This window comes from Musa acuminata, chromosome BXJ1-9 (genome assembly GCF_036884655.1).
Source record: "Musa acuminata AAA Group cultivar baxijiao chromosome BXJ1-9, Cavendish_Baxijiao_AAA, whole genome shotgun sequence".
Lineage (NCBI taxonomy): Eukaryota > Viridiplantae > Streptophyta > Magnoliopsida > Zingiberales > Musaceae > Musa > Musa acuminata.
The window spans coordinates 23896259-23968347 of NC_088335.1; positions in this window are offsets into that span (position 1 = coordinate 23896259).

The following is a 72089-nucleotide window of genomic DNA, read 5'->3' on the forward strand; positions in this document are numbered from 1 at the left end:
GCGAGGTGACGAACTATGCTTTAATGGCTCTCAACAATGAGGTAAACAACTCAACTAAAATGTCTTTTCCTTACGATGAGTTACTAAATGCTTTCCATGATTTATTTGATGAATGTAAGTTAGTTAGTAAAAAATATAAGTTATTAAAAAAGGAGCATGCTTCTCTTGTCTGTGAGTTTAATAAATTAAGAAATGAGCATGATGATAGTATGTTAGCTCCTTGCACTAAATGTGAAGAGTTAGACTTAGTTAAGAATGAAAATATATTACTAAAATAAACATTAGAAAATTTTAAAATTGGTAGCAAATCATTAAACATGAATCTTGCCAATAACGGTCATATACATAGTAAAGTAGGAATTGATTTTGTGAGTAACAACACTCAATGAAAATCGACTTTATTTGTTAAAGGACCCATATTACATGTTTCCCTTGAAAACAAATATAATTTGTATGGTAGGTGTGGACACTATTGAATCTCGTATTTTGATGATGAAACTACTAGATATATGTTTATGATTTAATCAGCGTTTTGAGTGACGCAGGATGCTTCGATCTGGATGAGACAATTAAAGCAGGAAAATCATGTTGTGCTAGAGGAACATGTTAGAAGATTGGACGTCGGGCCGGTGGATCGGTCGACGTATCGACAGAAGGCTTCGGGTCGTGGACTCGGGCATCGGGCCAAGAAGAGCGGGTATTGTGCCAAGGATATCGGAGTTGCGGAGCCAATTGGATGATTGGGCAATAGGCCGCAGGAAAGGATGATGCGCCGAAGAATCGGACGAAGCGTCGAGGGACCAATGACAAGCCGGACAACTTGGTTAATTGCTTAGGATTAATTGTCTCGATCGAAGTTTTTGTTTTGAGTGTGCAGGATTAACTACAATGGAAGAAAGACATGCAGCAGGAGTTGCGCCGGAGTCATGACAATGATCACGTTGGGAGTTCAAGAGCTCGACGGAAGTTCGGACAGTCGTCGGAGGTTCTGCGGGAACAAATCCGAGAAGTCCAGAAGCTTGCCAAAGGAGCTCATCGGAACTTGCCAAGTGGATCGTCGCAAGTCTAGGAGTTTGCCGGAAGTCCGCAGGAGCATCACCGAGGGTTCGTTGGATGATCGACGGAAGTTTGCCGGAAGAAGCGATTGACGCACCAGAGCAAGCTGTAGAATTTGTCTTAGGAAATAATCGTAGTTAGCACATTGATTAAGTTAGAAATGGGAGGTGATCCCATTAGCTTAATCTTGGGGCAATTGGGCCCCTGAAGAACTCAAATTGGGCCGAATGGATCAACCCATTCGGACCCAGGTTGCTGTGGGAGGTGTGCTAGTCATAAGTGCCCAGCAAGCCAATCACTTGAGTGATGGCACGTGTGACTTGATACAGAATCTTTTTTGCTTATTATATTTTGGCGTATATCACTTTATAACTATTGCATAAATGCATATATATATTGTGATGTCCTTGGATTTGTGCAATGGGAATCGGATCGTGATGAGATCACGATAATGAGATCGATTCACCTTTAAACACATATCCTAAATAATCCCGGTCATAGGTTACTCGAGAGGGACATCGTGACAACCGGATAGACTGGTGTGCTGTATACCCGTCCATATGATGGATGCAGCTGGTCTCATAGCTGCTCATGTAGGGACACTAGGGATACAGTACAGGTGCTCATTGGAGAATGAGTTCACTGATTGATCCGCTTACGGAATGCTGGATGGTTGATGATGCCTTATTGTCAGACAACAATTCCGTAGTCCTAGTGGTGTATCTGGTTCTTAGACTTGAGACACCAAGGATGTCCTGTATGAGTGCTCCACTCTTTGATACCAGACTTATAGGTTTGGCTGTTCCCAAATCTAGTACAGCTGGTCATTGGGAGTGGTAGTCGACCTTACGAGGGCTATTGAGTGTCGATAGAGGATCATCCACTCTCGGTATCATGAGAGGAATATCCCATGTGTTCTTGCTCAGACAAATCCCTGGCCAGGGTCATTCGGGTTGAGAGAGAAAGAGTTCTCCGGGAGAATCCGATTAGAGCGAGACTCGAGTAGAAACCGTATGGGTCTGACAGCACCATGCTCGATATACGGTCTCTGGGATATTAGATGGATGAGGGACTATAGGTACATGGTAACTGAGGACAGACAGGTCCAATGGATTGGATTCCCCTGTATCGTCTGGGGACTACGGCGTAGTGGCCTAGTACTTCCGTAGTCGATGAGTCGAGTGAATTATTACAGAGATAATAATTCACTTAGTTAGAAGGAGTTCTGACAGGTATGACTCACGGCCAGCTCGATATTGGGCCTAGAGGGTCACACACATATGGTAGGCATTGCGATGAGTAGAGGTTCGGATATGAGATATTCGACGGAGCCCTTGTCTTATTGGATGCAGATCCAATACCCACTAGGGAAAGGACCCATTAGGGTTTTGACACGGGATCTCTATAAATAGGAGGGATTCACAGCCTCATAGGCTAGAGTTTTTGCTTGCCCTTCCTATTCTCCTCTCCCTCTCCACCTCAGAGTAGGCCTGGAGTTTTGAGGAGCGTCGTCGCAACCCTGCTGTGTGGATCACCGCTAGAGAGGAGGACGCTTGACCTCCTTCACCCTCTCCTAAGGATCTGCAAGGAAACAGGGATATACGATCTCCCTAGGTAACACAATCTCTATACGCAGTTTTGTGTTTTTGCGGATTTTGCGCACCAATCTTCGCACGACGATGAACATCTTTTTGGGAATCGGGGATTTTTGTTTTCTTGTTCTTCCGCTGCGCATATGATGTCGCCCCCCCTATGATTTCCCAACAGTGGTATCAGAGCCAGGTTGTTCGTGCGAATGATTGGTTTTTGAACTGCGTGTGTTGTGTTTAGGAAGAATATTGACGTCAAAATCGTTGACGCAAAAGCAAGGTAGGGCAGCAAAAGTTGCTGCCCTCGATCTGCATGCCTGCAGCCAGCCGCAGCCAGGCAGCACAGCGCCGGCGCATGCGTAAGCGCTGTGCCTGCAGCAGCCGGCCGGCGGTCTGCTTGCAGCAGGCTTGCGGCCGACGGGGCTGGGAGCCCGCTCGGTAGAAGTGCCTGCGGCCACTGAGCCCGCGGGCAGAGGCGCCGCGGGGCAGCAGCGCGGGCTGAGGCACCGCAGGGCAGCGGCGCCTGTGGTCGCTGCTCCCACGGGCAAAAACCCCGTAGGGGCGGCCGCCAGCGAGACAGCACCACCTGCGGGCGCTGACTCGCGGGCAGAACCGCCCGCGTAGGCGGCGGCGCCCGCGGGGGCGCCCACCTGCAGCGGCAGCGATCCCAGCGGGCGTGCCACCTGCAGGCGAGGGCAGTGCCCTCGCCCTCGCAGCACAGGCCGCCGCCAGCAGGGTGGCGGCGGCGGCGGCGCAGCAGCGAAAAGGGGAAAGGGTATTAGGGTTTTCTGCGCAAAAGACAGTTTTGCCCCTCGGAATTTGAGAAATTCCAGTTTCTGTCTTTTGTCCAAATTACGAAAATACCCTTAGGAATTGAGAAATTCCCTATATATCCCTGATTTCAGAAAATATTAATTAATTAAAAGGTTTAGTTGATTATTATTTTTATTATTATCTAGTAGTCCTACATGATGATGATTATTTATACATGTGATGTATGATGAGTGGACGGATGATCATGGACCGTGTGATGTGTGTACTTGTGATTATTATTATTGAGGTCTGCGAACCTCCATTATATTTCTCGTTTATTGTCGGGCCTGCGTGCCTATGATTAAGTTGTAATCACATGAGGAGGCGCAGCGGGAGCGTGGAAGCCATAGCGGGACCCATGAGACGGACGATCGTGATGCATGAAGATGCATCAAGATGTCGACGGAACCAACGAGGACGAGATGGACGATCACAAGGCATGGAGATGCACCGTTGCACACATAGATCTTGATGTGAGTGATTAGGCCTACTGGCTCGGGCCTAATCATATTAGGTTGTGGTCCATGATCATCTGGTGTGATTGCTTATACACATACTAGATATGTATATATATTTGCATGCGATGTAGATATATATTAAATATGTATATGTGTGACATGTCATATTAGGAGACCAAATCATAGAAACATCTCTCGATAATATTAAGTCGGTAAACGTGAGGCAATTAGATTGACCCACGTGGCCTTCCATCGTTATGAGTAGGAACCGAATCCCGGTGTAGGTTGAGTTGGTCGAGTCCCTCGAGACTCACCTATATCGCGATTCGCTATCTTGCTTACGACATAGAGATGTCACCGGTGACCTGAGGGCATGATATGCTTGGTCGAGTCCCTCGAGGGTATATCATCAAATCAGACTCATCTTGTAACGAAGGTGTTGACTTAACCGAGCATCATGGTTGGTCGAGTCCCTCGAGGCCATGGTGATTCGGAGGCCGAACAGGACGGGAATCACAAGGAGTTGTGATCGACAAGAGTTGTCTACCTTTTAGGCTTAGTGTGATTGGTCGAGTCCCTCAAGGTTACACTAAGACGCTGATTGGATCCTGATCCCCACTAGAAGTCTGCCGGAGACTTCCGTTTCACGTGCTGAGGGTGTCGCGTGACTCGTTAGTAAAATAGTGGGAGCATATTAAGATAGAAGTCCATATCTTGATAGTTTATTTCTTGCAAAATCTGCATGTTATTCATTTTTGCTACATCTTTATTTTCAGAAAATGTCGCTTTCAAATCCCTTACGTGGCATACTTGATGTCAACCGCCTCACTGGTCCAAATTATACGGATTGGCTCCGTAACTTGAGAATTGTTCTCACAGCGGAGAAAATCGTGTACGTCCTTGATACAGTGATGCCTACGCCCGAAGAAGGGGCAAGCGAGGATGAGATCGCTCGCTACGTGAAGTACATTGATGACTCCACTCTTGCTCAGTGCTATATGTTGGGCTCTATGACTCCAGAGTTACAGAGACAACATGAAAAGATGGATGCCAGATCCATTCTCCTACATGTCCGTAAATTGTTTGAGGAACAAGGAAGGACTCAACGATATGAGATATCCAAGAGCCTTTTCCGCGCTAGGATGACTGAGGGGACACCGGTTCAGAACCATGTCCTAAAGATGATTGAGTGGATAGAGAAACTCACAGGTCTAGGAATGGTCCTAGAGGATAACTTGTGTGTGGACATTGTGCTTCAGTCCCTACCAGATTCCTTTTCACAGTTCATAATGAACTTTAATATGAACAAGCTTGAGGTGACTCTCCCAGAGCTCCTCAATATGTTGAGGGAGGCAGAGAGTACTATTAAGAAAGAGAAGCCAGTTCTCTACACTGGTGAGACCAGAAAGAAAAGGAAAGCAGAAAGGTCCCTTAAGAAGGGAAAGGGCAAGGGCAAACAAGGTAAAGCAAAGGTTGCTAAGAAAGACCCAACAAAGGACAAAGGCCAGTGCTTCCACTGTGGTAAAGATGGGTACTGGAAGAGAAACTGCAAAGAGTACCTTGCAGAAAGGGCGAAACAAAAGCTTGATGAAGCTTCAGGTACATTCATGATCAGTCTCCATTTGTCAGACTCTTATGATAACACATGGGTATTAGATACCGGTAGTGCTTATCATATATGTAATTCGTTGCAGGTTCTGGCAAGGCCTAGGAGACTAGAGAGAGGCGAGATGGACCTCAAGATGGGTAATGGAGCAAAAGTTGCTGTATTAGCTGTTGGCGAGGTCGCCCTACATCTGCCTAGTGGAGCTTTTATTGCATTAGATGCATGTTATTTTGTTCCTTCTATTATCAAAAACATTATCTCCATTTCATGTTTAACAGTTAGTGGATATAAATTTGTTTTTGAGAACAATGGTTGTTCGATATTATTAGATGATAAGATCATCACGAAAGGAACATTGCATAATGGTTTATTTATGTTAGACACCACTCCACATATCATGAATATAAATGTGTCCAAAAGGAAACGAGATGAGTTGAACAGTGCATACCTGTGGCATTGTAGGCTAGGTCACATCCATGAAAGAAGGATTCAAAAGTTGCTAAATGATGGATATCTAGATCCATTCGACTATGTGTCATATGCAACTTGTGAGCCTTGCATTCGTGGAAAACTGACCAACTCTCCATTTAGTGGAACTGGAGAGAGAGCCACTGAGTTGTTGGAACTCATACATAGTGATGTATGTGGACCCATGTCAACTCATGCCATTGGAGGTTACTCCTACTTCATTACATTTACTGATGATTTCTCAAGGTATGGATATGTGTACTTAATGAAGTACAAGTCCGAGGCCTTTGAGAAATTCAGAGAGTATAAGAATGAGGTGGAGAACCAGACTGGAAAGAGTATCAAAACTCTTCGATCAGATCGAGGAGGTGAGTACTTAAGTACAGAGTTTACTCACTTCCTCAAGGACCATGGGATATTATCCCAATGGACACTTCCTTATACACCTCAGCTCAATGGTGTCTCTGAAAGGAGAAATCGTACATTATTAGATATGGTACGGTCCATGATGAGTTTCGTTGACCTACCCATCTCATTCTGGGGATATGCCCTAGAAACCGCAGCTTACCTTCTGAACAGAGTTCCAACTAAGTCGGTGGTGTCTACACCATATGAGATATGGAAAGGGAAGAAGCCTGATCTTAAAGTAGTTAAGATTTGGGGCTGCTCTGCCCATGTTAAAAGACACAACCCCGATAAGTTAGAATCAAGGACAGGGCGATGTAAATTTGTGGGATACCCCAAGGAAACTTGTGGGTATTACTTCTATCATCTCGAGGACCAAAAGGTCTTTGTAGCTAAGAGAGCAGTGTTCCTTGAGAAGGAACACATTCTTGACGGAGACAGTGGGAGAATGATAGAATTGAGCGAGGTTGGAGAACCAAGCTCAAGCACCACTCTACAGCCCGAGTCTGTTCAGGTATCTAATACACAAGTTTCAACTTTACGCAGGTCTGATAGAGTATCCCATCCTCCTAAGAGATATGTGGGACATATTAGAGCAGAGGATGTAGAGGATATTGATCCTCAGACCTACGAGGAGGCTATTATGAGTATAGACTCCGGGAAGTGGAAAGAAGCCATGAATTCTGAGATGGATTCTATGTACTCCAATAAGGTTTGGAACCTAGTTGATGCACCCGAAGGTATTGTACCCATCGGTTGCAAGTGGATCTTTAAGAAAAAGATCGGAGTAGATGGAAAGGTAGAGACCTATAAAGCAAGGCTAGTGGCTAAGGGGTATCGTCAAAGGCAAGGTGTTGACTACGACGAAACTTTCTCACCCGTAGCAATGCTAAAATCCATCAGAATTCTATTGGCTATTGCAGCACACTATGATTATGAGATCTGGCAGATGGATGTGAAAACCGCATTCCTCAACGGGAACCTGGAGGAGGAGGTGTATATGATGCAACCTGAGGGATTCATGTCCAAGAACTGCCCAGATAAGGTGTGTAGGTTGCTTAGATCCATTTATGGACTAAAGCAAGCTTCCCGAAGTTGGAACATAAGATTTGATGAGGCAATCAGATCTTATGACTTCGTTAAGAACGAAGATGAGCCTTGTGTATACAGAAAGGTAAGTGGGAGCGCTATTAGCTTTTTGGTGTTATATGTGGATGACATCCTCATCATTGGGAATGACATAGGAATGCTATCCACAATAAAGGCTTGGTTATCTAGACACTTCTCCATGAAGGACTTAGGAGAAGCATCTTATATCTTGGGGATTAGAATCTATAGAGATAAATCCAAAAGGATGCTTGGCTTGTCCCAGTCCAGGTACATAGAAACTATTGTCAAAAGGTTTGGCATGGAAAATTCCAAAAGAGGTCTCATACCGATGAGACATGGGATATCGCTTTCTACGAGTATGTCCCCAAAGACTCCAGAAGAAAGGGCGAACATGGATATGATACCTTATGCCTCAGCAATAGGGTCTATCATGTATGCCATGCTATGTACTAGGCCTGATATAGCGCATGCTCTGAGTGTCACGAGCAGGTATCAGGCGGATCCAGGCTTGGAGCACTGGAAAGCAGTAAAGTGTATCCTTAAGTACTTGAGAAGGACTAAGGATCTTTTACTAGTATATGGAGGTAATAGCCTTAAGGTTGAAGGCTACACTGACTCAAGTTTTCAGTCTGATGTCGATGATAGCAAGTCGAATTCAGGGTATGTGTACACCTTGAATGGAGGAGCAGTGTGCTGGAAGAGTTCCAAGCAAGATACCACTGCTGACTCGACCATAGAGGCGGAGTACATTGCTGCATCAGATGCAGCAAAGGAGGGAGTCTGGTTGAAGAAGTTCATCACAGATTTGGGAGTCGTGCCGGATAGTGAGGAGCCGATTTCCCTATATTGCGACAACAACGGGGCAATTGCTCAAGCGAAGGAACCTAGGTCTCATCAGAAATCTAAGCATGTTCTGAGGAGGTTCCACCTTATCAGAGAGATCGTGACCCGAGGAGATGTAGCAGTGGAAAGATTTCCATCCGAAGATAACATTGCAGATCCACTAACAAAGCCATTGTCTCAGATTGTCTTTGAGCGTCACAGGGGTCTGATGGGGATCAGACACATAGGTGATTGGCTTTAGGTCAAGTGGGAGATTTCTAGTCATAAGTGCCCAGCAAGCCAATCACGTGAGTGATGGCACGTGTGACTTGATACAGAATCTTTTTGCTTATTATATTTTGGCGTATATCACTTTATAACTATTGCATAAATGCATATATATTGTGATGTCCTTGGATTTGTGCAATAGGAATCGGATTGTGATGAGATCACGATAATGAGATCGATTCACCTTTAAACACATATCCTAAATAATCCCGGTCATAGGTTACTCGAGAGGGACATCGTGATAACCGGATAGACTGGTGTGCTGTATACCCGTCCATATGATGGATGCAGCTGGTCTCATAGCTGCTCGTGTAGGGACACTAGGGATACAGTACAGGTGCTCATTGGAGAATGAGTTCACTGATTGATCCGCTTACGGAATGTTGGATGGTTGATGATGCCTTATTGTCAGACAACAATTCCGTAGTCCTAGTGGTGTATCTGGTTCTTAGACTTGAGACACCAAGGATGTCCTGTATGAGTGCTCCACTCTTTGATACCAGACTTATAGGTTTGGCTGTTCCCAGATCTAGTACAGCTGGTCATTGGGAGTGGTAGTCGACCTTACGAGGGCTATTGAGTGTCGATAGAGGATCATCCACTCTCGGTATCATGAGAGGAATATCCCATGTGTTCTTGCTCAGACAAATCCCTGGCCAGGGTCATTCGGGTTGAGAGAGAAAGAGTTCTCCGGGAGAATCCGATTAGAGCGAGACTCGAGTAGAAACCGTATGGGTCTGACAGCACCATGCTCGATATACGGTCTCTGGGATATTAGATGGATGAGGGACTATAGGTACATGGTAACTGAGGACAGACAGGTCCAATGGATTGGATTCCCTTGTATCGTCTGGGGACTACGGCGTAGTGGCCTAGTACTTCCGTAGTCGATGAGTCGAGTGAATTATTACAGAGATAATAATTCACTTAGTTAGAAGGAGTTCTGACAGGTATGACTCACGGCCAGCTCGATATTGGGCCTAGAGGGTCACACACATATGGTAGGCATTGCGATGAGTAGAGGTTCGGATATGAGATATCCGACGGAGCCCTTGTCTTATTGGATGCAGATCCAATACCCACTAGGGAAAGGACCCATTAGGGTTTTGACACGGGATCTCTATAAATAGGAGGGATTCACAGCCTCATAGGCTAGAGTCTTTGCTTGCCCTTCCTATTCTCCTCTCCCTCTCCACCTCAGAGTAGGCCTGGAGTTTTGAGGAGCGTCGTCGCAACCCAGCTGTGTGGATCACCGCTAGAGAGGAGGACGCTTGACCTCCTTCACCCTCTCCTAAGGATCTGTAAGGAAACAGGGATATACGATCTCCCTAGGTAACACAATCTCTATACGCAGTTTTGTGTTTTTGCGGATTTTGCGCACCAATCTTCGCACGACGATGAACATCTTTTTGGGAATCGGGGATTTTTGTTTTCTTGTTCTTCCGCTGCGCATATGATGTCGCCCCCCCTATGATTTCCCAACAAGGTGCAACCGCCCAGGCAGGGAGGTAGCACCGCCCAGGCTATGTCTCCCAGCGAGACTGGGAGGTGCAACCGCCCCAGCCAAGAGGTGGCACCACCCCGGGCTCAGTCTCCGGGAGAGATTGGGCGGTGCAACCTCTTCTGTCAAGAGGTAGCACCGCCAGAGCTCAAGTTTCGAGCTCTGCCAGGCGGTGCAACCTCTCTAGTCAGGTGGTGCAACCGCGTGAGCTTGGTCTTCGAGCTTTGGTAGAGAGGTACAACCGCCCCTGACAGAGGTGGCACCGCCCAGAGGCTCAGTCTTCGAGCTCTGCTAGGCGGTGCAACCGCCCCAGTCAAGAGGTGCAACCGTCTTCGGATTTCAGTTTGCGCCGATATTCTGGTTTTCATCATAACTGCAAACTGCCTGCATAGATTGACTGTAACCTTGCTTAGTATCAACTTTCATACAGAGTTGTCTTTATCGTTCAAACGCAGCTTTCGGTTTTAATCGCAGAAAGTTTTCCGCTGCACTAATTCACCCCCCCCCTCTTAGTGCTCTAGATCCTAACAATTGGTATCAGAGCCCGGTATTTCTCATTTCGGACTTACACCTGAGAGAAATGGCTCTTCATGGCTTTCAAGAGGGCTTTTCGGTTTTTCGTCCACCGTTGTTTATCGGATTGGACTACACCTATTGGAAGACCCGAATGAGGATCTTTCTTATTTCTATGGATGTTGAACTTTGGAATCTTGTCGAAAACGGTTTTTCAAAGTCTTCTCTTCCAATGATCGAATGGTCAGATTTAGAGAAGAAGCATTTTTCTTTAAACGCAAAGGCTATGAATGCCTTATTTTACGCTTTGGACAAAAATGAGTTCAATCGGGTTTCTTTGTGCGAAACGACTTTCGATATTTGGCGCACTCTTGAAATCACGTATGAGGGAACTAGTAGAGTCAAAGACTCGAAAGTTAATATTTTAACTACATGATTTCGAGCTTTTTCAAATGAAGCCAAGCGAAACCATTGGTGACATGTACACCCGTTTTACGGATGTCGTCAATGGTTTAAGAGCTCTTGGCAAATGTTTTTCGAATTCTGAACTTGTGAACAAGATTTTGCGTTCTCTTTCTAAGAAGTGGGATTCAAAAGTAACGGCTTTACAAGAAACAAAAGATTTAAATATTTTTTCACTTGAAGAACTAATTGGTTCACTGATCACATATGAAATGATGTGCAATGCACGTGAAGAACTTGAGAACCACCTTCCAAAGAACAGGAAGGATTTGGGACATAGAACATTTGAAGACCACTCGAGCATAAGCTCAAGTGATGGTGAACTTAAACTATAAATGAAACAAAAAGTAAAAAGTAAAAAGAACGGAACTACTTACCTTGAACGTAAGAAGAAGAACAAAAATTGGGATGAATCGAGCTCCTCCGAAGACGAGGAGAAAATCAACAAAGGCGAGGTGGCAAACTACGCCTTTACGCCTTTCGACGCTGAGGTAATCAAAATGCCTTTAATTTACTTTGAAATTACATGATGCTTTTCATAAAGCATTTTTCTTTTTTATTTAATTTTCTTAAAAATTACATATTTAATAATTTTATAATGAAAATACAAACAATTAGGAATCATGCTTATCATTCTAGTAATTTTGAAAATAATCATGAAAATTGCATGTTTATGATAAACAAAATGATTTTGATTAAAAATATCTTATGAAATCATGCTATATGTGGTTGAGAAGTAACAATGTGTATCATGTTGATTTCCATTGTTATTTCTCGATTTTAAGTATATGAAATCATGTTTAATTTGAAGTTATGATTAATGAGTATATATTTTTGAAATTATGTATGATGATTCTTGATATTTATGGATTATCGATTTTCATGATAATAACAGTGGCTTTAAAGAAAAAAAAAAAATTGATGCATGTTTTCATAAATGAAAAGGCATGCTAACATGAAATCGACCACTTAAAATGAAACACTTAAAAAGGGGGAAAATATATTATCAATGAAATCATGAATCTATTTATGTTATAAATTTTGTGAGCCATAAAAATGATTTTGATGATTTAAATTTGAAATGAGTTTTATCAAAATCATGATCTTGATTTATCAAATTGAATGAATTGAAAATGAATGATGATTTTTCTCTTGAATGATTGTGACTTGTATTCCTTGTTTTCATGATATGATTTTTATGCAATTCTTTGTATTCATGAAATATTTATCTCATCACCCAATTATTTCTTTTCAATATTCCTCAAGTGATGATATGAATGCATGAGATATTCATGAATTTATTTTGATGTATGCAAATGAGAAGTTTCGATCATGCATGGTAGGATGCAATGTGACAAATTAATACCATGATGATTTGAAATATTTATGATTTGGAATGATGCATATGCTTTTTATTATGATAATGTATGATGTGTATCATGAATGCTTAAAAAAAAAAAATAAATAAATATATAAATAAATGTTTATATCATGTTAGATGGTTTTACATATTATGCATGATAAGCTATAGTGATGAGTGAAACAATGATTGAAATAATATGAATGATGATTTGGAATCATGCATATAATAATGAGTTTATATGTTTTGAAAATGTGCATGTTTTAATTTGAAAATATAATGATGCACAAATGAGATTGATACTAACCTTTGTCATGATTTAAAAATTGATGTAAAGGGTTTTTCCCTTCTTTTTGACAATGACAAAAGGGGAGATAGCTAGCTTGCACAATTCAAGAAGAAAACAAAAATTGCACTTCTCAAAAGAGAAGAAATTGCTATCTTGAACATCACCAAGAAGTGCTATCTTGCAAATCTCAAGACACACAAATACAATCATGCAAAATTTGTAATTTTGCACATCATTACAATTTATGATGTTTTGGTGATTATGCATGTTCTAAAATGTTATAAAATTCACTAGCTTGCATGATGTAGAACTTAGCTATATTGAACATCACCAAGGAATGCTATCTTGCCTATCTCAAGAAGCAAAAAGTTAACTTGCACATCTAGCAAAACTTATATTTCAAGAAGCAAGAGTTGCTTTCTTGAACATCTCAAAATTGCTAGCTTGCGGGCCTTAAAATATAGAAATTTTTTGCTAGCTTGTATATGGTAAACTTGCTATCATACTACCATGATGATGAGCATGCCTTATCTTCATGATTATATTTGAAAAACTATGGCAAAAATATGTCCAAATGATTAAACATGTTAAGATTATTTTTTGGACTTTTTTGATTGAATGATCAAATCACTTGATTGCCATAATGATTTTACACAATTACTTGCCATGATTACATGTTATAAATTATGTGCTTGAATACAAAAATTTCCATGATAATAAGCATGTTTTACCTTCATGATTATAATTGAATATCTCTAGTAAAACCGTGTCCGAATGTATGAAAGTGTCAAATTTCATTTTCGGATTTTCTTGATCCTAACAATTGGATTTTCTTGATACATTATCCTCTTCCAAACTTAACAAGCATATGTCATATCAAATTTAATTCACATCATTGATTTTTGACATATGGAATCATCTAGCAAATGCACTTATCATATGAAAAATATTTTTCGAGAAACATATTTGATGATTCCCTCTTATAAAAGGAAGATATTTTTACATACAAGGATTTGACTCACTTACATATCTTAATCCTTGCAAAAATGAAGTGTGCTTTAATATCTTATCGATTTGAACTTCACATATGGCTTTCCTCCTTTATGTAAAAAGATAACAAATAAAAAGGAAGAAGCAATAAAAGCTATCTCTATGTCATGTTTTCCTCGAGATGTTTGCATAATTGGTATCCTATCACTCACTGTTGGAAAATGACATGAACCAACTTATGGCATCACACTTATATTTAAAATTTGCTTATATCGTTCTCCTTGTTGTTGATGACAAAGGGGGAGAAATATATAAATTGATACTATGAGTGCCATATTTGAAGAATATGAATAGATGTCATGAATGTCATATTATGATGAGATATCAAAAGCAGCATTCATATGAATAGGTGCTATGAATGTCATATCATGTTAAGATATCAAGAACTTGAATCGCAATTTTACATATTGATATCTTACCATTTAATAATAGCAAACTGCATGATGATAAAACTTGATATTATGTTTTTCATGTAATGAGTTGAACCAGAATCACAAACACTTGATTGTGGTACTTCTCCTTTTTGTTGATGACAAAGGGGGAGAAGTATGTTGATGAAATGACATGTTATTTATAAGTTTATGCATAAGTTCATAATGACGTGTTGCAAGTATTCATGATGAATATTATAATGACTTGAATTCAATTTGAATTCAAGATTCTATCAATATGGCATATTGATAGGGGGAGTTTGTTTAAACTCCGGGAGTTAAGTTTAACTCCGTCATCAAGTGGTTGTCATCATCAAAAAGGGGGAGATTGTTGAATCTCGTATTTTGATGATGAAACTACTTGATATAATATGTTTATGATTTAATCAGCGTTTTGAGTGACGCAGGATGCTTCGATCTGGATGAGACAATTAAAGCAGGAAAATCATGTTGTGCCGGAGGAACATGTCAGAAGATTGGATGTCGGGCCGGTGGATCGGTCGACGTATCGACAGAAGGCTTCGGGTCATGGACTCGGGCATCGGGCCAAGAAGAGCCGGTATTATGCCAAGGATATCGGAGTTGCAGAGCCAACTGGCCGATTGGGCAATAGGCCGCAGGAAAGGACGATGCGCCGAAGAATTGGACGAAGCGTCGAGGGACCAATGACATGCCGGACAACTTGGTTAATTGCTTAGGATTAATTGTCTCGATCGAAGTTTTTGTTTTGAGTGTGCAGGATTAACTACAATGGAAGAAAGACATGTAGCTGGAGTTGCGCCGGAGTCATGACAATGATCACGTTGGGAGTTCAAGAGCTCGACGGAAGTTCGGACAGTCGTCGGAGGTTCTGCGGGAACAAATCCGAGAAGTCCAGAAGCTTGCCAAAGGAGCTCATCGGAACTTGCCAAGTGGATCGTCGCAAGTCCAGGAGTTTGCTGGAAGTCCGCAGGAGCATCACCGAGGGTTCGTCGGATGATCGACGGAAGTTCGCCGGAAACTCGCCGGAAGAAGCGATTGACGCACCGGAGCAAGCTGCAGAATTTGTCCTAGGAAATAATTGTAGTTAGCACATTGATTAAGTTAGAAATGGGAGGTGATCCCATTAGCTTAATCTTGGGGCAATTGGGCCCTTGAAGAACTCAAATTGGGCCGAATGGATCAACCCATTCGGACCCAGGTTGCTGTGGGAGGTGCAACCGCCCAAGCAGGGAGGTAGCACCGCCCAGGCTATGTCTCCCAGCGAGACTGGGAGGTGCAACCGCCCCAGCCAAGAGGTGGCACCACCCCGGGCTCAGTCTCCGAGCGAGACTGGGCGGTGCAACCTCTTTTGTCAAGAGGTAGCACCGCCAGAGCTCAAGTTTCGAGCTCTGCCAGGCGGTGCAACCGCCTAAGCTTGTTCTTCGAGCTTTGGCAGAGAGGTGCAACCGCCCCTGACAGAGGTGGCACCGCCCAGAGGCTCAGTCTTCGAGCTCTGCTAGGCGGTGCAACTGCCCCAGTTAGGAGGTGCAACCGCCTGATCCCGGAATTCCGGGAATTGATAGATTTGAGCTCCAAATTTGAACTGGGTTGGGGCCTATAAATACCCCACCCATTCAGCACTGAAAGAATAGAACACACACTCGAAATCTTGCTGTCTTTCTGTGATTCTTAGAGCTCAAAACTGTTAGTTCTCCTCCTTCTGTTCTTCAAAGTTTGAGTTGTAAAGAGAGGAGAGAAAACTTTTGTAAGGGTTGTCTCCTAAGCCCGCCAAAAGGAGTGAATCTATAAGAGGGTGGTTGGCCTTCGCCTATTGAAGGAAGGTCTCTAGTTGACGTCGGTGACCTCGTCGGTGGAGGAAGCCAAAAGTGGAGTAGGTCAAGATTGACCGAACCACTCTAAATCTCGGTTTGCATTTCCCTTGAGCATTTTATGTTTACTGCAAACTTTTCAATAGCTTACTGCCCTCTGCGATTTTACGAACGAGTTTCAAGGTTCAGATGTAAATCTACGTTTAGACGTAAATCTGCGTTTAGACGTAAATATGCTTTTTCGTATGATGATCTTATTGCAGATTGCATTTACGTTTTGAGCTGTACAATAGCAGCACACTGCCTTTATACTTCTGCTTAAATTGCGTCTTATCTAATCAAGTGATTTACGAATCGGCACTTAGACGTAAATCTGTTTCTTCGTACGAACATCGGATTTCAGTTTGCGCCGATATTCTGGTTTTCATCATAACTGCAAACTGCCTGCATAGATTGACTGTAACCTTGCTTAGTATCAACTTTCATATAGAGTTATCTTTATCATTCAAACGCAACTTTCGGTTTTAATCGCAGAAAGTTTTCCGTTGCACTAATTCACCCCCCCCCCCCTCTTAGTGCTCTTGATCCTAACAGACACTTTGCATATAAATTTCCATTCAAGAAGTATGGCTTGCATAAATTAGTTTGGGTTTCTAAAGGAACCATAAATGACTCTATGCCAAAAATCAAGATAGATAGATCTAACCATGAGGGACTCAAAGTCAAATGACTACCTAAAGGAAACCCATCTTTTTTGTAGATATCTCTACAATCGAAAGCTAGGAGAAAAAATAAAATTTTGATAGTGGGTGCTCAAGGTTTATGACCGGAGATCCAAAACATTTTACAAACCTCACTAGTCAAAACAATAAAGGAAAGATCATTATAATTAGAACTATTGATTGTAAAATAATTTTAATTAAAGATGCTTTATATTCAATGAAATCATGCTTGATTTTGTAATGATGTAATGAAAATGTTAAAAGGTTTGGTATCATACTTGATGATTTTATATTATGCATGAGGATTTGAAATAATGATGATTTGAAATCTTATGTTTTGGAATTATGTGTTACACTTTTGATCATGATGAATTTTGTGATTTATGGCTTATTGATCTTGATTTTTTTAATGATTTTTTATTTTAATTAATGATGCATGAATTTGGCATAGAAAACAAGGACATGCTTGTTTGAAATCAATTGCTGAAATTAAAATTAAAAAAGGGGGAATGCATCTCATTTGAAAATATCTTTATTTCTAAAACTTATCAGGTTTTTCAATCCATGTATATTACAATTTTATGAATCTCTTGAACTATGAAAGTGATTTTGATGATTTGAATTTAAATAAGTTTTATCTATATCAAATTTGTGATTTCTTGAAATTAGAAACTTGAGATTTTTTTATAAATCAAGATCTTTGTTCTCCTACTTTTCCTTTTGTTAAAGAGAATATTTATGAATCATAATTTTTCTCTTGATTTCTCAAAATTGATGACTTAAGAATTCCTTTAAAGAGTGCCTAATATTTGATCTCCTAAGATTTCTTTTTGCTATTTACAAAAGAAGAGACTTATCAAAATAAATCATGACTTGATCCTGCATGATCTTTGATATTAATTTTCAATATGTTAGAAAATTGATATAAAGGAAAAATATTTACAATATAGTATTATTCCCTTCCATTGGACTATTGAATCTCGGATTTTGATGATGAAACCAATTGATAGTGTTTATGATTTAATGTGTGTTTAAATGACGCAAGACTAGCTTCGATCAGAAAAGGTAAATCGATTAAAGCAGGAGGAATCAGATGTTGGGCTGGAGCAAACATATCAGAAGATTAGACATCGGGCCAGAGGATCGGTCGACATGTTGGTAGAAGGCTTTGGTCTATGAATTTTGTTAAGATCAAGAGTGGGGTCAGAACTAAGAGAGGGGGGGGGGGGGGGCGGGGTGAATTAGTGCTAGTCATAAGTGCCCAGCAAGCCAATCACGTGAGTGATGGCACGTGTGACTTGATACAGAATCTTTTTACTTATTATATTTTGGCGTATATCACTTTATAACTATTGCATAAATGCATATATATTGTGATGTCCTTGGATTTGTGCAATAGGAATCGGATTGTGATGAGATCACGATAATGAGATCGATTCACCTTTAAACACATATCCTAAATAATCCCGGTCATAGGTTACTCGAGAGGGACATCGTGATAACCGGATAGACTGGTGTGCTGTATACCCGTCCATATGATGGATGCAGCTGGTCTCATAGCTGCTCGTGTAGGGACACTAGGGATACAGTACAGGTGCTCATTGGAGAATGAGTTCACTGATTGATCCGCTTACGGAATGCTGGATGGTTGATGATGCCTTATTGTCAGACAACAATTCCGTAGTCCTAGTGGTGTATCTGGTTCTTAGACTTGAGACACCAAGGATGTCCTGTATGAGTGCTCCACTCTTTGATACCAGACTTATAGGTTTGGCTGTTCCCAGATCTAGTACAGCTGGTCATTGGGAGTGGTAGTCGACCTTACGAGGGCTATTGAGTGTCGATAGAGGATCATCCACTCTCGGTATCATGAGAGGAATATCCCATGTGTTCTTGCTCAGACAAATCCCTGGCCAGGGTCATTCGGGTTGAGAGAGAAAGAGTTCTCCGGGAGAATCCGATTAGAGCGAGACTCGAGTAGAAACCATATGGGTCTGACAGCACCATGCTCGATATACGGTCTCTGGGATATTAGATGGATGAGGGACTATAGGTACATGGTAACTGAGGACAGACAGGTCCAATGGATTGGATTCCCCTGTATCGTCTGGGGACTACGGCGTAGTGGCCTAGTACTTCCGTAGTCGATGAGTCGAGTGAATTATTACAGAGATAATAATTCACTTAGTTAGAAGGAGTTCTGACAGGTATGACTCACGGCCAGCTCGATATTGGGCCCAGAGGCTCACACACATATGGTAGGCATTGCGATGAGTAGAGGTTCGGATATGAGATATCCGACGGAGCCCTTGTCTTATTGGATGCAGATCCAATACCCACTAGGGAAAGGACCCATTAGGGTTTTGACACGGGATCTCTATAAATAGGAGGGATTCACAGCCTCATAGGCTAGAGTCTTTGCTTGCCCTTCCTATTCTCCTCTCCCTCTCCACCTCTGAGTAGGCCTGGAGTTTTGAGGAGTGTCGTCGCAACCCTGCTGTGTGGATCACCGCTAGAGAGGAGGACGCTTGACCTCCTTCACCCTCTCCTAAGGATCTGCAAGGAAACAGGGATATACGATCTCCCTAGGTAACACAATCTCTATACGCAGTTTTGTGTTTTTGCGGATTTTGCGCACCAATCTTCGCACGACGATGAACATCTTTTTGGGAATCGGGGATTTTTGTTTTCTTGTTCTTCCACTGCGCATATGATGTCGCCCCCCCCCTATGATTTCCCAACAGTGGTATCAGAGCCAGGTTGTTCGTGCGAATGATTGGTTTTTGAACTGCGTGTGTTGTGTTTAGGAAGAATATTGACGTCAAAATCGTTGACGCAAAAGCAACGAAGGGCAGCAACAGTTGCTGCCCTCGATCTGCATGCCTGCAGCCAGCCGCAGCCGCAGCCAGGCAGCACAGCGCCGGCGCATGCGCAAGCGCTGTGCCTGCAGCAGCCGGCCGGCGGTCTGCTTGCAGCAGGCTTGCGACCGGCGGGGCTGGCAGCCCGCTCGGTAGAAGCGCCTGCGGCCACTGAGCCCGCGGGCAGAGGCGCCGCGGGGCAGCAGCGCGGTCTGAGGCACCGCAGGGCAGCGGCGCCTGTGGCCGCTGCTCCCACAGGCAAAAACCCCGCAGGGGCGGGCGGCCGCCAGCGAGACAGCACCACCTGCGGGCGCTGACTCGCGGGCAGAACCGCCCGCGAAGGCGGCGGCGCCCGCGGGGGCGCCCACCTGCAGCGGCAGCGACCCCAGCGGGCGTGCCACCTGCAGGCGAGGGCAGTGCCCTCGCCCTCGCCGCACAGGCCGCCGCTAGCAGGGTGGCGGCGGCGGCGGCGCAGCAGCGAAAAGGGGAAAGGGTATTTGGGTTTTCTACGCAAAAGACAGTTTTGCCCCTCGGAATTTGAGAAATTCCAGTTTCTGTCTTTTGTCCAAATTACGAAAATACCCTTAGGAATTGAGAAATTCCCTATATATCCCCGATTTCAGAAAATATTAATTAATTAAAAGGTTTAGTTGATTATTATTTTTATTATTATCTAGTAGTCCTACATTATGATGATTATTTATACATGTGATGTATGATGAGTGGACGGATGATAATGGACCGTGTGATGTGTGTACTTGTGATTATTATTATTGAGGTCTGCGAACCTCCATTATATTTCTCGTTTATTGTCGGGCCTGCGTGCCTATGATTAAGTTGTAATCACATGAGGAGGCGTAGCGGGAGCGTGGAAGCCATAGCGGGACCCACGAGACGGACGATCGTGATGCATGAAGATGCATCAAGATGTCGACGGAACCAACGAGGACGAGATGGACGATCACAAGGCATGGAGATGCACCGTTGCACACATAGATCTTGATGTGAGTGATTAGGCCTACTGGCTCGGGCCTAATCATATTAGGTTGTGGTCCATGATCATCTGGTGTGATTGCTTATACACATACTAGATATGTATATATATTTGCATGCGATGTAGATATATATTAAATATGTATATGTGTGACATGTCATATTAGGAGACCAAATCATAGAAACATCTCTCGATAATATTAAGTCGGTAAACGTGAGGCAATTAGATTGACCCACGTGGCCTTCCATCGTTATGAGTAGGAACCGAATCCCGGTGTAGGTTGAGTTGGTCGAGTCCCTCGAGACTCACCTATATCGCGATTCGCTATCTTGCTTACGACATAGAGATGTCACTGGTGACCTGAGGGCATGATATGCTTGGTCGAGTCCCTCGAGGGTATATCATCAAATCAGACTCATCTTGTAACGAAGGTGTTGACTTAACCGAGCATCATGGTTGGTCGAGTCCCTCGAGGCCATGGTGATTCGGAGGCCGAACAGGACGGGAATCACAAGGAGTTGTGATCGGCAAGAGTTGTCTACCTTTTAGGCTTAGTGTGATTGGTCGAGTCCCTCGAGGTTACACTAAGACGCTGATTGGATCCTGATCCCCACTAGAAGTCTGCCGGAGACTTCCGTTTCACGTGCTGAGGGTGTCGCGTGACTCGTTAGTAAAATAGTGGGAGCATATTAAGATAGAAGTCCATATCTTGATAGTTTATTTCTTGCAAAATCTGCATGTTATTCATTTTTGCTACATCTTTATTTTCAGAAAATGTCGCTTTCAAATCCCTTACGTGGCATACTTGATGTCAACCGCCTCACTGGTCCAAATTATACGGATTGGCTCCGTAACTTGAGAATTGTTCTCACAGCGGAGAAAATCGTGTACGTCCTTGATACAGTGATGCCTACGCCCGAAGAAGGGGCAAGCGAGGATGAGATCGCTCGCTACGTGAAGTACATTGATGACTCCACTCTTGCTCAGTGCTATATGTTGGGCTCTATGACTCCAGAGTTACAGAGACAACATGAAAAGATGGATGCCAGATCCATTCTCCTACATGTCCGTAAATTGTTTGAGGAACAGGGAAGGACTCAACGATATGAGATATCCAAGAGCCTTTTCCGCGCTAGGATGACTGAGGGGACACCGGTTCAGAACCATGTCCTAAAGATGATTGAGTGGATAGAGAAACTCACAGGTCTAGGAATGGTCCTAGAGGATAACTTGTGTGTGGACATTGTGCTTCAGTCCCTACCAGATTCCTTTTCACAGTTCATAATGAACTTTAATATGAACAAGCTTGAGGTGACTCTCCCAGAGCTCCTCAATATGTTGAGGGAGGCAGAGAGTACTATTAAGAAAGAGAAGCCAGTTCTCTACACTGGTGAGACCAGAAAGAAAAGGAAAGCAGAAAGGTCCCTTAAGAAGGGAAAGGGCAAGGGCAAACAAGGTAAAGCAAAGGTTGCTAAGAAAGACCCAACAAAGGACAAAGGCCAGTGCTTCCACTGTGGTAAAGATGGGTACTGGAAGAGAAACTGCAAAGAGTACCTTGCAGAAAGGGCGAAACAAAAGCTTGATGAAGCTTCAGGTACATTCATGATCAGTCTCCATTTGTCAGACTCTTATGATAACACATGGGTATTAGATACCGGTAGTGCTTATCATATATGTAATTCGTTGCAGGTTCTGGCAAGGCCTAGGAGACTAGAGAGAGGCGAGATGGACCTCAAGATGGGTAATGGAGCAAAAGTTGCTGTATTAGCTGTTGGCGAGGTCGCCCTACATCTGCCTAGTGGAGCTTTTATTGCATTAGATGCATGTTATTTTGTTCCTTCTATTATCAAAAACATTATCTCTATTTCATGTTTAACAGTTAGTGGATATAAATTTGTTTTTGAGAACAATGGTTGTTCGATATTATTAGATGATAAGATCATCACGAAAGGAACATTGCATAATGGTTTATTTATGTTAGACACCACTCCACATATCATGAATATAAATGTGTCCAAAAGGAAACGAGATGAGTTGAACAGTGCATACCTGTGGCATTGTAGGCTAGGTCACATCCATGAAAGAAGGATTCAAAAGTTGCTAAATGATGGATATCTAGATCCATTCGACTATGTGTCATATGCAACTTGTGAGCCTTGCATTCGTGGAAAACTGACCAACTCTCCATTTAGTGGAACTGGAGAGAGAGCCACTGAGTTGTTGGAACTCATACATAGTGATGTATGTGGACCCATGTCAACTCATGCCATTGGAGGTTACTCCTACTTCATTACATTTACTGATGATTTCTCAAGGTATGGATATGTGTACTTAATGAAGTACAAGTCCGAGGCCTTTGAGAAATTCAGAGAGTATAAGAATGAGGTGGAGAACCAGACTGGAAAGAGTATCAAAACTCTTCGATCAGATCGAGGAGGTGAGTACTTAAGTACAGAGTTTACTCACTTCCTCAAGGACCATGGGATATTATCCCAATGGACACCTCCTTATACACCTCAGCTCAATGGTGTCTCTGAAAGGAGAAATCGTACATTATTAGATATGGTACGGTCCATGATGAGTTTCGCTGACCTACCCATCTCATTCTGGGGATATGCCCTAGAAACCGCAGCTTACCTTCTGAACAGAGTTCCAACTAAGTCGGTGGTGTCTACACCATATGAGATATGGAAAGGGAAGAAGCCTGATCTTAAAGTAGTTAAGATTTGGGGCTGCTCTGCCCATGTTAAAAGACACAACCCCGATAAGTTAGAATCAAGGACAGGGCGATGTAAATTTGTGGGATACCCCAAGGAAACTTGTGGGTATTACTTCTATCATCTCGAGGACCAAAAGGTCTTTGTAGCTAAGAGAGCAGTGTTCCTTGAGAAGGAACACATTCTTGACGGAGACAGTGGGAGAATGATAGAATTGAGCGAGGTTGGAGAACCAAGCTCAAGCACCACTCTACAGCCCGAGTCTGTTCAGGTATCTAATACACAAGTTTCAACTTTACGCAGGTCTGATAGAGTATCCCATCCTCCTAAGAGATATGTGGGACATATTAGAGCAGAGGATGTAGAGGATATTGATCCTCAGACCTACGAGGAGGCTATTATGAGTATAGACTCCGGGAAGTGGAAAGAAGCCATGAATTCTGAGATGGATTCTATGTACTCCAATAAGGTTTAGAACCTAGTTGATGCACCCGAAGGTATTGTACCCATCGGTTGCAAGTGGATCTTTAAGAAAAAGATCGGAGTAGATGGAAAGGTAGAGACCTATAAAGCAAGGCTAGTGGCTAAGGGGTATCGTCAAAGGCAAGGTGTTGACTACGACGAAACTTTCTCACCCGTAGCAATGCTAAAATCCATCAGAATTCTATTGGCTATTGCAGCACACTATGATTATGAGATCGGGCAGATGGATGTGAAAACCACATTCCTCAACGGGAACTTGGAGGAGGAGGTGTATATGATGCAACCTGAGGGATTCGTGTCCAAGAACTGCCCAGATAAGGTGTGTAGGTTGCTTAGATCCATTTATGGACTAAAGCAAGCTTCCCGAAGTTGGAACATAAGATTTGATGAGGCAATCAGATCTTATGACTTCGTTAAGAACGAAGATGAGCCTTGTGTATACAGAAAGGTAAGTGGGAGCGCTATTAGCTTTTTGGTGTTATATGTGGATGACATCCTCATCATTGGGAATGACATAGGAATGCTATCCACAATAAAGGCTTGGTTATCTAGACACTTCTCCATGAAGGACTTAGGAGAAGCATCTTATATCTTGGGGATTAGAATCTATAGAGATAGATCCAAAAGGATGCTTGGCTTGTCCCAGTCCAGGTACATAGAAACTATTGTCAAAAGGTTTGGCATGGAAAATTCCAAAAGAGGTCTCATACCGATGAGACATGGGATATCGCTTTCTACGAGTATGTCCCCAAAGACTCCAGAAGAAAGGGCGAACATGGATATGATACCTTATGCCTCAGCAATAGGGTCTATCATGTATGCCATGCTATGTACTAGGCCTGATATAGCGCATGCTCTGAGTGTCACGAGCAGGTATCAGGCGGATCCAGGCTTGGAGCACTGGAAAGCAGTAAAGTGTATCCTTAAGTACTTGAGAAGGACTAAGGATCTTTTACTAGTATATGGAGGTAATATCCTTAAGGTTGAAGGCTACACTGACTCAAGTTTTCAGTCTGATGTCGATGATAGCAAGTCGAATTCAGGGTATGTGTACACCTTGAATGGAGGAGCAGTGTGCTGGAAGAGTTCCAAGCAAGATACCACTGCTGACTCAACCACAGAGGCGGAGTACATTGCTGCATCAGATGCAGCAAAGGAGTTTATCACAGATTTGGGAGTCGTGCCGGATAGTGAGGAGCCGATTTCCCTATATTGCGACAACAATGGGGCAATTGCTCAAGCGAAGGAACCTAGGTCTCATCAGAAATCTAAGCATGTTCTGAGGAGGTTCCACCTTATCAGAGAGATCGTGACCCGAGGAGATGTAGCAGTGGAAAGAGTTCCATCCGAAGATAACATTGCAGATCCACTAACAAAGCCATTGTCTCAGATTGTCTTTGAGCGTCACAGGGGTCTGATGGGGATTAGACACATAGGTGATTGGCTTTAGGTCAAGTGGGAGATTGCTAGTCATAAGTGCCCAGCAAGCCAATCACGTGAGTGATGGCACGTGTGACTTGATACAGAATCTTTTTGCTTATTATATTTTGGCGTATATCACTTTATAACTATTGCATAAATGCATATATATTGTGATGTCCTTGGATTTGTGCAATAGGAATCGGATTGTGATGAGATCACGATAATGAGATCGATTCACCTTTAAACACATATCCTAAATAATCCCGGTCATAGGTTACTCGAGAGGGACATCATGATAACCGGATAGACTGGTGTGCTGTATACCCGTCCATATGATGGATGCAGCTGGTCTCATAGCTGCTCGTGTAGGGACACTAGGAATACAGTACAGGTGCTCATTGGAGAATGAGTTCACTGATTGATCCGCTTACGGAATGCTGGATGGTTGATGATGCCTTATTGTCAGACAACAATTCCGTAGTCCTAGTGGTGTATCTGGTTCTTAGACTTGAGACACCAAGGATGTCCTGTATGAGTGCTCCACTCTTTGATACCAGACTTATAGGTTTGGCTGTTCCCAGATCTAGTACAGCTGGTCATTGGGAGTGGTAGTCGACCTTACGAGGGCTATTGAGTGTCGATAGAGGATCATCCACTCTCGGTATCATGAGAGGAATATCCCATGTGTTCTTGCTCAGACAAATCCCTGGCCAGGGTCATTCGGGTTGAGAGAGAAAGAGTTCTCCGGGAGAATCCGATTAGAGCGAGACTCGAGTAGAAACCGTATGGGTCTGACAGCACCATGCTCGATATACGGTCTCTGGGATATTAGATGGATGAGGGACTATAGGTACATGGTAACTGAGGACAGACAGGTCCAATGGATTGGATTCCCCTGTATCGTCTGGGGACTACGGCGTAGTGGCCTAGTACTTCCGTAGTCGATGAGTCGAGTGAATTATTACAGAGATAATAATTCACTTAGTTAGAAGGAGTTCTGACAGGTATGACTCACGGCCAGCTCGATATTGGGCCTAGAGGGTCACACACATATGGTAGGCATTGCGATGAGTAGAGGTTCGGATATGAGATATCCGACGGAGCCCTTGTCTTATTGGATGCAGATCCAATACCCACTAGGGAAAGGACCCATTAGGGTTTTGACACGGGATCTCTATAAATAGGAGGGATTCACAGCCTCATAGGCTAGAGTCTTTGCTTGCCCTTCCTATTCTCCTCTCCCTCTCCACCTCAGAGTAGGCCTGGAGTTTTGAGGAGCGTCGTCGCAACCCAGCTGTGTGGATCACCGCTAGAGAGGAGGACGCTTGACCTCCTTCACCCTCTCCTAAGGATCTGCAAGGAAACAGGGATATACGATCTCCCTAGGTAACACAATCTCTATACGCAGTTTTGTGTTTTTGCGGATTTTGCGCACCAATCTTCGCACGACGATGAACATCTTTTTGGGAATCGGGGATTTTTGTTTTCTTGTTCTTCCGCTGCGCATATGATGTCGCCCCCCCCCTATGATTTCCCAACAATTAGTGCAACGGTAAAACGTCGGTTCTGAAAAATCTCTTCATATGTTGAAAACCGAACTCAGAAACTTAACTTGAAAGTGTGTTCGTAAAAGTATTGAAGGCAGTTTGTAGTAAGGTAAATGACAAGAATAAAACGCAAACCATATTTTAGAGTGGTTCGGTTATCATGACCTACATCCACTTCGCCGATTTCTATTCCGTCGAGACCACCGACATTCACTATCGATCTTCCTTTATATGCGGAGATCAACCTCCTTCTTATACGCCTCTTCTCCTTTTATCGGGTTTAGGAGACAACCCTTACAAGCACTCACTCCCCTCTTATAGAATTCTAATACTTAGACTAGGGGAGGATTCTCACAAGAGATTTCTATAACGTTTTTCTACTTTTAAACTCCCTGTGCTTATGTCTTTTAACCAAGGATGAGAGAGGTATTTATTTATAGGCTTCATGTTGATTCAAACTTGGAGCCTAAAAATATCTCATCCCGGGTTTCCCGGGCACGGGCGGTACCACCGCCTTGTTAGGATCAAGAGCACTAAGAGGGGGGGGGGGGGGGGGTGAATTAGTGCAGCGGAAAACCCTCTGCGATTAAAATCGAAAACTGCGTTCGTTCGATAGAAGTGATTTTGGTAAGAAAGCCGATTCGTAAATCACTTCAATTTGAAACACGTTCGTAAAAACATAGAAGGCAGTAAGCTATTGAGGAGGTTTGCAGTAAAGATAAGATGCTCAAAGTAAATGCAAACCGAGATTTAGAGTGGTTCGGTCAATCTTGACCTACTCCACTTTTGGCTTCCTCCACCGACGAGGTCACCGACGTCAACTAGAGGCCTTCCTTCAATAGGCGAAGGCCAACCACCCTTTTATAGTTTCACTCCTTTTGACGGGCTTAGGAGACAACCCTTACAGAATTTTCTCTCCTCTCTTTACAACTCAGAACTTGGAAGAAAAGAGGGAGAAGAACTTTTGGCCTTTATAACAATTTTGAGCTCTAAGAATCACAGAAAAAGATCAAGATTTCGGTGTAAGTTCATGCCCTTTCAGTGTTGAATGGGTGGGGTATTTATAGGCCCCAACCCAGTTCAAATTTGTAGCTCAAAACTGTCAATTCCCGGAATTCCGGGATCAGGCGGTTGCACCTCCTGACTGGAGCGGTTGCACCGCTTGGCAAAGCTCGAAGACTGAGCCTCTGGGCAGTGCCACCTCCTGTCAGGGGCGGTTGCACCTCCTGCCAGAGCTCGAAGACTAAGCTCAGGCGGTGCAACCTCCTGACTGAGGCGGTTGCACCGCTTAGCCGGTGCTCGGAGACCGAGCCCAGGCGGTGCCACCTCCTGTCAGGGGAGGTTGCACCGCCCAGTCTCCCTCGGAGACTGAGCCCAGGTGGTGCCACCTCCTGGCTGGGGAGGTTGCACCGCCCAGTCTCGCTCGAAGACTTAGCCCAGGCGGTGCTACCTCCTGGCTTGGGCGGTTGCACCTCCCGGCAGAAATCAGGGTCCGAATGGGTTGATCCATTCGGCCCAATTTGGGTTTTTCAGGGGCCCAATTGCCCCAAGATTAAGTTAATGGGATCACCTCCCATTTCCAACTTAATCATTATGCTAACTACAATTTTTCCTAAGACATTTACTGCAACTTTCTCCGGTGCGTCAATCTCTTCTTCCGACGAGCTTCCGGCGAACTTCCGTCGATCATCCGATGAACCCTCGGTGATGCTCCTGCGGACTTCTGAAAAACTCCTGGACTTGCGTCGATCCACTTGGCGAGTTCCGATAAGCTTCTTTGGCAAGCTCATGGACTTCTCGGATTTGTTCCCGTAGAACCTCCGACGAATGTCCGAACTTCCGTCGAACTCTTGAACTCCCAACGTGATCATTGTCTTGACTCTGGCGCAACTCCTACTGCATGTCTTACTTTCATCGTAGTTAATCCTACACATGTAAAACAAAACTTCGATCGAGACAATTAATCCTAAGCAATTAACCAAGTTGTTCGGCATGTTATTGGTCCCTCGACGCTTCGTCCGATTCTTCGGCGCATCGTTCTCTCCTGCAGCCTATTGCCCAATTGGCCAGTTGACCCCGCAACTCCGATATCCTTGGCACAATACCTGCTCTTCTTGGCTCGATGCTCAAGTCCACGGCCCGAAGCCTTCTGTCGATACGTCGACCGATCCACTGGCTCGACGTCCAATCTTCTGACATGTTCCTCCGGCACAACATGATTTTCCTGCTTTAATTGCCTCATCCTGTTTGAAGCATCCCGCGTCACTTAAAACGTAGATTAATTCATAAACATATATTAAGTAGTTTCATCATCAAAATACGAGATTCAACACGCCTGCGTTGGGTGGTACCACCGCTAGTGTAAGTTTGACACTGACACTACACTGGGCGGTACCATCGCCCAGTCTAACAGTACCACCACCTAGGGTGCTGTGTTGGGTGGTACCACTGCCTAGACTGGCAGTAGCACTGCTTGACACCTTGCTAGGGGCGGTACAACCGCCCAGACTAGCGGTACCATCGCCTGATATAGTCTCGAAGACTATGCCACGATGGTGAGACTTTTTGGGGCACTATTTGGGCCTATAATTAGGCCCAACACAATCCTTATATGGGCCTAGCTGGCCCCTAATTGGGTTGGCCCAAATCCAAACCCAATTACGTACTAACTACGAAATCTAAGACATAATCTGTGCTAAATAAGTTTATAAGTCTATTCTTCCAGCGAGCTTCCGATGAACTTCCGACGATCTCTCGGCAATGTTCCAGCGAACTCCCGGCAAGCTCCTGGACTTCATGACTATCTTCTTAGCGAGTTCCGATGAGCTTCTCTGGCGAGCTCCAAGACTTCTCGGCTGGTTCCGCCATAATATCTGATGAACATCCGGACTTCCGACGAACTCTCGAACTCCCAACGAAGCCGCGTCATTGACTCCAAGACTTCATTTTGCTTCATGCCTTGCTATCGTAGTTAATCCTGCACATGTAAAAACATACTTCGATCTAGATAATTAATACTAATCATTAATCATGTTGTCCAGCATGTCATTGGTCCCTTGATGCTTCGTTCGATTCTTCGGCGCATCGTCCTCCCTTACGGCTTATTGCCCAATCGGCCAGTTGACTCCGTAACTCCGATATCCTTAGCGCAATATCCACTCTTCTTGGCTTGATACCCAAATCTATGGCCTGAAGCCTTCTGGTGATACATCGACCGATCCTCCGGCCCGACGTCCAATCTTCTAACATGTTCTCCTCTAGCCCAACATGATTTTTCCTGCTTTAATTGTCTCATCCTCATTGAAGCATCCTGCATCACTCAAAACGCAGATTAAATCATAAACAATTATCAATTGGTTTCATCATCAAAATATGAGATTCAATAATCTCCCCCTTTTTTGATGATGACAACCAATTGATGACGGAGTTAACCTTAACTCCCAGAGTCTAAACAAACTCCCCCTATCAATAAGCTATATTTATAGAATCTTGAATTCAAGCTGAATTCAAGTCCTTGCAAATATTCATCGTGAATATTTTCAATACATCATCATGCATAACATGATCATACTTCTCCCCCTTTGTCATTAACAAAAAGGAGAAGTACCACCTATCAAATATTTGGAAATACAAGTTCAATACATTGCATCATAAATCTCTAGTTTTAAAATCATGCAAGCTAGCAAAAATTTTGAGTTTTGTAAGTTTGTAAATTTTGCTAGATATGCAAGTTCAGCATGTTTGTTTTGCAATGTTCAAGCTAGCAAGTGTTTGAAAAAGAAAGCAAGTTTTGCAACATACAAGCTAGCAATAATTTAGAGTTATGCAAGTTTGCAAATTTGCTTTTCTTTGTGATGTGCAAGATAGCATATTTTTGCATCTTCTTAAGATTTCAAGCTAGCAACTCTTGGTGATGTTCAAGATAGCAGTTTCTTCTCTTTTGAGAAGTGCAATTATTTTTTCTTCCTTTGTAAAAACGCAAGCTAACAAAATGTTACATTATTTTACAACATGGAAGCTAACAATTTGAGATGTTCAAGAAGCAAGTTCTTTCTTCTCTTTTGAGAAGTGCAATTTTTGCTTTCTTCTTGAATTGTGCGAGCTAGCATCTTTTATCTCCCCCTTTGTTATTGTCAAAAAGAAGGGAAGACCCTTTATATCAATTTTCAAATTATGACAAAGGTAAGTATCAATCTTTTTTGTGCATAATTATATTTTCAAATTAAAACATGCATAATTTCAAAACCATACATTTCATTTTTCATGCATTATACCAAAAAATTAATCAATTATCATTATGAGCATATCATACATGATACTAAAATATTAAAATTTTTAAGCATTTATCAACATTTTGATCATGATACCAAACATTCATCATTTAAAGTATTTATGATACACATCATATCATCATAATAAAGAGCATAAGTATTGCATGCATTATACCAAATCATCATATATATTTTCAAAATATAACTCATCATTGTATGCATGATTCCAAATCATCATTCATATTATTTCAATCATTATTTCAATCATCACTATAACTCATCATGCACAAAATATAAAATAATCTAACATGATACAAACATTTATTTTCAAAATATTCATCATTATTTTCATGTATGATAATAAAGTATTCATGATACCAAACACTCATCATTAAATCAACATTTTGATCATTTATTTTCTCTTTAGCAATTGGCAAAAAGAAACGTAGGAGAAAGAATGATATAATATCTTGATTAATGCATAAGAAATCTCTAGTTATAAATCTCAAAAAATCAAGATAGAGCTCATTCAAATTCAAATCATCAAATCAAAATCGTTTTCAAGAGATTCATAAAAAGGACATAAATAAATTCATTAATCTTCCTTTTTGAAAAATCGATAAAGTAGGAAAAAATAAATTCTTCAAGGAGAAATGTTTCCTCTTTTTAGTTGTTTCAATTTATTTGATTCAATTCATCGAAACATGCCTTTTTCATTTATTCCAAATGAAAACAAGCATCATCATTTAAAAACGAAACTTTCAATACACTATAAATCATCATGTATAACTTTAAAATCTCATGCATAAAATCGTCAATCATGGTATCAAAACATTTAATATTTTCATTATATCAATATACATTATTAAATATACAATCTCAAGCATGACACTTCACTATTTTATATAAGCATGCATTTTTCATTTATGCCAAATCCACGTATCATTCATTAATGCTGAAAAGAACTTTCAAAAGATCGCAGAGTTCGATAATTACAAAAATCATCAAGATCAATAAACCATAAATTACTTAAAAATCATCATGCATAATTTCGAAATATAAATTTATTAAGCATGATCTCCTTATATTATTTCATCAAGCATGATTTCGTAAAGTATTTTTAATTAAATACGAAGATTATCAAGATACACATTATCACTTTATCACAATATTAAAACATCTAGCATGATTTAAGTCTAACATTTTGTTCCTTTATCACATGCAATTTTCATAATTATTTTCAAAATTACTAGCATGATAAAGATGATTCCTAATTTTTTTTTCATTTTCATAATATTATTAAACATGTAATTTTCAAGAAAAATAATTTTTCTAAACTAAATATAAAAAAATAATTTTTTTGAAAAGAAAATACATCATGAAAAGCATCATGTAATTTCGAAATAAATTAGGAGAATTTTGATTACCTCATCGTCGAAAGCCATTAAGGCATAGTTTGCCTCCTCGCCTTTGTTGACTTTCTCCTCATCTTCGGAGGAGCTCGATTTATCCTAATTTATATTCTTTTCTTGCGTTCAAAGCAAGTAGGTATGTTTTTTTTGTTCTTTAATTTTTGTTTCATGAACTTTCTAAATTTATTAGTGAGGAGTTCATGTTCACTATCACTTGAGTTTATGCTCGAGTGGTCTTCAAATGTTCCAAGTCTGAAATCCTTCATGTACTTTGGAAGGTTGTTCTTGAGTTTCCTTTTTGCCACATTGTTCATTTCATAGGTCATTAAAGACCCAATTAATTCTTCGAGTGGAAGGTTGTTTAGGTTTTGTTAGGACTCTAGCTAGGAGAGTTCTAATTGAGAGGAACATTCATGTAAAACCTACCTAAGCCGACCCCTATTAAAGAGGTGAAGAGGCCGGCTAGGGTTAGGAGGTTGTTTCTTATAGAAGAATTAGGAGTTATAAAGGAATATGAGTCTTGAGTTCGAGTCCTATTAGGAGTTATTTAGAAGTAGGAGTCCTATTAGGAGTTAGGGTTTAGAAGCTCTATAAATAGCCATATATTCCTCCTCTTTTCATAAGCAATAGATGAATATTTTCTGCAGCCTTTGAGCAGCAACTTGGAGGGAGGAACCCCTATAGAGTTCCAAGGAGGCTGATCCCCTAAAGAGATCAACCCCGAATTTGTAAGGGTTCTATCACCTAGTATTAGAGCAACATTCTTGGCATCTTGCTGCCCTTCCATAGCCATCCATCAGCCCTCCACAGCCGTCCAAAGCAATTCCCACAATTGCTTAAAAGATCATCGCCAAATTCCATCGTCATCTCCACCACCGCGGATCATCCTTTGATCTCCCTATGAATTGCAATAGGTTCTAGTTCTCTACCTTACTGCTGCTGCAATTTAGTTATCCTTATTCAAAAATCTAAAAAGAAAAATTGTTCTAAAATTGCTGAATAAACTTTTCATCGTAAAGTTTTCATCTCTACGATGAAAGATACATTGCAAAATTCCAACCGCATAGCACAAATTGTTTGATCTTGCTACTTCATTTTTTCTATCCAAATCTCTATGAAATTTTTATGACAACTTTGACACTTCCTAACAGCAGATTTTCCTTTGGTTTTATCAAAAAATTCTTAATATAAATCATTGATCTTTTACGTCTAGTCTGCTATACTTAAAAATCTGCACTGTAAAATTTCAGCCACATAGCACAGTTTGTTTCATCTTGGTACTACGTTTTTTCTATCCAAATCTCTATAAAATTTTTATGATAACTTTGACACTTCATAATAGTAGATTTTCCTTTAGTTTTGTAGAAAAATTCTCAATATAAACTACTAATCTTTTATGTCCAATCTGCTATACTTGAAAATCTACAGAAAATTTCAGCCACATATTGTTGCCTTAACCGATCTATTTGCAATCCTTTTTAAACACAATTTCTTATATGCTTCATAGATCATCTAGGCTTCTATCTAAGATTGATTTATTGAGGAATTCAACTCTAAAAATGATTTTGTGTTGCTGCAAATTTTCGTCGCATCCCGCTGAAATTTTTCGACGAGAATTCTGCTATCGCAACTTGCACCAATTTCCTTGTTGTTATAGTGTCGAAATTTTCTTGATTAAATTGGACATCCTTTCTGTCATATAAACTGAGATTTTTCTGTCAATTTTCTCCTCAAATTTCTCAAGTTTTTGGTGAAAATTTCATCGAGAAATGGCTGTTTCTTCGACGATAATTCTGCTCTTACAAGACAACACAATTCTGCAGCAAACTTTCACTAATTTTTATCAAACCTTTGCTGCCATCTACCACAGATCAAAAACTTTCATCCACAACCCTAAAACTCCACTAAACTACACCCTCAAACTGTACCCAAAACAGCCACAAAACAAGCCTAAACTGAAGCCTACATCTACCAATCCACCAACCCTTTCAACCATCACTTCTCTCAACTTATACATGCCTTTAACCCAACAACAAAAGAGAGATCTTACCATCACAGATTTGGAGGCATATACTATGGCATCTGAGGAGGTAATCAATTCTAAATTCGAAGCCTTTAAGGCGTGAATGGAGGATAAGATTCAAACTCTCTTTACCAAACTCAGTTTGGGCCGACCACCAAACCCGAAGAAATCACATCAAGGAGAGAGCTTTAACCAATCGCACCAAGCCCGAAGAGATGACTTCTAAGAGAGGGGAGACTCTATGACTGACCTCAACTATCCACGCATGAGAGTGGACTTCCCTAGATGGAAAGATGGAGATCCGATTAGTTGGATCTCATGCGTGCAGCGATATTTTCGGTACCACAAAACTACGGACGCATCTATGGTGAAAATTATAGCTATACATCTTAAAGGGGATGTCATACAGTGATTTGACTAGTTTGAACACACTCATGGAGTCCTCTCATGGTAACAATTCAAAGAAGGACTGCTGATCCGCTTCGAACCAACAGATTACGATAACATTGACGGACAACTAGCAAAGATCCTACAAACCTCCACCATTCAAGAGTACCAAACCAGGTTTGAAAGGTTATCTAATCAAACTCATGATTGGTCCCAAAAATAGCTATGGGGACCTTCATTGAGGGCTTGAAGCCAGAGATCCAGGGAGAAGTTAAAGCGCGACAACCGTACATGCTAATGGCAGCCATCTCTTTCGCACGATATCAAGAGGAGCGATTGAACCATGAAGCTCAGAGGTCTAGGGTCACTCGACCAGCAATATTGAAGCCCTCAGCCTCCCCTACTATCGACCGAGTCCCTGCACCAAAGAGGTTGACAAGAGAAGAGCTTCGGGAGCGATATGCGAAGGGGTTATGTTGGCATTGCGATGAGCCGTGGAGTCATGAGCATCGCTGTAGTAAAGGGAGACTTCTTATGATTGAACCAATAGAAGAAGAGGTCATTGAACATTTAGAAGAGAGCCTTGAACATGAAGAAGAAGATGCAGAAGAAGAGCCACAACCGACCGAAGTTACGGTACATGCACTAGCCGACTACTCAAACCCACAAACGATGAAAGTTGGAGGTCATCTCAAACAACAACCGATCACTGTTCTCATCGACATGGGCAGTACTAATAACTTCCTAAATAGTAAGGTTGCTGTCTAGATGGCCTTACCTATCGAGAATTGCAGCAGGTTTGACGTTAAGGTCACCGACGGATAGATTTTAATGTATGATCATAGGCGCCCGTGAGTGAAACTATTACTACAGGACCAAGAGATAATTGTATATTTCTTCCTCCTCCCTCTTGATGATCATGAGGCCATGCTCAGAATTAAATGGTTGACGACATTAGGTGATGTTTCTTAGAATTTTATGCAACTAATTATGAAATTTTACAGTAGGGAGAAATAGGTGATACTGCACGGGAAACGTGGGGGCGACGTAACGACGATTTACACACAACAAATGGAGAAGGTTTTGCATAAAGCATGCAGTGCCTTTTTGGTACAACTTGAGCAGCAAACTAAGGGAGAGCCAATAGAATTTGAAGATCCAAACCTACTTCCTTTACTTACTGAATTTTCAGATATATTTAACGAACCACACAACCTACCTCTTACCCGTCAGCATGATCATTATATAACGATTCTTCTAGGAAAACCTCCAGAAAATACTCAGCCATATCAGTATCTATATCTCTAGAAGGATGAAATAGAAAGGATTATCAAAGAGATGCTCAAAACTGGAGTTATTCGGCTAAGTTGCAGCCTCTACTCTTCACCAGTGCTACCTGTACGCAAGAAGGACGGAACATGGTGAATATGCGTTGATTACCAAGCTCTAAATGGCATAACCATCAAGGATAAATACCCTATTCCAGTAGTAGATAAATTGCTAGATGAAAGGGAGCACAAGTCTTCACAAAGCTTGACTTTCGATCTGGGTATCATCAAATACGAGTGTGCGAAGAAGACATACCGAAAACCACCTTTCGAACACATAACGGCCGCTACAAATTTTTGCTTTCTTCAACAAAAGGTAGAATATCTTGGGCATATCATATCAGAGGAAGGTGTGATGGTGTACCCCTCTAAAATAGAAGCAATGCACAATTGGCCAACCCCGAGGAACATAAAATTGCTACGTGGCTTTATCGGTTTAACGGGCTACAACCGCAAGTTCACAAAAAACTATGGAAAGATCAGTACATCACTCACTTCTCTACTAAAAAATGATACCTTCCAATGGTTAGACAAAGCCTCCGCTGCCTTCGACAAACTTAAGGCAGCCATGACGATAATGTCGGTGCTAGCGCTTCCAGATTTCAGCCAACCCTTCATCATTGAGGCCGATGCATCTAGAGTTAGAATTGGAGACGTTTTCATGCAAGATAGTCGACCACTCACATATACTAGTAAGTCATTGTCTCCCTCCCATCAAAACATGTTAACATATGATAAGGAGATGCTCGCCATTGTGCACACAGCAATGAGGTGGAGATCGTACTTGATCGGGCGGCGATGCTTTAAAATCACGACTGACCATAAAAGCCTAAAATAAGTAAAAAAGGGTAACAAAGCTTCTTAGATATGATTGTGAAATAACTTACAAAAAGGGGAAAGAGAATGTTTTTGCAGATGCGCTTTCACGGCTATCCAAGCAAGCTGAATTTTTGGCCATTTCACTTTCGACTAGTGACTTCCTTAAGGATATTGAGAGGGAATGGCAGGAAGATTCGGAGACCAGTAAGATCATAAAAAAAATTGGAGGAAGGACTAAGCTCCGTGGCTCATTATAATTGGGACTCAAAAGAATTACGTAATAAGGGATGCATTGTGCTAGTGACAAATTCTACTTGCATCTTAACGAGTAGATTTTGGACAAAGTTATTCCATATGTAGGGTACTAAATTGAAAAAAAGTACGACATATCACCCATAAATCGATGGCCAGACGGAAATTATAAATAGGTGCTTGGAGACATCCTAAAGCCACCCACCAAATATGACTACCCAAGGAGAACTCCAAACCCAGCCAAGTGCCATTTTTTATCGATGGATCGTGACTCAACGACAATGACCCACTACTGAAGTGCTAATATAGTGGGCAAACCTACCAACAAAAGATGCCACTTAGGAGAACTATGACGACTTGAAGATCAAATTCTCAGAATTTATGAATCGTCAGCCTCAAGGACAAAGCTGATTTAAAGAAGGCGGGTCTGTTAGGACTCTAGCTAGAAGAGTCCTAATTGAGAGGGACATTTATGTAAAACCTACCTAAGTCGACCCCTATTAAGAGGTCAAGAGGCTGGCTAGGGTTAGGAGGTTGTTTCTTAGAGAAGAATTAGGAGTTGTAAAGGAATAGGAGTCTTGAGTAGGAGTCCTATTAGGAGTTGTTTAGAAGTAGGAGTCTTGAGTAGGAGTCATATTAGGAGTTAGGGTTTAGAAGCCCTATAAATAGCCATATATTCCTCCTCTTTTCATAAGTAATAGATGAATATTTTCTACAGCCTTTGAGTAGCAACTTGGAGGGAGAAACCCCTATAGAGTTCCAAGGAGGTTGATCTCCTAAAGAGATCAACCCCAAGTTTAGAATCTATAAGGGTTCTAACAGGTTTTTAACCTCTTGTATGGCCATTACTTTGGAGTCCCAAGTTCTAGAAAGCGATCATAAAAACTTCTTTACAAGTTCAAAATCCGAAAAACTTCTACCAAGTACTTTTAAACCAATGACGACATCCGTAAAACGGGTGTACATGTCAACAATGGTTTCACTTGGCTGCTAGTCATAGGTGCCCAGCAAGCCAATCACGTGAGTGATGGCACGTGTGACTTGATACATAATCTTTTTGCTTATTATATTTTGGCGTATATCACTTTATAACTATTACATAAATGCATATATATATTGTGATGTCCTTGGATTTGTGCAATGGGAATCGAATCGTGATGAGATCACGATAATGAGATCGATTCACCTTTAAACACATATCCTAAATAATCCCGGTCATAGGTTACTCGAGAGGGACATCATGATAACCAGACAGACCGGTGTGCTGTATACCCGTCCATATGATGGATACAGCTGGTCTCATAGCTGCTCGTGTAGGGACACTAGGGATACAGTACAGGTGCTCATTGGAGAATGAGTTCACTGATTGATTCGCTTACGGAATGCTGGATGGTTGATTATGCCTTATTGTCAGACAGCGATTCTGTAGTCCTAGTGGTGTATCTAGTCCTTAGACTTGAGACACCAAGGATGTCCTATATGAGTGCTCCACTCTTTGATACCAGACTTATAGGTTTGGCTATCCCAGATCTAGTACAGCTGGTCATTGGGAGTTGTAGTCGACCTTATGAGGGTTATTGAGTGTCGATAGAGAATCATCCACTCTCGGCGTCATGAGAGGAATATCCCATGTGTTCTCGCTCAGACAAATCCCTGGCCAGGGTCATTCGGGTTGAGAGAGAAAGAGTTCTCTGGGAGAATCCGATTAGAGCGAGACTCGAGTAGAAACCATCTGGGTCTGACAACACCATACTCGATATACGGTCTCTGGGATATTAAATGGATGAGGGACTATAGGTATATGGTAACTAAGGATAGACAAGTCCAATGGATTGGATTCTCCTGTATCGTTTGGGGATTACGGCGTAGTGGCCTAGTATGTCCGTCGTCGATGAGTCGAGTGAATTATTACAAAGATAATAATTCACTGAGTTAGAAGGAGTTCTGACAGGTATGACTCACGGCCAGCTCGATATTGGGCCTAGAGGGTCACACACATATGGTAGGCATTGCGATGAGTAGAGGTTCGGATATAAGATATCCGACGGAGCCCTTGTCTTATTGGATGCAGATCCAATACCCACTAGGGGAGGACCCATTAGGGTTTGATAGGGGGCCTCTATAAATAGGAGGGATTCAGAGCCTCATAGGCTAGAGCCTTTACTTGCCTTTTCTATTCTCCTCTCCCTCTCCACCTCAAAGCAGGCCTGGAGTTTTGAGGAGCGTCGTCGCAACCCTGCTGTGTGGATCACCGCTTGAGAGGAGGACGCTTAACCTCTTTCACCCTCTCCTAAGGATCTGCAAGGAAATAGGGATATACGATCTCCCTAGGTAACACAATCTACTCTATACGCAGTTTTGAGTTTCGCGGATTTTGCGCACCAATCTTCGCACGACGACGAACATCTTTTTGGGAATCGGGGATTTTGTTTTCTTGTTCTTCCACTGCGCATGTGATATCGCCCCCAAGATTTCCCAACAGTGGTAGCAGAGCTAGGTTGTTCGTGCGAATGATTGGTTTTGAACTGCGTGTGTTGTGTTTAGGAAGAATTTTGACATCAAAATCGTTGACGCAAAAACAAGGAAGGGCAGCAACAGTTGCTGCCCTCGAACTACGTGCATGCAGCGCAGCCGAAGGCGAGCAGCATAGGGGCTGCGTCTGCAACAGCCGGCCTGTGGTCTGCTTGCAGCAGGCCTACGGCCGGCGGGGCTGGCAGCCCGCGGGTAGAGGCGCTTGTGGCCGCTGAGCCCGCGGGCAGAGGCGTCGCGGGGCAGCAGCGCGGGCTGAGGTACCCTAGGGCAGCGGCGCTTGTGGCCGCTGCTCCCACGAGCAAAAACCCCGTAGGGGCGGCCGCCAGCAAGGCAGCACCGCTTGCGGGCGCTGCCTCGCGGGCAGAACCGCCCACGGAGGCGGCGGCGCCTGCAGGGGTGCCAACCTGCAGGGGCAGCACCGCCTGCGGGCGTTGCCCCGCCGGCAGAACTGCCCGCGGAGGCAGCGACGCCCGCGGGGGCGCCCACCTACAGCGGCAGCGCTGCCAGCGGGCGTACCGCCCGCAGGCGAGGGCAGCGCCCCGCCCCTCACCGTACAGGCTGCCGCCAGTAGGGTGGCGGCGGCGGCGGCAACAGCAAAGGGTAGTAGGGCATTAGGGTTTTCTGGGCAAAAGATAATTTTGCCCCTTGGAATTTGAGAAATTCCAATTTCTATCTCTTGTCTAAATTATGAAAATATCCCTATAAATTCAAAAATTCCCTACATGTCCCTGATTTCAGAAAATACTAATTAATTAAAAGGTTTAGTTGATTATTATTTGTTATCATTATCTAGTAGTCCTACATTATGATGATTATTTATACATGTGATGTATGATATGTGGACGGATGATCATGGACCGTGTGATGTGTGTACTTGTGAGTATTATTATTGAAGTCTGCGAGCCTCCATTATATTTCTCGTTTATTGTCGGGCCTGCGTGCCTATGATTAATTTGTAATCACATGAGGAGGCATAGCAGGAGCGTAGATGCAATAGCGGGACCCACGAGATGGATGATCATGATGCATGAAGATGCATCAAGATGTCGACGGAACCGATGAGGACGAGATGGACGATCACAGGGCATGGAGATGCACCATTGCACACATAGATCTTGATGTGAGTGATGAGGCCTACTGGCTCGGGCCTAATCATATTAGGTTGTGGTCCATGATCATCTGGTGTGATTGCTTATACACATACTAGATATGTATATATATTTGCATGCGATGTAGATATATATTAAATATGTATATGTGTGACATGTCATATTAGGAGACCAAATCATAGAAACATCTCTCGATAATATTAAGTCGGTAAACGTAAGGCAATTAGATTGACCCATGTGGCGTTCCATCGTTATAAGTAGGAACCATTTCCCGGTGTAGGTCGAGTCTCTCGAGACTCACCTATATCGCGATTCGCTATCTTGCTTACGGCATAGAGATGTCACCGGTGACCTGAGGGCATGGTATGCTTGGTCGAGTCCCTCGAGGGTATATCATCAAATCAGACTCATCTTGTAACGAAGGTGTTGACTTAACCGAGCATCATGGTTAGTCGAGTCCCTCGAGGCCATGGTGATTCGGAGGCCGAACAGGACGGGAATCACAAGGAGTTGTGATCGGCAAGAGTTGCCTACCTTTTAGGCTTAGTGTGATTGGTCGAGTCCCTCGAGGGTACACTAAGACGCTGATTGGATCCTGATCCCCACTAGAAGTCTGTCGGAGACTTCCGTTTCATGTGCTGAGGGTGTCGCGTGACTCGTTAGTAAAATAGTGGGAGAATATTAAGATAAAAGTCCATATCTTGATAGTTTATTTCTTGCAAAATCTACTTGTTATTCATTTCTGCTGCATCTTTATTTTCAGAAAATGTCGCTTTCGAATCCCTTACGTGGCACACTTGATGTCAACCGCCTCACTAGTCCAAATTATACGGATTGGCTCCGTAACTTAAGAATTATTCTCACAACGGAGAAAATCGTGTACATCCTTGATACAGTGATGCCTACGCCCGAAGAAGGGGCAAGCGAGGATGAGATCGCTCGCTACATGAAGTACATTGATGGCTCCACTCTTGCTCAGTGCTATATGTTGGGCTCTATGACTCCTGAGTTACAAAGACAACATGAAAAGATGGATGCCAGATCCATTCTCCTACATGTCCGTAAATTATTTGAGGAACAGGGAACGACTCAACGATATGAGATATCCAAGAGCCTCTTCCGCGCTAGGATGACTGAGGGGACACCAGTTCAGAACCATATCCTAAAGATAATTGAGTGGATAGAGAAACTCACAGGTCTAAGAATGGTCCTAGAGGATAACTTGTGTGTGGACATTATGCTTCAGTCCCTATCAGATTTCTTTTCACAGTTCATAATGAATTTTAATATGAACAAGCTTGAGGTGACTCTCCCAGAGCTCCTCAATATGTTGAGGGAGGCAGAGAGTACTATTAAGAAAGAGAAGCCAGTTCTCTACACTGGTAAGACCAAAAAGAAAAGGAAAACAAAAAGGTCCCTTAAGAAGGGAAAGGGCAAGGGCAGACCAGGTGAAACAAAGGTTGCTAAGAAAGACCTAGTAAAGGACAAAGGCCAGTGCTTCCACTGTAGTAAAGATGGGCACTGGAAGAGGAACTGCAAAGAGTACCTTGCAGAGAGGGCGAAATAGAAGCTTGGAGAAGCTTCAGGTATATTTATGATCAATCTCCAATTGTCAAATTTTTGTGATAGTGCATTGGTATTGGATACCAGTATTGCTTATCACATCTACAATTTATTGTAAATTCTAGCAAAGCCGAGGGGAGATTGGCGAGAGGAATATTGCATAAAGGTTTGTTTATGCAAGACACTACTCTACATATCATGAATGTAAGTGTCTAAGAGGAAACGAGATGAGGTGAACATTGCATACCTATGGCATTGTAGGCTAGGTCATATCCATGAGGGAATGATTCAAAAGTTGCTAAATGATGGATATCTAGATCCATTCGACTATGTGTCATATGCAACTTGCGAGCCTTGCCTTCGTGGAAAACTGACCAACTCTCCATTTAGTGGAACTAGAGAGAGAGCCACTGAGCTGTTGGAATTCATACATAGTGATGTATGTGGACCCATGTCAACTCATGCCATTGGTGGTTACTCCTACATTATTATATTTACTGATGATTTCTCAAGGTATGGATATGTGTACTTAATGAAGTACAAGTCTGAGGCATTTGAGAAATTCAGAGAGTATAAGAATGAGGTGGAGAACCAGACTGGAAAGAGTATCAAAACTCTTTGATCAGATCGAGGAGGTGAGTACTTAAGTACAGAGTTTACTCAGTTCCTCAAGGACCATGGGATATTATCTCAATAGACACCTCCTTCTACACCTCAGCTCAATGGTGTCTCTGAAAGGAGAAATCGTACGTTATTAGACATGGTACGGTCCATGATGAGTTTCGCTGACCTACCCATCTCATTCTGGGGATATGCCCTAGAAACCGCAGCTTACCTTCTGAACAGAGTTCCAACTAAGTCGGTAGTGTCTACACCATATGAGATATGGAAAGGGAAGAAGTCTGATCTTAAGGTTGTTAAGATTTGGGGCTGCCCTGTGTTAGAACCCTTAGATTCTAAACTTGGGGTTGATCTCTTTAGGGGATCGGCCTCCTTGGAACTCTATAGGGGTTCCTCCCTCCAAGTTGCTGCTCAAAGACTGCAGAAAAGATTCATCTATTGCTTATGAAAAGAGAAGGGATACATGGCTATTTATAGGGCTTCTAAACCCTAACTCCTAATAGGACTCCTACTTAAGACTCTTACTTCTAACCAACTCGTAATAGGACTCCTACTTAAGACTCATATTCCCTTACAACTCCTAATTCTTCTCTAAGAAAAAACCTCCTACATGAATGCCCTCTCAATTAGGACTCTCCTAGCTAGAGTCCTAACAGAATGTCCCTCTCAATTAGGACTCTCCTAGCTAGAGTCCTAACAGTTTTACATGAATGTCCCTCTCAATTAGGACTCTCTAAGCTAGAGTCCTAACAGACCCGGCCTCTTCAAATCAGCCTTGTCCTCGAGGCTGATGATTCATGAATTCTGGGAATTTGATCTTCAAGTCGTCATAGTTCTCCCAAGTGGCATCTTCTATTGGTAAGTTTGCCCACTGTATTAGCACTTCATTAGTGGGTCATCATCGTCGAGTCACGATCCGTCGATCAATAATGGCACTTGGCTGGGTCTGAAGTTCTCTTTGGGTAGTCATATTTGGTGGGTGGCTTTGGGCTGTCTCCAAGCACCTATTTAAAACTTCCGTCTGGCTGTTGGTTTGTGGGTGATATGTCATACTCCTTTTCAATTTAGTACTCTGCATATGGAATAACTTTGTCCAAAATCTGCTCTTGAAGATGCAAGTAGAATTTGTCACAAGCATAATGCGTCCCTTATAGCATAATTCTTTTGAGTCCCGATTGTAATGAGCCACGGAGCTTGGTGCTTCCTCTAATTTTTTTTGTATCTTACTGGTCTCTGAATCTTCCTGCCATTCCATCTTAATATCCTTAAGGAAGTCGCTGGTTGGAAGTAAAATGACCGAAAATTCAGCTTGCTCAGGTAGCTATTTTTGCTGCTCGGGGGAAGATATCTTCTTCTCCAAGAGATATTTTAGGCTTTTATAGTCGGTCTTGATTTGAAAGTATTGCCTGATCAAGTACGATCTCCACCTCGTTGCTGCTTGCACAATGGCAAGCATCTCCTTATCATATGTTAACATGTTTTGATAGGGGGGAGACAATGTCTTGCGAATGTATGTGAGTGGTCGACCATCTTGCATGAGAACGTCTCCCATTCTGTCTCCAGATGCATTGGCCTTAATGATGAAGGGTCGGTTGAAATTTGGTAGCGCTAGCACCGGCGTCGTCGTTATGGCTGCCTTAAGTTTGTTGAAGGCAGTGGAGGCTCTGTCCGACCATTGGAAGACATCTTTTTCTAATAAGGAAGTAAGTGGTGCACTGATCTTTCCATAGTTTTTCACGAACTTATGGTAGTAGCCTGTTAAACCCAATAAGCCATGTAGCAATTTTATGTTCCTTGGGGTAGGCTGGTTTTGCATTGCTTCAATTTTGAAGGGGTCCACCGTCACACCTTCCTCTGATATGATATGCCCAAGATATTTCACCTTTTGTTGAAGAAAGTAAAAATTCGTAGTGGTCGTTGTGTGTTCGAAAGGCGGTTTTCGGTATGACTTCTTTATACACTCGTATTTGATAATACCCGGATCGAAGGTCCAGCTTTGTGAAGATTTGTGCTCCCTTTCATCTAGCAATTCATCTGCTATTGGAATAAGGTATTTGTTCTTAATGGTTATGTCATTGAGAGCTCGGTAATCAATGCATATTCGCCATGTTCCATCCTTCTTGTGTACAAGTAGCACCGGTGAAAAGTAGAGGTTGCAACTTGGCCGAATAACTCCTGTTTCAAGCATCTTTTTTAAAATCCTTTCTATTTCATCATTCTGGAGATGTGGATACCGATATGGCTGAGTATTTGTTAGAGATTTGATTGAAAAATTCATTATACAATGATAATGCCGACGAGTAAGAGGTAGGTTGTGCGGCTCATCAAATATATCTGAAAATTCAGCAAGCAAAGGAAATAGGTTTGGATTTTCAAATTCTATTGGCTCTCCTTTAATTTGCTGCTCAAGTTGTACCAAAAATCCCTTGCATGCTTTATGCAAAATCTTCTCCATTTGTTGTGTGCAAATCATCGTTACGTCACCCTCACGTTTCCCATGCAGTATCACCTGTTTCTCCTTACTGTAACATTTTATAAATAGTTGCATAAAATTCCAAGAAATATCACCTAATGTCATCAACCATTTAATTCTGAGTATGGCCTCATGATCATCAAGAGGGAAGAGGAAGAAATCTGCAATTATCTCTTGGTTCTGCAGCAACAGTTTCACTTGCGGGCACCTATGATCACACTTCAAAATCCGTCTGTTGGCGACCTTAACGGCAAACCTACTGCAATTCTCAATAGGTAAGTTCATATGGACAGCGACCTTACTGTTTAGGAAGTTATTAGTGCTGCCCGTGTCAATGAGAACAATGATCGGTTGTTGTTTGAGAATGCCTCCAATTTTTATCGTTTGCGGGTTTGAGTAGCCAGCTAGTGTATGTACCGTAACATCGGTCGGTTGTGGCTCTTCTTCTACATCTTTTTCTTCATGTTCAAGGCTCTCTTCTGAATGTTCAATGACCTCTTCTTCTATCAGTTCAATCATAAGAAGTCCTCCTTTACTACAGCGATGCTCACGGCTCTACGGCTTGTCACAATGCCAATATAACCCCTTCGCATATCGCTCCCGAAGCTCTTCTCTTGTTAACCTCTTTGGTGTAGGGACTTGGTCAATAGTAGGGGGGGGGCTGAGGGCTTCAATATTACTAGTTGAGGAGTGACCCTAGTCCTCCGAGCTTCATGGTTCAATTGCTCCTCTTGATGTCGTGCGAAAGAGATGGCTGCAATAAGCGTATAGGGTTGTCGCGCTTTAACTTCTCCTCGGATCTCCGACTTCAAGCCCTCAATGAAGGTCCTCAATAGTTATTTTTGAGAGCAATCATGAGTTTGATTAGATAACCTTTCAAACCTGGTTTGGTACTCCTGAATGGTGGAAGTTTGTCGGATCTTTGCTAGTTGTCCATCAATATTCTCATAATCGATTGGTCTGAAGCGGATCAGCAGTCCTTCTTTGAATTGTTGCCATGAAAGGACTCCATAAGTATGTTCAACCCAGTCAAACCACTGTATAGCATCCCCTTCAAGATGTATAGCTGCAATTTTCACCATAGATGCATCCGCGGTTTTATGGTATCGAAAATATCGCTCCACGCGCGAGATCCAACCAATTGGGTCTCCTTCTTCCCATCTAGGGAAGTCCACTCTCATGCATGGATAGTTGGGGTTGGTCATAGAGCTTACCCTCTCTTGGAAGTCATATCTTCGGGCTTGGTGTGATTAGGCAAAGCTCTCTCCTTTATGTGATTTCTTCGGGCTTAGTGGTCGGCCCAATCTGAGTTCGGTAAAGAGCATCCGAATCTTATCCTCCATTTGGGCCTCCAAGGCTTCGAATTTAGCATTGATTGTCTCCTTAGATGTCATAGTATATGCCTCCAAATCTGTGATGTTAAGATCTCTCTTTTATTGTCGGGTTAAAGGCATGTATTGGTTGAGAGAGGTGATGGTCGAAAGGGTTGGTAGATTGGTGGATGTAGGCTACGGCTTAGGCTTATTTTGTGGCTATTTTGGGTGCAGTTTGAGGGTGTGGTTTGGTGAAGTTTTAGGGCTATAGATGAAAGTTTTGGATCTGTGGTAGATGTTAGGATCGAGAGCACTAAGAGGGGGGGGGTGAATTAGTGCAGCGGAAAACTTTCTGCGATTAAAACCGAAAGCTGCGTTTGAACGATAAAGACAACTCTGTATGAAAGTTGATACTAAGCAAGGTTATAGTCAATCTATGCAGGCAGTTTGCAGTTATGATGAAAACCAGAATATCGGCGCAAACTGAAATCCGACGTTCGTATGAAGAAACAAATTTACGTCTAAGTGCCGATTCGTAAATCACTTGATTAGATAAGACGCAGTTTAAGCAGAAGTATAAAGGCAGTGTGCTGCTATTGTACAGCTCAAAACGTAAATGCAATCTGTAATAAGATCATCATACGAAAAAGCAGATTTACGTCTAAATGCAGATTTATGTCTAAACGCAGATTTATGTCTGAACCTTGAAACTCGTTCGTAAAATCGCAGAGGGCAGTAAGCTATTGAAAAGTTTGCAGTAAAGGTAAAATCTCAAGGGAAATGCAAACCAAGATTTAGAGTGGTTCGGTCAATCTTGACCTACTCCACTTTTGGCTTCCTCCACCGACGAGGTCACCGACGTCAACTAGAGACCTTCCTTCAATAGGCGAAGGCCAACCACCCTCTTACAGATTCACTCCTTTTGGCGGGCTTAGGAGACAACCCTTACAGAAGTTTTCTCTCCTCTCTTTACAACTCAAACTTTGAAGAACAGAAGGAGGAGAACTAACAGTTTTGAGCTCTAAGAATCACAGAAAGACAGCAAGATTTTGAGTGTGTGTTCTATACTTTCAGTGCTGAATGGGTGGGGTATTTATAGGCCCCAACCCAGTTCAAATTTGGAGCTCAAATCTGTCAATTCCCGGAATTCCGGGATCGGGCGGTTGCACCTCCTGACTGGGGCGGTTGCACCGCCTGGCAGAGCTCGAAGACTGAGCCTCTGGGCGGTGCCACCTCTGTCAGGGGCGGTTGCACCTCTCTGCCAGAGCTCGAAGACCGAGCTCAGGCGGTTGCACCACCTGACTGGAGAGGTTGCACCGCTTGGCAGAGCTCGAAACTTGAGCTCTGGCGGTGCTACCTCTTGACAAAAGAGGTTGCACCTCCCAGTCTCGCTGGGAGACATAGCCTGGGCGGTGCTACCTCCCTGCCTGGGCGGTTGCACCTCCCACAGCAACCTGGGTCCGAATGGGTTGATCCATTCGGCCCAATTTGAGTTTTTCAGGGGCCCAATTGCCCCAAGATTAAGCTAATGGGATCACCTCCCATTTCTAACTTAATCAATGTGCTAACTATGATTATTTCCTAACACAAATTCTGCAGCTTGCTCCGGTGCGTCAATCGCTTCTTCCGGCGAGTTTCTGGTGATCTTCCGTCGATCATCCGACAAACCCTCGGTGATGCTCCTGCGGACTTCCGGCAAACTCCTGGACTTGCGACGATCCACTTGGCAAGTTCCGATGAGCTCCTTTGGCAAGCTTCTGGACTTCTCGGATTTGTTCTCGCAGAACCTCTGACGACTGTCCGAACTTCCGTCGAGCTCTCGAACTCCCAACGTGATCATTGTCATGACTCCGGCGCAACTCCTGCTGCATGTCTTACTTTCATCGTAGTCAATCCTGCACACTTATCTCAACACATATATTAGACAACAAATGACAATTGACTTCATCATCAAAAATCCGAGATTCAACAGTAGATGGTAGCAAAGGTTTGATAGAAATAAGTGGAAGTTGCAGCAAGTATGTGCTGTCTTGAAAGAGTAGAATTGTCGTCGAAGAAACAACGGTTTCTCGACGTAATTTCCACCAAAAACTTGAGAGAATTGAGGAGGGAATTGATAGTAAAATCACAGTTTATATGACAGCAAGGATATCTAATTTAATCAAGAAAATTTCGGTAGTATAACAGCAAAGAAATTGGTGCAAGTTGCTTTTGCAGAATTCTCGTCGAAAAATTTCAGCAGGCTATGACAAAAATTTACAGCAACATAAAATCGTTTTTAGAGATGAATTTCTTACTAGATCAATCTTAGATGGAAGCCAAGATGATCTATGAAGTGTATAAGAAATTTCATTCAAAAAAGATTACAAATAGATGGGTTAAGGCAACAATATGCGGCTGAAATTTTCTACAGCACAGATTTTTAGGTATAGCAGACTGGACGTAAAAGATCAGTGGTTTATATTGAGAATTTTTTGATGAAACCAAAGGGAAATCTACTGTTAGGAAGTGTCAAAGCTGTCATAAAAATTTCGTAGAGATTTGGATAGAAACAATATAGTATCAAGATCAAACAATCAGTGTTATGTGGTTGAAATTTTACAGTGCAGATTTTCAAGTATAGCATATTAGACGTAAAAGATCAATGATTTATATTGAGAATTTTTTGAAAAAACCAAAGGAAAATCTGCTGTTAGGAAGTGTCAAAGATGTTATAAAAATTTCATAGAAATTTGGATAGAAAAAGCATAGTAGCAAGATCAAAAAGATGATACTATGCGGTTGGAATTCTGCAATGTATCTTTCGTCGTAGAGATGAAAACTTTGTGACCAAAGGTTTATGCAGCAATAAAGGAATAGTTTTTTTTTTTTATTTTCGAATAAGGATAACTAAATTGCAGCAGCAGTAAGGTAGGAAACCAGAACCTGTTGCAATTCACGGGGAGATCAAAGGATGATCCGCGGTGGTGGAGATGATGGCGGAATTCGGCGACGATCTTTTAAGCAATTGTGGGAATTGCTTTGGGCGGTTGTGGAGGGCTGATGGATGGCAGTGGAAGGGCAGCGAGATGCCAAGAATGCTGCTCTGATACCAGGTGTTAGAACCCTTGCAGATTCTAAACTTGGGGTTGATCTCTTTAGGGGATCGGCCTCCTTGGAACTCTATAGGGGTTCCTCCCTCCAAGTTGCTGCTCAAAGGCTGCATAAAAGATTCATCTATTGCTTATGAAAAGAGAAGGAATACATGGCTATTTATAGGGCTTCTAAACCCTAACTCCTAATAGGACTCCTACTTAAGACTCTTACTTCTAACCAACTCCTAATAGGACTCCTACTTAAGACTCCTATTCCCTTACAACTCCTAATTCTTCTATAAGAAAAAACCTCTTACATGAATGCCCTCTCAATTAGGACTCTCCTAGCTAGAGTCCTAATAGTTTTACATGAATGTCCCTCTCAATTAGGACTCTCCAAGTTAGAGTCCTAACACCCTGCCCATGTTAAAAGACACAACCCTGATAAGTTAGAATCAAGGACAGAGCGATGCAAATTTGTGGGATACCCCAAGGAAACTTGTGGGTATTATTTCTATCATCTCGAGGACCAAAAGGTCTTTGTAGCTAAGAGAGTAGTGTTCCATTAGAAGGAACACATTCTTGGCGGAGACAATGGGAGAATGATAGATTTGAGCGAGGTTGGAGAACCAAGCTCAAGCACCACTCTACAGCCCGAGTCTATTCAGGCACCTAATACACAAGTTTCAACTTTACGTAGGACTGATAGAGTATCCCATCTTCCTGAGAGATATGTGGGACATATTAGAGGAGAGGATGTTGAGGATATTAATCCTCAGACCTACGAGGAGGCTATTATGAGTATAGACTCCGAGAAGTGGCATGAATCCATGAATTCTGAGATAGATTCTATGTACTCCAATAAGGTTTGGAACCTAGTTGATGCGCCCGAAGGTATTGTACCCATCGGTTGCAAGTGGATCTTTAAGAAAAAAGATCGGAGTAGATGGAAAGGTAGAGACCTATAAAGCAAGGTTAGTGGCTAAGGGGTATCGTCAAAGGCAAGGTGTTGACTACGACGAAACCTTCTCACCCGTAGCAATGCTAAAATCCATCAGAATTCTATTGGCTATTGCAGCACACTATGATTATGAGATCTGGCAGATGAATGTGAAAACCGCATTCCTCAATGGGAACCTCGAGGAGGAGGTGTATATGATGCAACCTGAGGGATTCATGTCCAAGAACTGCCCAGATAAGGTGTGTAGGTTGCTTAGATCCATTTATGGACTAAAGCAAGCTTCCCGAAGTTGAAACATAAGATTTGATGAGGAAATCAGATCTTATAACTTTGTTAAGAACGAAGATGAGCCTTGTGTATATAGAAAGGTAAGTGGGAGCGTTATCACCTTTTTGGTGTTATATGTGGATGACATCCTGATCATTGGGAATGACGTAGGAATACTATCCACAGTAAAGGCTTGGTTGTCTAGACATTTCTCCATGAAGGACTTAGGGGAAGCATCCTATACCTTGGGGATTAGAATCTATAGAGATAGATCCAAGAGGATGCTTGTCTTGTCTCAGTCTAGGTACATAGAAATTATTATCAAATGGTTTGGCATGGAAAATTCCAAGAGAGGTCTCATACTGATGAGACATGGGATATCGCTTTCTACGAGTATATCCCCAAAGACTCCAGAAGAAAGGATAAACATGAATATGATACCTTATGCCTCAACAATAGGGTCTATCATGTATGCCATTCTATGTACTAGGCCTAATATAGCGCATGCTTTGAGTGTCACGAGCAGGTATCAGGCGGATCCAAGCTTGGAGCACTAAAAAGCAGTAAAGTGTATCCTTAAGTACTCGAGAAGGACTAAGGATCTTTTACTATGGAGGTAATAGCCTTAAGGTTGAAGGCTACACTGACTCAAGTTTTCAGTCTGATGTCGATGATAGCAAGTCAAATTCAGGGTATGTGTACACCTTGAATGGAGGAGCAGTGTACTGGAAAAGTTCCATACAAGATACCACTGCTGACTCGACCACAGAGGCGGAGTATATTGCTGCATCATATATAGCAAAGGAGGGAGTTTGGTTGAAGATGTTCATCACAGATTTGGGAGTCATTCCGGATAGCTAGAATTCGACTTCCTTATATTGCGACAACTATGGGGCAATTACTCAAATAAGGGAACCCGGGTCTCATCAGAAGTGTTCTGAGGAGGTTTCAACTTGTCAGAGAGATCGTAACCCGAGGAGATGTAGTAGTGGAAAAAGTTCCATCCGAAGATAACATTACAAATCCACTGACAAAGCCATTGTCTCAGATTGTCTTTGAGTGTCACAGGGGTCTGATGGGGATCAGACACATAGGTGATTGGCTTTAGGTCAAGTGGGAGATTGCTAGTCATAGGTGCCCAGCAAGCCAATCACGTGAGTGATGGCACGTGTGACTTGATACAAAATCTTTTTGCTTATTATATTTTGGCATATATCACTTTATAACTATTGCATAAATGCATATATATATTGTGATGTCCTTGGATTTATACAATGGGAATCGAATCGTGATGAGATCACGATAATGAGATCGATTCACCTTTAAACACATATCCTAAATAATCCCGGTCATAGGTTACTCGAGAGGGACATCGTGATAACCGGACAGACTAGTGTGCTGTATACCTGTCCATATGATGGATGCAGCTGGTCTTATAGCTGCTCGTGTAGGGACACTAGGGATACAGTACAGGTGCTCATTGGAGAATGAGTTCACTGATTGATCTGCTTACGGAATGCTGGATAGTTGATGATGCCTTATTGTCAGACAGCGATTCCGTAGTCCTAGTGGTGTATCTGGTCCTTAGACTTGAGACACCAAGGATGTCCTGTATGAGTGCTCCACTCTGTGATACCAGACTTATAGGTTTGGCTGTCCCAGATCTAGTACAGCTGGTCATCAGGAGTGGTAGTTAACCTTACGAGGGCTATTGAGTTTCGATAGAGGATCATCCACTCTCGGTGTCATGAGAGGAATATCCCATGTGTTCTCGCTTAGACAAATCCCTGGCTAGGGTCATTCGGGTTGAGAGAGAAAGAGTTCTCCGGGAGAATCCGATTAGAGCGAGACTCGAGTAGAAACCGTATGGGTCTGACAACACCATGCTCGATATACGGTCTCTAGGATATTAGATGGATGAGGGACTATAGGTACACGGTAACTGAGGACAGACAAGTCCAATGGATTGGATTCCCCTGTATCGTCTGGGTACTACGGCGTAGTGGCCTAGTACGTCCGTAGTCGATGAGTCGAGTGAATTATTACAGAGATAATAATTCACTGAGTTAGAAGGAGTTCTGACAGGTATGACTTATGGCCAGCTCGATATTGGGCCTAGAGGGTCACACACATATGGTAGGCATTGTGATGAGTAGAGGTTCGGATATGAGATATCCGACGGAGCCCTTGTCTTATTGGATGCAGATCCAATACCCACTAGGGGAGGACCCATTAGGGTTTGACAGGGGGCCTCTATAAATAGGAGGGATTCAGAGCCTCATATGCTAGAGCCTTTGCTTGCCTTCCTATTCTCCTCTCCCTCTCCACCTCAGAGCAGGCCTGGAGTTTTGAGGAGCGTCGTCGCAACCCTGCTGTGTGGATCACCGCTAGAGAGGAGGACGCTTGACCTCCTTCACCCTCTCCTAAGGATCTGCAAGGAAACAAGGATATACGATCTCCCTAGGTAACACAATCTACTTTATACGTAGTTTTGAGTTTTGCGGATTTTGTGCACCAATCTTCGCACGACGACGAACATCTTTTTGGGAATCGGGGATTTTGTTTTCTTGTTCTTCCGCTGTGCATGTGATGTCACCCCCAAGATTTCCCAACATTGGCTTCATTTGAAAAAGTTCAAAATCATGCATTAAAAAGTTGATTTTCGAATCTTTTAATCTATTTGTGCCTTCGTGAGTGGTTTCAAGAATATGCCAAGTGTCAAAAGCCGTTTCACAAATAGAAACCCGATTAAACTCATTTTTGTCTAACGCATAAAATAATACATTCATAGCCTTTGCATTTAGAGAAAAAACATTCTTCTCCAAATCATTCCAATGGTTCATTGGAAGAGAAGACCTTTGAAAACTTGATTTGACTATATGCCATAAATCGAGATTCAATGAAAGCAAGAAAACTCTCATTCGAGTTTTCCAATAAGTATAGTATATCCCATTGAAAACGGGAGGACGAATGAGAGAGTGACCCTCTTGAAAGCTGAAATGAGCCATTTCTCTTGGGTGTTAAACCAAATGAGAAATACAAGGCTCTGATACCAATTGTTAGGATCAAGAGCGAGGTCGACACTAAGAGTGAGGGGGTAAATTAGTGCACTGATAAAATGTCGGTTCCGAAAAATCTCTTTGTACATTGAAAATCAAACTCAAAAACTTAACTTGAAAGCATGTTCGTAAAAGTATTGAAGGCAGTTTGTAGTAAGGTAAATGGCAAGAATAAAATGCAAACCAGATTTTAGAGTTGTTCGGTTGTTGTGACCTACATTCACTTTGCTGATTCCTCTTCCATCGAGGCCACCGACATTCACTATCGATCTTCCATTATAGGCAAAGATCAATCTCCTTCTTACACCCCTCTTCTCCTTTTACCGGGTTTAGGAGACAACCCTTACAAGCACTCACTCCTCTCTTACAGAATTCTAACACTTAGACTAGAGGAGGATTCTCACAAGAGATTTCTATAGCGTTTTTCTACTTTTAAACTCTCTATGCTTTTGTCTTTTAACTTGGGATGAGAGGGGTATTTATAGGCTTTATGTTGATTCAAACTAGGAGCCTAAAAACATCTCATCCCGGGTTTCCCAAGCATGGGTGGTACCACTGCCTATGTTGGGCGGTACCAACGCTAGTGTCAGTCTGACACTAACACTACACTGGGCGGTACCACCGCCTGGGGTGCGATGCTGGGAGGTACCACTGCCCAGACTGGCGGTACCACTGCTTAGCACCCTGCCAAGGGTGGTACAACTGCCCAAACTGGCGGTACCATCGCTTGACATAATCTCGAAGACTGTGTCACGATAGTGAGACTTCTTGGGGCACTGTTTGGGCTATCATTGGGCCCAACATAGTCCTTACATGGGCCTAGTTGGCCCCTAATTTGGTTGGCCCAAATCCAAACCCAATTACATACTAACTACAAAATCTAAGATATAATCTGAGCTAAACAAGTCTGTAAGTCTATTCTTCCAGTGAGCTTCCGGCGAACTTCTGACGATCTCTCGACAATGTTCCGGTGGACTCTCGGCAAGCTCCTGAACTTCACGACGATCTTCTTAGCGAGTTCCAACGAGCTTCTCTGGCAAGCTCCGAGACTTCTCGGCTGGTTCCGTCAGAACTTCCGACGAACATCCGGACTTCCGACAAACTCTCGAATCCCAATGAAGTCACGTCCTTAACTCCGAGACGTCATATTGCTTCATGCCTTGCTATCTTGTTAATCCTACACATGTAAAAATACACTTCGATCTAGATAATTAATACTAAGTATTAATCATTTTGTTTGGCATGTCATTGGTCCATCGATGCTTCATCCGATTCTTCGACACATCGTCCTTTCTTGTGACCTATTTCCCAATCGGCCAGTTGACTTCGAACTCCGACATCCTTGACGCAATATCCGCTCTTCTTGGCCCGATGCCCGAATCCATGGCCCGAAGCCTTTTGTCTATACATCGATCGATTCTCTGGCCCGACGTCTAATCTTCTAACATGTTCTCCTCCAGCCCAACATGATTTTTCCTACTTTAATTGTCTCATCCTGATCGAAGCATCCTATGTCACTCAAAATGCAGATTAAATCATAAACAATTATCAATTGGTTTCATCATCAAAATACAAGATTCAACAAATTTGGGCATTGGGTCAAGAAGATCGGACATTGCGCCAAGGAGATCAGATGTTACGAGAAGACAACATGCCGATTGGGCAATGTACCGAAGGATCGGATGGACCGCCGGAAGAACCAATGACATGTTGAACAACATAGGATTCGTTTACAATCGATTATGTCTAGATCGAGTTAGTTTAGAGTCTAATTGAGTTAATTTAGAATGTAATTAGGATAACTCAATTAGGGGCCTACTAGGCCCAAGTATCGACTGTGTTGGGCCAAGTAAAAAGGCCTAAACAGTGACCTAACATGTGAAACTGTCATGACACAGTCTTCGAGGTTATGTTAGGTGGTGGTACTACTAGTTTGGGCGGTGGTATCACCCAAACACAGTCTTTGAGAGACTATCAAGCGGTAGTATCGCTAGATTAAGCGGTGGTGCCACCCAGTGGCAGGGTGTCAGGTAGTGGTACTGCCAGACTGGGCGATGGTACTACCCAATGTCAGGCTACAAGCGGTGGTACTGCCTAGTGCAGGCGGTGGTATCGCCCGTACCCCGAAATCTCAGGGATTTAAATTTTGGTTCCAACTTTTGAAGTCATTTGAGGTCTATAAGTATCCCAGTTATTCTTGCATGGAGTAGTAAGAAAAGTAAACAAAAACTCTATATTTCTAGTGTTGAAAACCCTTGTAAAGTGTAGAGTCCCTCCTCTAAATGTTTAGAGACCATTCTAAGGGAGACTGTGAGGGAAGATTTATAAAAAGGGGGTGTAAAGGTTCTCTCCTGAACCTGTCAAAAGGAGAATCAAGTTGTAAGGGTAGTTGATCTTCGCTTATTGAAGGAAGATCATTAGTGGATGCCGGTGGTCTCGACGGAAGAGGAATTGGTAGAGTGGATGTAGGTCACTATAACACCCCTCATTTTTTTAAAATTCTGTAAAGTCTTACTTGTAATATAGGGACCTAAATGTAAATATTAAAAATTAGATATAATTTTTGAAAGATTCATATTAAGTTTTAACAAAAAAAAATGAAGGACATGTATCACTAGCTAACCTAAGAAGGGTTGCACCTATGTTTGTTCTAAGAATGACACATAAGCTTCTTTCATGTATGCTTGTTACCTTGAAATCCTTATATTAGCCAAATCAAATGCTTTAAAGGAGAAACTAAATGTAAAATTAAGATGTTGCAGTGTAAGTTTGAGAAGAGAAGGAAGAGAAATTGAAGTGGAGGAAGAAAAAGCTCTGCCTTGGCTTGAGATTTTACATAAATTCCATACCTTTGGGACTCAAATTTGTTTAAGGCAAGTGTTCTAACCCCTTTCTATAGAACTCTTGATCTCTGATTTCTTTCGTTTGGGAACAAAACTATGAATCTAGAATTTTTTGAAGATTTGACCTTTCCATATTGTTCTAGCCATAACTTTCTGCACCGATTTTGGATTTGGGTGAAACTAAATTTATCTTAAAATACACTTATACTTCTTTCTTTTGACATCTAGAATGGTAAATTTAGAGTCTATTTGCCTATTGAAACTGTTATTTTAATTGACCCTATGAAATCTGTAAGATAGAGACTGTCGGTTTTGACCTTTAAGTACTCTGTTGCTTATAACTCTTTGTTAAAAACTCTGATCTGTACAAAATATGATTTATCAGAAACTAGACTCAATATTTCTATGCATATCTGGTTTGAATGATTTGGAGTATAAATTTCTATTGAAACATCTATTCAAATCAACTATATGAATCCTACAAAATAGAGATAATGTTCTCTGACCTTTGGTTACTAAACTGTTGATAACTCAATGTTGGAATCTCCAATTCATACAAAACTTAATTTTTCTAAATCTAGATTGATACATATTTTGAATGAAATCAATTTATTCAAATTGGAGCATAATTGGTTATCTAAATAATTAATGCAATGTGCCTCTCCAATTCTATCAGAATCGAGCTTTGATCGATTCCGCCTATTCTTGTTTCATCTATTTGGAAATTGATTCAGCCAACATTCTTGCTTTAGTTAAGCTTTATATTATTGCTTTGAATCCCTATATACTCTTATTCTTCAATTATTTATATGCCTGAATCTATTATGTAAAGTTTATATTTGTATCGCAATGTTTCGTATAGGCATATGCAGTCCGTTGTTCCGCATGTATTTCTGATATGTCCCAATTTATTACTCACAATACCCTTTTATACTCTAGTGTTTATGGGATAATATGAAACTTTGCCAGAAATGGTATAAGGATTATTTGGACCTTTGCCAGAAATGGTTTACCATTTCTTAGAGCCCGCGATGCTCTAGATTATGTTTGGTGGTCATTCAAAAATAGATGGACCTTATTATCCCACTTCACCACCTATGTGTTTGATATGATATCCAGAGCTTTGGTTATGTGCTTCTATATGTGCTTTGGAAAAGAAAGAAATGTATGCAACATCAAATGCGATGTTTGAGCTTCTATTTTGTATTTGTTCTTTGATATACTCCGAAATACTTCCAATGTCATTGATATACTCTGAAATGTTTCATTTGTTATTGATATACTCGGAAACATTTCATATGCCATTGATATATTCTAAAATGTCTCATCAGCCATTGATATGCTTCAAAATGTTTTATCCGCCATTGATATGCTCCGAAATGTTTCATATGCCATTGATATGTTCTGAAACATTTTATACGCCCTTGATATGCTCCAAAATGCTTCATATGTAATTGATTTACTTCATAATTTTTCATATGCCATTGATATGCCTCGAAATGCTCCTTACATCAATGATTTGCTCCAACTAATCTTTACTCAATTGTTACGAACAAAACATGCTTCGAACGAAATGATATTATAAATCTGCATTCGATAAGTGGCTATCTATGAACTCTTGTATTCCTACCTTATATTTGGTATCTTATTTGTTTGAAACTATCCTCTTTCATCATGGATATGTTAGTCGCTTGCTAAGCCCTATATGCTCACCCCGTTGCTATATAAAATTTTCAGGATAGCTTGTCGCTCGCTAAAATGTTTAAATTAGGCTGAGGTTATAGAAAGCTAAAAGACTTTAGGCAAACCTTTAGTGGATGATATGTTTTTGTTGTATAAGTACACTTGGTGTCTAATGGAATGTTTGATGGTAAATATGAACTTATGAGTTTTGTAAAAGTTTAAAGAACCTCTCTTGTTTAGGATTTTGGAGTATTAAGTTTAATTTGTGTAATGATATGAACATGTGGTAAATATTAGTTTTATGATTATATAGAATCCCACACTTGTGGATTTATGTGGTGGTTATTGTCTTGGTGAGTTGGTTTCAGATTTTACGATTCATCAAGCGATATGGTATATGAATTTAAACTGCACAGGTTTTATGAATTATAGAATTATGGATATGAATGACTTGAATATTTTTTCAGTGTCCTCAAATGTGTATTTGGATCCTGGAATGGATTATTATTAATTATAATATTATCGATTCGGGAGGGGTGTGATAGTCACGATGACCAAATCACTATAAAACTCGGTTTGCATTTCCATTCTTACAATTTATCTTTATTGTAAACTGCCTTACCTGCTTACTGCTTTCACTATGCTTACGAATGAGATTTGAAGTTATCTTTTCGATATTGGTTTATCGAATGAACAAATATCTTACAAAATCAATGATTTTTCTACTGCACTAATTCACCCCCCCTTTTTAGTGTCGCTCTTGATCCTAATATGGACAATAACAAAGGAGGAGAAAGATTGCTAATTTACATATTACAAAAGGAAAAAAAATTTCTATCTTGGAATCTCAAGCAAAAGTGCTATCTTGCCTATCTAAAGAAGCAAAACTTGCAAAATTGTACATTGCAAAAGGAAGCAAGAATTGCTACCTTGCACATTTTAAAGAAATACAAAACTTGCTAGCTTGCATATCTCAAAAGAGAAGTAAAAAGTGCTATCTTGCCTATCTTTAGATTTGCACATCTCAAGAAGCAAAAAGTACTAGCTTGCCTATCTCAAGAAGAAGCAAAAATTATTATCTTGCATATCTCAAAAGATGCAAACATTTTGGTAACTTTCATATGTGAAATATTTGCTAGCTTGCATATTCAAAACAAGCTACCATACTACCTTGCATACTTGAAAATTGCTAGTTGCACTTCTTCTTTTTGTTGATGACAAAGGGGGAGAAGTTATGATGATGATCATGAATGGTGTACTTTGAGTATGTATGAAATACTCATGATTTTAATATGCATACAATGATATGATTAATTGGTTCTTTCAATATTCATGATACATGCAATGATGAAATAGCCATGATTTTCTGAATTCAAAGTTTCTATCAATATATTGATAGAGGGAGTTTAGTTTCAACTCTGTCATCAATTGATTGCCATGATAAAAAAATGAGAGATTGTTGAATCTCAAATTTTGATGATGAAATCAATTGATGAGTTTATAATCTAATCTGCGTTTTGAGCAACGTAGGACTAGCTTCGATCAAGAAGAGGTAAATTGATTAAAATAGGAGGAATTAGACGTTTGGCAATAGTTGAATATGTCAAGAGATTGGACGTCAGGTTGGAGGATCGGTCGACGTGCCGACAGAAAGACTTTGTGCCATGAGTTCAGGTATCGGGATGAAGGATCGGATATTGTGCCAAGGAGATCAGAAATTATGGGAGTTAACATGCCGATTGGGTAATATGCCGGAGAGGACGATGCACTAAAGGATCAGACGAAGCGCTGGAAGAACTAATGACATGCCGGATAGCATATGATTCATGCTTTATAATAAATTGTCTAGATCGAGTTAGTTTAGGTCTAATTGAGTTGGTATTGGAGGGAAACAAATACCAACACAATTAGGGGTTAATTAGGCCTGAAACAGGGCTGAATTGGGCCTATTGTTTGGCCCATTCAGTGTCCTATACCATGGTTTAGCGGTGGTACCACCTAGACTAGGCGGTGGCATTGCCCAAACACAGTCTTCATGATTATGTCAGGTGGTGGTACTATCAGACTGGGCAGTGATACCACCCAAACATAGTCTCCCAAAAGTGTTAGGCGGTGGTACCACTAGACTGGATGATGGCACCGCCTAGTGTCAAAAAGTACTAGTGGTGGTACTGCCCAATATTGGCAATGGTACCGCCCAATACTAGCAATGGTACCGCTAGTACCCGAAAACCCATAAATAATCGGATAGTTCGGTACACTATATACTCGTTTGTTTGATGGAGGCAACTGGTGTCATAGTCGCTCATGTGGGGACACTAGAGGTATAACGCAGGTGCTCATTGGAGAATGAGTTCACTGATTGATCTACTTATGTAATGTTGGATGGTTAATGATACCTAATGTCAGACAGCGATTCTAGTCCCAGTTGTGTCTGGTCCTTAGACTTAAGACACCAAAGATGCTTTGTTTGAGTACTCCATTCTTTGATGCCAGACTTACAGGTTTGAAAGTTCCAGATCTGGTACAATCGGTTCTCGGGTGTTGGGAAGAAACCTGTTAAAGCGGAATAATTCTTTCCCTCTTTGTGTATCAAAATAGGTTCCTCATCAAAATACCAACTTGATATCCAAATGAAAATATCAACCAGCACAGCATAAATAATAGAGCAAAAATCAATCACCTAGTGAGACCAAATCTTTTTAACGTGGAAAACCCAATGTGGGAAAAACCACGGGACCGTAGTCCACCTCAAACTTCCACTATCAATAATAATGATAACAGGTTTATAGTAGGTCTTCTCTAGAATAACTAGAGGATCAGAATAACATCAAGATCATAGATCTTGGCTCAAGAATGGCATATCTTCATCATGTAGGATGGATCTCCTCGTAAGAGAATTCTAGGTCTCACAAAGTGAATATCGCAGGAAAGTACCTTAGAGAGGGTAAATTGTAGATCAACGCCGTTAGGATTGTAGAGTTTGCTGCAAGGATTCTCCACATAAAATTTGGGCCGAAACTAACAACGTTTAGCCACCGATCGTCAAGCAGAAAACTCAGAAACCTAATCTTTCTCTCTCTATTTTTCTCTCCTCTTTCCTCTGCACGCCGTACGTTGCACGCTGCAATCTGATCTCTTTTTTTCTAACCTTCTCTCTCCTCCTTTTTATTTCTTTCATTTGCTGATTTGGGCTCAATAGGCCCAATTGTCTAAGCCCACATATGGGCTGGACCCAACAATTCTCCCCCTCCAGCTCATATGGTGGGTTGTACCAAGCCCGCTCTTTGCCTACATGCTTCAAGCTTCTCCTTAGGCAAAGACTTTGTCAACATATCTGAACCATTATCATTGGTATGTACTTTTTCTAATTGTAATTCTTTCATCTCATGCACATCACGAATCCAGTGATATCTCACATCAATATGCTTAGTGATATCTCACATCAATATGCTTAGATCTAGAATGGTATGTTGAATTCTTGGAGAGGTGAATGGCGCTCTGACTATCACAGTAAACAGTATATACTTCCTGTCTCAAGCCCAATTCCTGTAGAAACTTTTTCATCCATAAAGTTTCCTTACAGGCTTCAGTAACTACTATGTATTCTGCTTCTGTGGTTGATAGAGCAACACACTTCTATAACTTAGACTGCCAAGAGACTGCTCCTCCTGCAAATGTCATCAAGAATCCCGAAGTAGACTTCCTGGAATCAGTATCACCTGCCATGTCTGCATCTGTGTAGCCTTCTAACACAGGTTCATCACTGCCAAAACATAAACACAACCTGGAAGTACCTCTTAGATATCTTAATATCCATTTCACTGTTGCCCAATGTTCCTTTCTAGGACTAGAGAGAAATCGGCTAACAACTCCAACTGCATGAGCTATATCTGGCCTAGTACAAACCATAGCATACATCAAACTGCCTACTGCAGATGAGTAAGGCACTCTGGACATTTCTTCTTTTTCTTTCTCACTTGTAGGACATTGTTTCGAACTAAGCTTCAAATGACCTGCAAGTGGGGAACAAACTACTTTGGCTTTACTCATGTTAAATCTTTCAAGAACCTTTTCAATGTAAGTCTCCTGAGATAGCCAAATCTTCCTTTTCTTCCTATCACGAAGAATCTTCATGCCAAGTATTTGTTTCACCGATCCCAAGTCTTTCATGGCAAAAGACTTACTTAGTTCTCTTTTAAGCTTTCCAATTTTTCCAACATTATGGCCAACAATCAGCATATCATCAACATATAACAGTAAAATAATAAAATCATCATTTGAAAATTTTTTCATAAACACACAATGATCAGATGTGGTTCTATCATACCCTTGGCTCATCATAAAGGAATCAAACTTCTTATACCACTGTCTAGGTGCCTATTTGAGTCCATATAAGCTTTTCTTAAGCTTACATACCAGATTTTCTTTTCCCTTGACTTTGAAACCTTTTGGTTGCTCCATGTAAATTTCTTCTTCTAAATCACCATGAAGAAATGTTGTTTTTACATCAAGTTGTTCAACTTCTAAATTCAAGCGGGCAGCCAAACCAAGAACAACTTGGATAAAGAACATTTTTACAACCGGAGAAAATATTTCTTCAAAGTCAACACCTTTCTTCTGACTGAATCCTTTCATAACTAGTCGTGCCTTGTATCTTTTTTGTGAGCTATTGTTTTCAGTCTTCAATTTATAAACCCACTTATTCTTGAGAGCTTTCTTCTCTTTAGGCAATTTTACTAAGTCATAAGTGTGGTTCTCAAGCAAGGATCTCATCTCTTCTTGCATGACTTTAACCCACTCATTCTTATTCTCATGTAGAATAGCTTCTTGGTAAGTTTCTGGCTCTCCCCCATCAGTAAGCATAACATACTCATGTGGAGGATATCTGGTAGAGGGTTGTCGCTCTCTAGTGGATCTTCTCAATGGAATCTCAACTGGTGGTAGAGGTGTATGTTCAGTTGGTTCAACATCATCAACTGTAGGTGTATCATCACTGGTATTCTCACCACAATCTTCATGTTCATCTCTCCCATGATCATCATGAACTACAGGTGAAGGAACTGGACCCAAACTCCAAGGAATATAAACAGAGGTTTCTGGCTTCTCAATATTATCACCATCATCAAATAATTGGTCTTCAAGAAACACAACATCTCTGCTTCTAATAATCTTCTTGTTCAATGGATCCCAAAATCTGTACCCAAACTCTTCATGACCATATCCCAAGAAGATACATGCTTTTGCTTTATTATCAAGCTTGGACCTCTCATCTTTGGGAATATGAACAAATGCTTTACACCCAAAGACTCTCAAATGATTATAAGATATATCTTTTCCTCTCCATACTCTCTTTGGAACATCACCTTGTAGAGGAACAGATGGAGAAAGATTTATCAAATCAACTATAGTTCTCATTGCCTCCCCCTAAAATGACTTTGGTAACTTGGCGTGAGAAAGCATACACCTAATCCTTTCTTCAATGGTTCTGTTCATCCTTTCTGCCACACCGTTCTGCTGAGGAGTTTTAGGAACTGTTTTCTCAAGTCTGATACCATAAAACCTACAATAATTCTCAAAATGACCTCTGTACTCGCCACCATTATCTGATCGAATACACTTTAGTTTTCTGCCAATTTCTCTTTCAACACTAACATGAAACTCCTTGAAAGCATCGAGTACCTGGTCTTTAGATTTCAAAGCAAAAGCCCACACTTTTCTAGAATGGTCATCAATAAAAGTAACAAAATAAAGAGCACCTCCAAGAGTTCAAGTTTGCATAGTACAAACATCAGTATGAACTAAATCAATAACATCTGATCTTCTAGATGATGGATATGTCTGAAATGCAACTCTATGTATTTTTCCAACTAAGCAATGATCACAAGATTTAAGAGATGTACCTTGCAATTCTGGTAAGAACTGCTTTCTAGCAAGAGTTTGAAGTCCCTTCTCGCTGATATGTCCAAGCCTCTTATGCCAAAGATCTATACTTTCACCTTTTGAATTGTATTAATCTCTCCTTTGTGTAGCTTAGCTTCCATGACATAAAAAGAGTTAATCTTCTTTCCTTTTGCCACAATTAGAGAACCTTTAGTGAGTTTCCATTTGCTTTCACCAAAATAATGTGCAAAACCCTCATCATCAAGTCTACCTGTAGATATCAAGTTAAGACGAATATCTGGAATATGCCTTACATCTTTGAGTATCAATTTGCTTTAAATACTGGTCTCCAAGCAAATATCTCCAATACCCACAATCTTAGATGTATCACTGTTTCCCATTCTGACATTACCAAAATCACTAGCAGTGTAAGATCTAAAGAAATCACCATGAGAAGTAACATAAAATGAAGCACTAGAGTCAATTACCCAATTACTATCCTGAGCTATAAGACTAACACAGCCTTCATCACAAACAATAGTGGTATTACCTTCAACAGTAATTGTATTGGTCTCTTTCTCATTTTTCTTCATTTCATTCTGTTCTCGCTTCCAAAACCTACACTCTTTCTTCATGTGACCTAGCCTATTACAGTGAAAACATTTGATATCTCTTCTAGACTTGGATCTTCCTCTATACCCATATGGATTTCTGCTATGACTTCTTCCACGTCTTTCTTGTTTTTCAGTAACAAATGCCCCAGAAGAAGATTCACCCTGTTCTTTCCTTCTAGCATCTTCATTTAGCAAACTGTCTTTAACTATATCTATAGTTAGAGTCCCCTCTGGCGTGGAGTTACAAATAGTCATCACATACATTTCCTAACTTTCTGGTAAAGAGCTGAGAAGTAATAATCCCTGCATCTCATCATCTATATTCATTTTCATAGCAACCAACTTGTTTACAAGACTCTGAAATAAGCTTATGTGCTCAACAATGTTACCACCATCTTTATACTTCAAATTTACAAGCCTTTTGAGGAGAGAAATTCTATTTCCCATTGTCTTTTTCGTAAAGAGGTTTTCTAACCTTTGTCAAACAACATCAGCTTTGGTTTCATCTGAAATATACTCATGCAAGTTTATATCCATCCATCTCTTAATATAGACAATAACTTTTCTATGTTGAACTTTTCATTCTTCATCATCCATAATAGAAGGTTTATCTTTAACCTTGATAGGCTTATACAAATCTTTGCAATAGAGCAAATCTTCCATCAGACGCCTCCAAGTGGAATAATTTGATGAGTTCAATTTAATCATACCATCTAACTGCTCCATTTCAATCACACAAGAAAACTAGCACCAAACAACCTGTTGCTCTAATACCACTTGTTGGGAAGAAACCTGTTAAAGCGGAATAATTCTTTCCCTCTTTGTGTATCAAAATAGGTTCTTCATCAAAATACCAACTTGATATCCAAATGAAAATATCAACCAGCACAGCATAAATAATAGAGCAAAAATCAATTACCTAGTGAGACCAAATCTTTTTAACGTGGAAAACCCAATGTGAGAAAAACCACGGGACCGTAGTCCACCTCAAACTTCCACTATCAATAATAATGATAACAGGTTTACAGTAGGCCTTCTCTAGAATAACTAGAGGATCAGAATAACATCAAGATCATAGATCTTGGCTCAAGAATAGCATATCTTCATCATGTAGGATGGATCTCGTAAGAGAATTCTAGGTCTCACAAATTGAATATCGTAGGAAAGTACCTTAGAGAGGGTAAACTATAGATCAACACCGTTAGGATTGTAGAGTTTGCTGCAAGGATTCTCCACATAAAATTTGGGCCGAAACTAACAACGTTTAGCCACCGATCGTCAAGCAGAAAACTCAGAAACCTAATCTTTCTCTCTCTATTTTTCTCTCCTCTTTCCTCTGCACACTGCACGCTGCACGCTGCAATCTGATCTTTTTTTTTTTACCTTCTCTCTCCTTCTTTTAATTTCTTTCATTTGCTGATTTGGGCTCAATAGGCCCAATTGTCCAAGCCCACATATGGGCTGGACCCAACATCGGGAATGGTAGCTAAACTTATAAAGGGAATTGTGTGTCAACAAATGATTATCCACTCTTGGTATTATGAGAAGAAATCCTTTGTGTGCTAGCTCAGACAAAATCTCTGGCCGGGGTTATTTGTATTGAGAGAGAAGGAGTTCTCTAGGAGAATCTAATTAGAGCGAAACTCGAACAAGATTCCATATGGGCCTAATGTTACCATGCCCAATATATGGTCTTTGGGATATTAGACAGATGAGGGATTATAGATATATGGTAACTGTGGATAGATAGGTCCGATGGATTAAATCCCCCTATATTGTCTGGGGACTATAGTGTAGTAGCCTAGTACAATCAAAGTCGATGAGTCAAATGAATTATTATGGAGATAATAATTCACTATATCGGAAGGAATTTTGATAGGATCGATTAATGACCAGCTCCGTATCGGGCCTAGAGAGTCAGACACATATGGTGGATGTTGTGACGAGTAGAGGTGCATGTATGAGATATTCGTGTAGCTCTAGTTTAGATCCTGTAGATAAGATCTAATAGGATAATTGGATAAGATCCAATTAGATAAGTGGATGAGATCCAACTAGATAGTTGGATAGAGATCCAACTGGATAATTGGATAGAGATCCAATGAGGATAGGATCAATTAAGAGTTAAATTGCTTGCACTTATATAAATAGAAGAAACTGCTAGGATCGTGAATGGCACTAAGAGGGGGGCTGAATTAGTGCTATCATAAAAATTAAGTTAATTTGAAACTTTTGGCTTAATAAAAATGTATCGGAAAAGATATTGAAAGTGTGTTTGACTTAGAATAAGAATAATATGAAATTAAAGTAGAAAATAATAGTAATGAAGAGCAACAAGAAAGTGCACACCAATTTTATAGTGGTTTGGTTGTCGTGACCTATGTCTACTCCCGATTCCTCCTCTATTGAGGCCCCCGGCATCCACTATCGGTCTTCGGTCTTCTTTCAATGGGTGAGGACCAACCACCCTCTTATAATACTTTCTTCTTTTTACAGGTTTAGGAGACAACCTTTTACAACCCTCACACCTCTCTTAGATTGATTAAAAAGCTAAAGAAGGAGGAAGAGGACACTTAGCACTTTTTCAACACTTTTACAACCAAAATCTTAAGACTTTTGTTCACACTTTTCATGCTCTTAAATGTAGGAAAGAGTGAGGTATTTATAGGCCCTAATAACTTCAAAAATGGAGCAAAAAAATATCTCATCCTTGATTTTCGGGGTACTAGTGGTACCACCGCCATTATTGGGCAATACCACTGCTTGTAGACTAACATTAGATAGTAGCACCACCTAGTCTGGGCGATACGATCACCTGATAGAGCCTTGGAGATCGAGCTTTGGTGGCACCACTGCTTCACAAGATGGTTCCATCACTTGGCAACATTAATTACCGACGGCACCACCGCCCATACTACCTAGGAGGCAAAGACTCAAGCGGTTCCACCGCCTAGTCTAGGCAGTGCCACTGCCTAATGTGGCTCCAAGTGGCTGAATGAGCCATCCAACTGGCCCAATTAAGCCCTGTTTAGGGCCTAGTTTGCCCCTAATTGAGTTAGTAGGATTTCTCCCAAAACTAACTCAAATTAAAGTCCTAACTATGATAGTTAAGGCTAAAACAGTTATGATACAAGCAATCTAAGTTATTTGGCACATCAATTGTTCAATCAAACTCTCAGTGAACTTCCAACAAACTCTCGATGATCATCCGGCAAGCTTTCGACGAACTCTCGATGAACTTCCAATGAGCTTTCAGTGAACTCCCGGTGAACTTTCGGCGAGCTTTCATTAGATCATCTGATCCTTCGGTATATCCCCCAATTCATCTAGGCTGATGCCCAATCATTGACTCCAGTCCAACTTCAATTCTTCTTTGATCGTTTTGCCTTTCTCACAATCGTAGTTAGTCCCGCATCACTTATCTCAACATATGGATTAGATCATTAATTCACCAATTGATTTCATCATCAAAATCCAAGATTCAATAGGAACTTCATGGTTCATAGGCTAGAGCTATTGGTGGTTCCCCCTCCTATTATCCTTAGCCTCCTCTTCTCCTCCTTGGCTCTAGTAGCCTTGTGGTGCACGTGGAGAGGAAGATCCCGCAGTGATGCTCCTTCATCCACTTCATCAGATTTGAAAACTTTGGGGATATACGATCTCCTCAAGTAATAGTTCTAACACGATACATGCAGTTTTTCAGTTTTACGATTTTCTCACTCACCAATTGTTGCACAACATCCTAGTACTTAACTTTGGAACATTTGATTTTGTTTTTTATTTTTTGTAGTGCATTGAGATGCTGACCCTAGTAGATTTTCCAACAATGGTATCAGAGCCAGGTTCATCTTGTGATGATTGGCTTATAAACTACATATGTTGTTTTTAATCACATAGAATTGTTTTATGCTTTCTTGCTTCGTTTGACATAGTTTTCAAATATGAAAGACACATTATTTGGTTGTCTTTAGAGTGGTCCTTTGATATCAAATTTGTTAACATAAATGAAGGAAACTAGGGTGGAAACTATTGCTACTCGGTGGATCGATCGGAGAAGATACGCACACGCAAGTTGCGAAGGAGCTGCTTATCTGGTGAGGCAACACCCGCGACCGAGCTACCTGTGGTAGGGCAGCGCTCGCCCTGCATGTGCACAAGCTGCACACTGCTCATAGGTAGGTAGCTTGGGGGTGAGGTGGCGTCGATTGGTGATCGCCAACTAGTGGGTAACCCGCCTACAGGTCAGGCGACACCAACTAGCGACCGGCCAGCCCACATAGATGGTGCACGCGGGCATTGCCTTGCGTGCGGTAGTCGCCCCTATTGAATCTTGAATTTTGATGATGAAACCAATTGATAAGTGTTTATGATTTAATTTATGTTTTGAGTGACACAGGATGCTTCAATCAGGGAGAGACAATTAAAGCAGGAAGAGTCATGTTGGGCTAGAGAAAAATATACCAGAAGATTGGACGTCGAGCTGAAGGATCAATCAAAGTATCGACAGAAGGCTTCAAGCCATGAGTTTGGGCATCGAGCCAAGAAGAGCGGATATTGTGCCAAGGAAATCAGAGTTGCGGAGGTCAACTAGCCGATAGGGTAAGAGGCCGCAAGAGAGGATGATGCATTGAACAATCAAACGAGGCATCGATGAACCAATGACATGCCGGACAATATCTGATTAGCTTAGTATTAATTGTCTAGATCAAAGTAGAATTTTATGTATGCAGGATTAACTACGATAGCATGGCATAAAGCAAAATGAAGTCCCGAAGTTAAGAACGTAATTTTATTGGGAGTTCGAGAGATCATCGGAAGTCCGGATGTTTGTCGGAAGTTCTACTGGAATCAACTGAGAAGTCTAGGAGCTTGCCAAAGAAGCTCATCAGAACTTGCCAAGAAGATCATCGTGAAGTCTAGGAGCTTGCCAAGAGTCCACTAGAACATTGCTGAGAGATTGTCGGAAGTTCATCAGAAGATCATCGAAAGCTCACCGGAAGAAACCTAGATTTATAGACTTGTTTAGATTAGTAAATGTCTTAAATTTTGTAATTAGCATATAATTGGGATTATAATTGGGCCAACCCAATTAGGGGACAGTTAGGCCTAAGTTTGGGCTGTGTTGGGCCAAGAGAAAGGCCCAAACAGTGACCAAACAAGTGAAACCGTCATGGCATAGTCTTCAAGATTGTGTCTGGCAGTGGTACCATCAGTCTGGGTGGTGGTACCGCCCAGACACAGTATTCTAGGTGATGGTACTGTCAGATTGGGCGTGGTACTGCCCGTACTTTAAAATTTTAGGGATTTGAATTTTGGCTCCAAGTTTTGATGGCATTTGGGGTCTATAAATACCCCAGCTATTCCTACATGGAGTAGTAAGAAAAGTGAACAAAAACTCTATGTTTCTAGAGTTGAAAACCCTTGTAAAGTATAGATTCCCGCCTTCTAAAGTTTAGAGACCATTCTAAGGGAGAGTGTGAGGGAAGCTTTGTAAAAAGGGGGTGTAAAGGTTCTCTCTTGAGCCTGCAAAAGGAGAATAGAGTTGTAAGAAGGAGGTTAATCTTTACTAATTAAAGGAAGATCGTTAGTGGATATCAGTGGCCTCGACGAAAGAGTGTTAGGACTCTAGCTTGGAGAGTCCTAATTGAGAGGGACATTCATGTAAAACTGTTAGGACTCTAGCTAGGAGAGTCCTAATTGAGAGGGACATTCTGTTAGGACTCTAGCTAGGAGAGTCCTAATTGAGAGGGGCATTCATGTAGGAGGTTTTTTTCTTAGAGAAGAATTAGGAGTTGTAAAGGAATAGGAGTCTTGAGTAGGAGTCCTATTAGGAGTTGGTTAGAAGTAAGAGTCTTAAGTAGGAGTCCTATTAGGAGTTAGGGTTTAGAAGCCCTATAAATAGCCATGTATTTCTTCTCTTTTCATAGGCAATAGATGAATCTTTTCTGTAGCCTTTGAGCAGCAACTTGGAGGGAGGAACCCCTATAGAGTTCCAAGGAGGCCGATCCCCTAAAGAGATCAACCCCAAGTTTAGAATCTGTAAGGGTTCTAACACCTGGTATCAGAGCAGCGTTCTTGGCATCTCGCTGCCCTTCCACAGCCATCCATCAACCCTCCACAACCACCCAAAGCAATTCCCACAATTGCTTTAAAAGATCATCGCCGAATTCCGCCATCATCTCCACCACCGCGGATCATCCTTTGATCTCCCCGTGAATTACAACAGGTTCTGGTTTCCTACCTTACTGCTGCTACAATTTAGTTATCCTTATTTGAAAATAAAAAAAAAAAAAACTGTTCCTATATTGCTGCATAAACCTTTCGTCACAAAGTTTTCATCTCTACGACGAAAGATACATTGCAGAATTCCAACCGTATAGTACCATCTGTTTGATCTTGCTACTCTGCTTTTTCTATCCAAATTTCCATGAAATTTTTATGACATCTTTGACACTTCGTAACAGCAGATTTCCCTTTGGTTTTTTCAAAAAATTCTCAATATAAACCATTGATCTTTTACATCAAATCTGCTATACTTGAAAATCTGCACTGTAAAATTTCAGCCGCATAGCACTGTTTGTTTGATCTTGATACTACATTGTTTCTATCCAAATCTCTACAAAATTTTTATGATAGCTTTGACACTTCCTAACAGTAGATTTCCCTTTGGTTTCATCAAAAAATTCTCAATATAAACTACTGATCTTCTACGTCCAATCTGCTATACCTAAAAATATGTGCTGCAGAAAATTTCAGCCGCATATTGTTGCCTTAACCCATCTATTTGCAATCTTTTTTGAATGAAATTTCTTATACAATTCATAGATTATCTTCGCTTTCATCTAACA